The 71,581-nt window shown below is 47.2% G+C and overlaps 1 protein-coding gene across 1 annotated transcript; it reads left to right on the top strand.

Moving 5' to 3' along the window:
- The first annotated feature begins 27,949 nt into the window (after positions 1-27,949).
- STING1 (stimulator of interferon response cGAMP interactor 1) lies at positions 27,950-52,325 on the top strand. The gene is made up of 7 exons (XM_077825288.1): positions 27,950-28,390; positions 43,201-43,445; positions 45,475-45,661; positions 48,518-48,626; positions 48,777-49,015; positions 49,988-50,174; positions 51,387-52,325. Exons 2-7 carry the CDS (start codon positions 43,201-43,203, stop codon positions 51,569-51,571), a joined length of 1,152 nt encoding a protein of 383 aa, XP_077681414.1. The 5' UTR covers positions 27,950-28,390; the 3' UTR covers positions 51,572-52,325.
- The last annotated feature ends 19,256 nt before the right edge of the window (positions 52,326-71,581 follow it).

Here is a 71,581-nt window from a genome sequence, read left to right as displayed (position 1 = left end):
GTGGCCACCACTGGAGCAAGTGTCTGACCGGCAGCATCCCTGCAGCACAGCCAGGGCCTGAGCAGGAGGCCTGGGACATGTGCGGAACAGACTGTGAACTTCCTTTACATTCCAGAGACGCTGGTTGTGATGTCCCCCTGCCACAGAGTGGGGTGATGTGTTTTCCTTTAACCTTTCCCATTTTTTCCTGATTTTTAAACATTGGTTGCTGTTTAATAAATTGTATTTGCTTTGAACTGTGTCAAATGATCAGTGGGTCAGGAAAGTGTCCAGTGTGGAGAGAGCACTCTGTAGTGGGGACACCCTAGCCCCTGTCCTAAGTGACCCCAACAAGGTTGGGGGTCAAGCCCCCCAGGAATCTTGGGCCCAGCCTTGCTGGGATTACGAGGACTCAGCCAAACCCAGAATTTGTGTTAGCTGGGCCTTACCTGGTGCTCGAAGAGCCCAGAATCCATATCCTGACCTACTCCTGTACACTCTTCTCCTTCAGCTCACCTCTGCACAACAGATCTGGATTTTGTGTGATATTTGGGGGGAAATGGTAACGTGCTTATATGCATAGATATAAAAAGGATGAACTTCTCAACCTAGTGGGCAAAAGCCAATCTTTATGGGCCCATGCAACCTGCAGGGCCATTGTTAGAATGCTAAGAAAAGAGATGCAGCGATAAGACACAATTGGAAAAAGTTACCTCTGTTCTGTGCACACATGAGGTGATCAGCTTCAAAGACACTTGCAGAACAATAGGTATGAAATGGTGGTGAAAGTGGAGCTACGGTTTAGCAAGAAGAGAGCTCTCTCTCTCTGAGGCTCAGAGACAGACACCAAAGCAGTTTGCATTTCCTTCAGAAGCCAGGAATTGATAGGATTTTACTTGTTTCTGTAACTTCAAGTTTTATGTCTTTAGGGGTATGAGACAAATCAAATATAATGGCTCTCATATCAGCCACTCTTATTTTCTTTATCCTCATCTGTGTGTCATCTTTGTGTATTCCAAGTCATATTTGCTGACCAGATTAGCTTTGTGGAGCAGGGACAATCCTCACTATTTACTTGTACAGTTCCTAGAATGATAGGACCCTGGTCAGGATTCCCTCTAGGTACTACCCCAATATAAATGTAGAATAATAATAGGAAGATCTTACTACTTTTTAATCCTGTTACATTCTGGAGCGCCAACGCAGCCATGCAATAGTGAGCTGGAGTCTATTCTGGTTCATGCATCATCAATAGAATTGTTAACTACATAAAGTTCCATTGTAGAATCTTCATTATTTGGATTTCAGAGCCAGAAAAGAACCTGGTTTGACTCTCAGCTCCTGAAGTGAGTTTGCAGGGTCAGCAATTAGAAGTGCCGTCTTGTTTACTGAACAAATTCAATTTAGAGAGACAGACTTGGTGAGCATGGAACTCCATGACGCCATTGTTACAGTCACTTGTCAGGTTAGACTTTTAAGTCACAATAGCAAAGTCTTTCAAAACCATCCTGGACCAATAATAATTATTATCTATCTTATATAGAAATATGTCCTCTGAGACTTCTACTATATAAAATGCACAGCCAAGGCATACTATTTCTTCGCTCCCTGACACACCCAGAAAGCACGGTACTTACCTGTGCTTAGTGATCACAATGCTAGGTACCTAGAAAAGCCTAGCACAGATTGATGATAGAAGTATATAGATAGATACTTGCAAATAGTACTATATTTATTGATGGACCAGATAAGCCAAAGCCCAGGGCAATAGTAAACAAGGGCATTATCCAACAGACAAAAGCAAGAAGGATGTATGGATGATTTCTACATCATGGGTCCACTTTTGTTCTCATTCGATTGTATGTATGTGTTGTTGTGGTGCACTCTGAGCACTTGGACTGAGACAGTAGGGCTGTGGGGAGGCGCTCTTTTTTTAAGCCCCCCGTTAGGTGAAGTGATGTAGAGATAGCAGCACTTTTAGTCTCTGCCCATATCACTGGAAAAGATGTTTGCAGCTTGTAAGAACATGCTAGTGGTGTGCAGGGACGAGAACTACGAAGAAAACACAACCTGCTTTAGTAGCATTAGACTCATTTGATTTTTATAAAGTATGTGAAATTTCAAAACATTTATGAATAGAAATAATGAACCCTGCACGGCCAAATTACCTGGTCAAAAAAGGAGACAGAAATCAGGCAGGGCCAAGGAGCCACCACTGCCTGAGGCTGCCATGCTATGACAGGAAATTGATTGTATAGGAATCGGCCACATGAGCCTAACAGATGTTCCTTCCAAAGAGCTCCAGAGAGGTAACAAAATATCAGAGTCCCTGACAATGTGCCTTGGTGGATAATTCCTTCCAGACTTCAGACAGATCAGTTTAACCCCCTGAATGTTAGCAAAGCATTGTAGAACATTGGTTTCCCTGTATCCCACTAGACCATTGGTCCATCCAGCTTGGCCTCCTATCCCAACACCTGAAGCTGACCAATATCTGAAGCTTTAGACAAAGGTAAAAACCTCAACATAGTGCCCTGAGTGCAGGAGGGGAGAAAATGCGTCACAAGTGGCAGCTGGCATCCTGAGGTATGAGAAGAGATTATCCCTTGTTACGAATCTCACCTCATAAGCTACAGATGTCATGGAAGTGTGATGGAGCTGAGGTTCACACTTTCTGTCCATGGTGTCCAAGAGAAGGTTGAAAAAAGGAAGGTTTTGTTTTTTCACCGTGGCATGGAAGCAACACATTGGGGAAGAGTTTAGTTTCTATTCAGGACGCAGAAACAAGTCAGGCGCAATGAACGTAGAGATCGTATGCTCTTGCTGTAGTTCTCTCTCTCTCTCTGGATAAATGCTGCATGCGAAGATCCTTCTGAACCCATAGAAACAAGCTTCTCTGTTGCAGTAAAATTTGAATTGATCTATGTGTCGGCTGAGCCTCTAACTTCCCCCAGCCTGAGTCCTGGTGAATGGGCAGGAGCGAAAGTGATGATATCTCTCCACTGTGATATCCCCGTGATATCATCTCCAGACTGCCTTTGAAATGCTGCTGGCCAATGAAGTTGCTGAATTTTGATTCATCACTCCCAAAGACACTATGTAGGTCTATGCACCCAACCAGTTCCCATCAGGACTGAGCCCTTCTTCTCTGCTACACTTAGTGTCTTCTGTTAAAGCTGATAATAGGAGGGGGAACTCACTGCTTCTGGTGGCTGTCATCTCAGGTCTTGACATCATGTGGTGGCAGAATGTAGAAAAAAGGGAAGAGAATCATAGAAATGTATGGCTGGAAAGGACCTCAAGAGGTCTTCTAGTCTTGCCCTTGCACTGAGGTAGGACCATGTAAACTAGACCATCCCTGACAGGTGTTTATCCAACTTGCTCTTAAAAACCTCCAATGACGGGGATTCCACAACCTCCCTTGGAATCCTATTCCAGAGCTTAACTACCCTTATAAAGTTTTTCCTAATAGCTAACCTAAATCTCCTTTGCTGCACATTAAGCCCATTTCTTCTTGTCCTACCTTCAGTAGACATGGACAACAATAGATCACTGTCCTCTTTAGAACAGCCCTTAGCATATTTGAAGACTTTTATCAGGTCCCCCTCAGTCTTCTTTTCTCAAGACTAAACATGCTGAGTTTTTTTAACCTTTCCTCATAGGTCAGGTTTTCCAAAACTTTTATTGCTCTCCTCTGGACTCTCTAATCTATCCAAATCTTTCCTAAAGTGTCAGGCCCAGAACTGGACACCATACTCTAGCTGAGATCTCAGCAGTACCAAACAGAGCGGGACAGTTACCTCCCATGTCTTACAGGGAACACTTCTGTTAAGACACCTCAGAATGGATAGACACCCCCCTGCCCCACCCGTGCAGCAGTGTGATAAGAAAGTGTCATCCTGGAAAGAGAGGGGAATGTGAGCACAAAACCTATGGCTGACTCCCAGTGGAGTGCTAGAGACTGCTGTGCTCAGTATGGTCCTTATTTAAATGATCCCAGCTAGGCTTTGATGGCAATAAGGTAGCCAGACTATGGTTAAACTGGGAAGGCTCTTCATATGGTATCAGGAACCATTAGGAACTTTTAAATAAAAGCCCAGATTGGGCCGAGAACAGCAAGAGTCCTGGACAGGCCCTAAATCTGCAGGATCTTGTACCTTCTTCTACCCCAAGCCATGAGCCTCCTTAGAAATTAAGACGGATGAGGGTATTTGCTTGAATGCCCCACCATGTGCCAGCCAATATGCACATCCCTCCAATGTCCCCCAGTAAATCAAAGGACATCACTTCACCCTCCAGGCCTCTCTGTCTTTACTGCCAAGATGGGGTCCTATAAATCTTGGCTGTGAAGGCTCCAAGGAATCTCTCCTGGCTGCATAACCCAAGAGCGTGCCTTCAAATTCCCTATAACTGTCTGGGAGAGGAGGACTGAGACAGAGCAGGGGTTCTCAACCTTTTTCTTTCTGAGGCCCCCTCCCCATGCTATAAGAACTCCACGGCCCTCCTGTGCCACAGTAACTCATTTTCTGCATAGGAAAGCCAGGGCTGCCATTAGGGGGGTAGCAAGCAGGGCAATTGCCTGGGGCCCCATGACACAGGGCCTCCCACGAAGCTACATTGCTTAGGCTTCCGCTTCAGCCCTGGGTGGCGGGACTTCGGGCCTTGGGCTTCAGTCTCATGCAGTGGGTCTGTCAAATATAAAGGGAAGGGTAAACACCTTTAAAATCCCTCCTGGCCGGAGGAAAAACCCTTTCACCTGTAAGGGTTAAGAAGCTAGGATAACCTCGCTGGCACCTGACCAAAGTGACCAATGAGGAGACAAGATACTTTCAAAGCTGGAGGGGGAGAGAAACAAAGGGTCTGGGTCTGTTTGTCTGTGTGATGCTTTTGCCGGGGACAGAACAGGAATGGAGTCTTAGAACTTAGTAAGTAATCTAGCTAGATATGTGTTGATTATGATTTCTTTAAATGGCTGAGAAAATAAACTGTGCTGAAAGGAATGGCTATTCCTGTCTTTGTGTAACTTAAGGTTTTGCCTAGAGGGATTCTCTATGTTTTGAATCTAATTACCCTGTAAGATATTCACCATCCTGATTTTACAGAGGTGATTCTTTTTACTTCTATTAAAATTCTTCTTGTAAGAAACTGAATGCTTTTTTCATTGTTCTTAAGATCCAAGGGTTTGGGTCTGTGGTCACCTATGCAAATTGCTGAGGATTTTTAATCAAACCTTCCCCAGGAAGGGGGGTGCAAGATTTTGGTGAGGATTTTGGGGGGAAAGACATTTCCAAACAACTCTTTCCCAGTAATAAACCCAGTTAGACGTTTGGTGGTGGCAGCGAAAGTCCAAGGGCAAAAGGTAAAATAGTTTGGGGAAGTTTTAACGTAAGCTGGTAAAAGTAAGCTTAGGAGGTTTTCATGCAGGTCCCCACATCTGTACCCTAGAGTTCAGAGCGGGGAAGGAACCTTGACAGGGGCTTTGGCTTTCTGCCCTGGACCCCAGCAAGTCTAACACTGGCCCTACTTGGCGGACCCCCTGAAACCCGCTCGCGGCTCCCTAGGGGGCCCAGGACCCCTGTTTGAGACCCACTGATGGAGAGGATATTTACACATATGTAATACCCCTTTCGGCACTGGCTTAGTACCCGTATGATGTGCGAGCAGGAGAGGGGTTCCTCCTAGTCTTTGGATTGTTCCAAAGTTTCCATCATTGAGGCATGTTTCATGGTGTTGCTCGTTGGTGCCAGCCTGGCTCCTCCTCCTAGTGTGCTAAAGAATAAAGCTACTTGGTAGTGCCTCCTAGGAGACAAGGGGCTAACCACACTAAGCCTGTGGCTACTACACTCACAAATAATTCCAAGTCACACAAGCAAACAGTAACTATACACTTTAGGTCAGGATTTGATGAAAGAAATATACGAAGCAGTAAAAATAGTAAATGAGTAAAATTATCTGAGATATTAATAATGCATTTTACTTACTAAAGGCTATGCCAGCAAGTATGCTAGGTCACATGACCACACATGCCTAATGTTCCTATACAAAAATATCCCCTCCCCCCACCCCAGTTTCATCTGTCCCCATATCTAAGGTGGTGCGCACAGAGACCCACTGCAGGCCTGTAAGGAGATGCTGTGAGAAGCACTGTATTATGCTGGGAATTAGTAGTGCAAGTTGTGATGATCCAGGCAGATGAAAGTCCTTTTGCAGATCCAATGCGCTATAATCGTGCAAGATTAAACCCTAACTATAATACAGGGTACTCACTCCAGTTCCTTTTCTGGCTGAGCAGTCAGAAGAGTGGTGCTGGCCAGCAGGTCCTCCCTGGAATGGTGGTGACACAGTTTTTAAAGCTTGGAAATCATGGGTTCAGTTGTAAACAGGTTGGTTCTCTGGATCCAAAATCCCAGATCTGGTGCGGGCTGCATGCAGGGCCAGCAGGCTGCAGGTAGTGGCAGGAGGAGCAGGTTATCCTGTCCTGAGGCTTTTCTGCAGGCTGAGATCACAGCCAGGGTAGCTGATGGGCCTAGATTTCAATAGGTGTTAGGCACCTAAACAGCTTTGAGGATCTGGGCCTAACTCCCTTGGGCTCCTTTAAAACTTCCAGCCATAGAGTTGTCCAATGCATAGGGGAAAATAGAACTATTTTTCTTTAATGATAATTACCATAAGTGAGACTTGTAACAGTGGAGATAAAGCATTTCCAGGCAAATGTGTGATTTCTAAGTTGATGGTGCCCCAACTTCAATATGTACAAACCCCCAAAACTAAACATTGATCTCCTTCCCATTCCCTCTGGATATATGCCCACCCCAGGAATGCTGGCATTCCAGGGAAGCCGGGAGTAGCCGTAGCCCATTCAGTCCTGGGCCTGACTGCAATAGAATCATAGGATCGGAAAGGACCTCGAGGGGTCATCTAGTCCAATCCCCTGCACTCAAGGCAGGACTAAGTATTTCTAGACCATCCCTGACAGAGGTTTGTCGAACCTGCTCTTAAAGATCTCCATTGATGGAGATTCCACAACCTCCCTAGACCCTAGGCAAATTTATTCCAGTGCTTAACCACCCTGACAGTTAGGAATTTTTTCCTAATGTCCAACCTAAACTGCCCTTGCTACACAGAATATCAGGGTTAGAAGGGACCTCAGGAGGTCATCTAGTCCAACCCCCTGCTCAAAGCAGGACCAATCCCCAACTAAACCATCCCAGCCAGGGCTTTGTCAAGCCTGACTTTAAAAACCTCAAAGGAAGGAGATTCCACCACCTCCCTAGGTAACGCATTCCAGTGCTTCACCACCCTCCTAGTGAAAAAGTTTTCCTAATATCCAACCCAAACCTCCCCCACTGCAACTTGAGACCACTACTCCTCGTTCTGTCATCTGCAACCACTGAGAACAGTCTAGATCCATCCTCTTTGGAACCCCCTTTCAGGTAGTTGAAAGCACCTATCAAATCCCCCCCTCACTCTTCTCGTCCGCAGACTAAACAATCCCAGTTCCCTCAGCCTCTCCTCATAAGTCATGTGTTCCAGTCCCCTAATCATTTTTGTTGCCCTCTGCTGGACATTTTCCAATTTTTCCACATCCTTCTTGGAGTGTGGGGCCCAAAACTGGACACAGTACTCCAGATGAGGTCTCACCAATGTTGAGTAGAGGACATGATCATTCCCCCTTGATCTGCTGGCAATGCCCCTACTTATACATCCCAAAATGCCATTGGCCTTCTTGGCAACAAGGGCACACTGGATATGAGTCAACAGCTTCTTGTCCACTGTAAGCCCTAGGTCCTTTTCTGCAGAACTGCTGCCTAGCCATTCGGTCTCTAGTGGTGTGTGGGATTCTTCCGCCCTAAGTGCAGGACTCTGCACTTGTCCTTGCTGAACCTCAGATTTCTTTTGGCCCAATCCTCTAATTTCTCTAGGTCCCTCTGTATCCTATCCCTACCCTCCAACATATCTACCTCTCCTCCCAGTTTAGTGTCATCTGCAAACTTGCTGAGGGTGCAATCCAGGCCATCGTCAAGATCAATGAAGATATTGAACAAAAACGGCCCCAGGACCAACCCTGGGGGCACTCTGCTTGATACCAGCTGCCAACTAGACATGGAGCCATTGATCACTACCTGTTGAGCCCGACGATCTAGCCTGCTTTCTGTCCACCTTATAGTCCATTCATCCAGCCCATACTTTAACTTGCTGGCAAGAATACTGTGGGAGACCGTGTCAAAAGCTTTGCTAAAGTCAAGGAATAACACATCCACTGCTTTCCCCTCATCTACAGATCCAGTTATCTCGTCATAGAAGGCAATTAGATTAGTCAGGCATGACTTGCCCTTGGTGAATCCATGCTGAATGTTCCTGATCACTTTCCTCTCCTCTAAGTGCTTCAGAATTGATTCCTTGAGGACCTGCTCCATGATTTTTCCAGGGACTGAGGTGAGGATGACTGGCCTGTAGTTCCCCGGATTCTCCTTCTTTTCTTTTTTAAAGATGGGCACTACATTAGCCTTTTTCCAGTTGTCCAGGACCTCCCTCATTGGCCATTATCTTTGAAAACTCAGGTGAATGGTTCTGCAATCACATCCGCCAACTCCTTTAGCACTCTCGGATGCAGCGCATCCGGCCCCATGGACTTGTGCTCGTCCAGCTTTTCTAAATAGTCCCGAACCACTTCTTTCTCCACAGAGGCCTGGTCACCTCCTCCCCATGCTGTGCTGCCCAGTGTAGTAGTCTGGGAGCTGACCTTGTTTGTGAAGACAGAGGCAAAAAAAGCATTGAGTACATTAGCTTTTTCCACATCCTCTGTCACTAGGTTGCCTCCCTCATTCAGTAAGGGGCCCACACTTTCCTTGACTTTCTTCTTGTTGCTAACATACCTAAAGAAATCCTTCTTGTTACTCTTAACATGTAGTTTAAGCCCATTGCTTCTTGTCCTATCCTCAGAGGTTAAGGACAAGAATTTATCAGTCTCCTCTTTATAAGAACCTTTTAATTACTTAAACTGTTTTCATGTCCCCTCTCAATCTTTGTCTCCAGAAGAAACAAACCCATTTTTTTTCCAATCTCCTTTGAATCACAGGTCATTTTTGTAGACCTTTAATCGTCTTTGTCACTGTTCTCTAGACTTTTTCCAATTTGTCCAGATCTTTCCTGAAATGTGGCATCAAGAACTAGGCACAGTACTCCAGTTGAGGGCTAATCAACACAGAAGAATTCCGTCTCCTGTCTTGCTTATAACACTCCTGCTAATACATCCTAGAATGATGTTTGCTTTTTTTTTTTTTTTTTTTTTTTCCGCAGCAGCGTTACACTGTTGACTCATATTTAGCTTGTGATCTGTGACCCCAGATCCCTTTCCACAGTACTCCTTTCTAGGCAGTCATTTCCTGTTTTGTATGTGTGCAACTGATTGTTCCTTCCTAAATGGAGTACTTTGCATTTGTCTTTATTGAATTTCATCCTATTTACTTCAGACCATTTCTCCAGTTTGTCCAGATCATTTTGAATGTGGGGACATTTTGAAAGCTAAAGGTTGAACACACAATCACAATATACCTGAGAAATGGAAAAGCAGCAACCTTCATTTTCCAGCCCCAGCACTCCAGCTCCATGCATACAAACTCTGAATTCGAAGCAGAGGAATGTTTGGGGTGTATTCAGAATAGGTTGCATTTGATACACACAGTAGTGCAGAACTGGGATAGCTAGCATCAACTGTTTCTCCACATGAGTGTAACCAAACTTGGATGTTGCAATTTTTATGATAAGTAGCATTCTCCTTAATTTGAATAAGGACAGGGCTGTAGGAATGTTTGCTTTGGTTAGAGCTGAAGTGTGTTGGCACACTGTTACCATAGACTCAATCCTGCAAGGTACTGAGCATTCTGGCCCATCTTGCCAAGGTGCTGACCATTAAGTATGTGCTCTGCAGCCAATGGGCTTACACAGATGCTTTAAATTAAGCAGGACTGGGTCCAGAGTACTCAGCATCTTGCAGACCTTAATGTACAACTGCACATCTGTCCATCAAGGCTCAATGATCCAGAAACACAGAGAATAGCTGAAAGTCAGCATTTTAACTTGCTGTTGCTGAGTGGGCCAAGAGCTATGTACAGTGTGACACAAAGGATCTGCTTGGCCAACAGCAGCCCCAGGGGAAGCGTCACTTTCCAAAGTGGGTTTCCCTAGCAGGGAATGAAAACCTGAAGCGCTGCCCATTTTGGGCTGGGGTGGATCCAAAAACCTGCAGGGTTTGCTTTATTTTCACTTTTGTCTCTTCTCCCTGTTGCTAAAGAGCTCCTGTGAATAAGAAGCGTGCAGCAGTGGGAATTTCTGCACAAAGCAGCCTGCAGGAAAGGCAAGGACTTTTACCCCCACCATGACCACAGTGGGGGTCACCACATCCATCTACCAGGATGTCCAGCAAATTTGGTTTGACGTGCATTGTTTGCTGAGCCCAGAAATGTATTTACTGCACAAGCTACATTTCTTTTGGCCTTCTCGTGTCTTCTGTAAGATTTTGTCTGGCTCAGTGACGCACCTGTGACATAGATTGGTGATTTGGCGAATTTGTTGTCAATGCCACATAATTACATTGCAACACCTCATTTTGTTGTGTGCAGATTAGGTGAACCCTAAGAGTACACCTTCAGGAACCAGAAACTACTAGCAGAGTAATCATTTGCTTATCTACAGCACCTTCCAGCCAAGGTGCTACACAAATATTCAGGAATGCAGCCTCACAACACCTCCTTGCTGACCTCTCTAGTGTACTGATTTTGAAGGACCTTCTGCATTTTGGCTGAATCAAGCTGCCCATTCTACTGCACTGCAAAGGCAGGTGATATGTCACAGACATGAATGAGAGAGAGCAGCTTTCACAGTTGAGACACTAGCTTAGGAAATCATGCACTGACGTGGCAACCAGGACTCTCAATTCCAGTCATCCCTCTGTAGTTCACAGCCCTTGTTACTGAGCAATGCCTCATGCACCAAACTGTACCTCCAGTTGAGGAGGAATGGCTGCTGTAGTGCCTAGGAATTGGAATAACTATTTGAGGACAGCAGTAACTCAGCCAGGGGTTAGGGGTCTATCACAGGAGTGGGTGGGTGAGGTTCTGTGGCCGGCAATGTGCAGGAGGTCAGACTAGATGATCATGATGGTCCCTTAAAGTCTATGAGAGTACTAGTCCTTCGAGTAGTTCTTCTAGTGGTGCTTTGTGCCTTTTATGTTACAAGTCCGGAGGTGCCCGAGTAAGGATGCAGCATTTGGCCCTGTAATGGGGTGCACTCACCTCTCAAGAGCACCTCCTCGTGAAGTGTGTGCACACGTGCAGTTTTTCCTCATTTTCCTTTGCTCACGGTGCCCCTGTGCTTGTCCGGTGGGTCTTCGGTGACTCAGCCCTCCAGTCAAGTCACACTCTGTCCATGTGCAAAACAAACACAACCCCTTTCAGGGTACACAATTCAAAATATCCTACAGCCCTTCCTGGGCTCTGTCTGCTAAAACAACCAGTTCAACAGGGCCAATTGTGGTACCCTCGGTTGGGCGTGTCCTTCTCTGTAGTCCCCCCCTTGGCTCAGTCTTTATCCAGTCCAACAGGGTACCCTTGCTTGGTTCAGTTAGGTTGGAAGGCTCCTACTCCGGAATTGAGTAGCGTCCCAAGGGCTTTTTCCCTGGGGACTGCTTGCCTCTACTTGACCCCAGCCTTTCTGCTGAGCCACCCCTCTTGAGCTCTGTTTGCTATCTACAACTCCCTGCTTAGTCCCGTGCAGCTCCTACAGCCAGCCAGGAGCACCTCTTGCTCCCCTAGTCCCAGCAAGCAGACTGAACTCACACTGGCCCTGCAGCTCCTTTTATATGAGCCTGCTGGGCCCTGATTGGCTGCTCCCTGCAGCCCCTCTCATTGGCTGTGTCCCACACAGCCACTCTAGGCAACTTGGAGGACCTCTCTATTGCTCTTTTCTGGGGCAGGGTGCAGCAGAGCCATGAGGCCTCCAGCAGGCAGCCTCCAAACCTAGTCCAACCCTTCACAGTCCCACAGGAAAAAAACATAAAATCCCATTTGTTGAGTTCTCCCCCTTTCCCCTGATTTTCTTGGGTAGTAAGGAAGCAGCCTTGATCACAAGGTTTCTCCAGTTGACAAGTTCCATGAGGGCCTGGCAAGGTGGAGTGATGGGTGCAGTGCTTCCAGGCTAGGAAGCCAATGGCATCAAGTCTGTGGCAATCCCATTTCAATCTGCAACCAGTGCCTGGAGCTAGGGTTGTCAGTTTTGGTTGGATGTATTCCTTGAGGTTTCATCACATGACAAACTGTTTAATTAAAGGTTAATCTCTAATTCATGGAGACTCCAGGACAATCCTGAAGGTCTGACAACCCTACCTGGAGCCTGCCTTTCAATCAGAGGTTCAAGGTGTTCTGGTGGAGTAATAGGGTGATCTGAGCAAAGGGAAGTTGTGGATGAAAATCCAAAGGAAGTTTCTAATAGGGAGCTTTATTAGATTGCAAAGGAGTCTCCCAAAGGATCGGCCGAGGCATTTCGAACTAGACTGGCCAGGCATTGGTCACTATGCTGAGGCCACCCTGCCCTCCACAGTGAGACCAGAAGTGACCTACAGGGCTTCTCAGCTCTAGTGTCTATGACTCTGTGATTTAATTTCACAGGACCTAGCAAGTACCAGCTGATTGTTCAACTCTGTGTAAGCTTGGCTACTGATTTGTTGCCATAGATACTTAACTAAATTTTTGAATTACTCATCAGCGATAAAGGAGACCTTTCCTTCATAGCATCTCTCACCCCACCCCATGGGCGGGTAGCAAGAGCATCACTCACACTTCTGGCTGACGTGGCGTCACGACGTGGTCTTACCACAATGCTCCAGGAACAAGAGGGAAGCCAGAACTTGATACGTCTAATGTGAATAATCAGGAGGGGAAAGACATTTGGTATTATACACTGGGACCGGTGGGTCAGCAGGCTGAGGCACTGCCTAGTGCCTAGTCAACAAGGGGTTAACTTAATCTCCTCCATCTCCTTGCGTGCGTGATTAGGGCAACCAGAGAGAGGGGAAGAGAATGGGCCTGGTGCTGTGCTGCACCTCTCAGGCCCTTTCAGCCACCTTTGTGCCTCACAGATTTACATGTGACCCCTGTGGCAAGTTTGCGCGGCCCCAGCATCTGTTCTAGCTTACAGGAGCTGTGTATGGGCGGTTCTGCAGACCAGAATAGCTAAAGCTCTGGCCACCCCCTCCTGGCCCTGGCATGCCCCTACACTGGAGGCTGTAAGGAAGGGGGTGATGTAGGGCTAAGTATGCCATCCCTACACTGCTCCTGTGCTGGCCGAATCCCACAAGGGAGCTTTCTGCCCCCTTCACTTCATCTGGAGCAATGTTAAGGGGCCCCAGAATCTGGCCCCCAAACCCTTGGGAAGGGCAGGTTCTACAGCCAGGGGTGCTGGGTCTGAGGGCAGGGGAGTTCTTTTTATTTGTGTCTCTGCTAAGCTCTGTTATGTTCTTGTTCTACATCTGGCTCCCAAACACTGAGGCTGGACAGTGGGGCAGAGACCTCCCTTGCTGAAACTGGGTTTGCTTTGTCTCTGGCTCTGGGCCATTCCTCCAGCCATCTTTGTGAACCCTAAAGGAGCAGTGAAGGGTGTGGACAGGTATCAATTCGCTTTGTAGTTTCCCATCTGCCCACTGGATGTCACTGGTGCCAGCAAATGGCTACCCAGGACACACAGGGGCTGTCACTTTCTGCAGCGATGCTCCCATTGGGCTGAGTGGTGCTGAGTAGCCTCGCGTTGCCCTCTGCACTGATGGATGCTGCACTGTCGCTGGGGCCCATCTCCCCTTCACATCCAACAGCCTATTGCTTCCCCCTATGTACTCCCTCCTCTTTACACAAAGCCTATAGATTTAGTAACGCAGGGTCTGACCCAAAGTCCATTGATCTCAGTGGGACTCTTTCCATTCACATCCATGGGCAGTGGATCAAGCCCCTAAACTTTAAAGTAACTGCCTTGAACAATACCTGCAGCTTCATCCCCTGTCCCAGTCTGCTCTGGGATCATGCCTGAATTCTGACTTACCATAGAGTGTAGGCTCCTGGGGCTGGGACCGTGTTGTGCTTCTCACCTGCAAAGCACCAAGCACAGTCATGGTGCTAAGGAAAATCAGCAGATTATATAAGCTCCTTAACTCAGGTGAAGTAGAGATGGGTGCACGGGCCCTTTCTCCCCAGCCCACACAAGCACACTCATGCAAGAAGCAATCAGAATTCAGCTCCCAGCAAGGGAGGTGGGGGAAGTTGTGCCCCTTTGGGCAAAACTGTAGGGGATGGTTGGAGCTGGGGTGCACTTCTAAATCGTCTGCTGAAATTCGAGGGGTACAGAAGTTCATCTGCGGACCAGGCTATAAGATGCAGAGCTCTGTATTTACAGGGCAGAGTGATGGAAGGATGCAGCAGCTACTTACACAATGAACAGAAATCAGTTCATACATTTCACCTGTGGATGGGGTCTGTAATGTGCGACGTATGTTTAGCACAAAGAAACAGGCTGAGAGTGTGCTGGGAGAGGGCTGCCTAATTAAGCACAGAGACACCCTAGCAGACAGGAATACACATATGTGCAGGCAAACACACAGGGAATCCCACATACACAGGTGGTGTATGCAGGCTGCCATCCATACACGCTCATGTATGTGCTGGCAAATGTACACGTGGATTTACCCATATCTTTGGGCACGTGTGTGCAGAGAGGTACACATATCACATGTCAGTGCCACGTGTCAATGCACACAAGTGCACCAGTCACTCATGGTACTGTGATAAACATGATTAATAATGATGGGCAGGTACCAACCTCAACCAATCACAGCCAGGCACACGCGAGCATTATGTACATGCACACCGGCTGGCGGATGACACTTCCACAAGCAAGCACACACCCACACGTGCACAATGCCTTCAGATGGCCTATCATGCAGTTTGTATACAGGATCCAGTTTTGTGTCAGACTCATAGACTTTAAGGCCAGAAGGGACCATCATGATCATCTAGTCTGACCTCCTGCACATTACAGACCACAGAACCTCACCCACCCACTCCTCTAATAGACCCATAACCTCTGGCTGAGTTACTGACGTTCTCAAATCATGATCTAAAGACTTCAAGTTACAGAGAATCCACCATTTATACTAGTTTAAACCTGCAAGTGACGTAGGCCCCAGGCTGCAGAGGAAGGCAAAAAGAAACAAAAAAACAAAAAAACAAAAAAACGCAGGGTCTCTGCCAATCTGACACAGGGGAAAATTCCTTCCTGAACCCACACATGGTGATCAGTTAGACCCTGAGCATATAGGAAAGACCCACCAGTTGAACACTTGGGAAAGAATTATCTGTAATAACTCAGAGCCCTCCTGGTCTATTGTCCTGTCCCTGGCTGTTAGAGATATTTGCTGCTAGCAGTAGCAGATTGGCTACATGCCATTGTAGGCAGTCTCAGGATATCATCCCCTCCATACACTTAGCAGGGTCTGTCTTGAAGCCAGTTAGGTTTTTTCCTTCCACTGTTCCCCTTTGAAGGCTGTTCCAGAACTTCACTCCTCTGATGGCTAGAAAACTTCATCTAATTTCAAGCCTAAACTTGTTGATGGCCAGTTTATATCCATTTGTTCTTGTGTCAGCACTGGAACTTAACTTAAATAACTCCTCTCTCTCCCTGTTGTTTATCCCTCTGATGTATTTATAGAGAGCAATCATATTTCCTCTCACCTTTAATTTGGTTAGGATAAACAAGCCAAGCTCTTTGAGTCTCCTCTTGGAAAGTAGGTTTTCCATTCCTCTCATCTTCCCAGTAGCCCTTCTCTGCACCTGCTCCAGTTTGAATTCATCTTTCTTAAACATGGGAGACCAGAATTGCACACAGTATTCCAGATGAGGTCTCACCAGAGCCTGGTATAATGGTACTAACACTTCCCTATCTCTATTGGAAATACCTCACCTGATGCATCCTAGGATTACATTTGCCTTTTTCATGGCTACATCACATTTGCACCATATAGTCCTCCTGTGATCAATCAATAAACCCAGAGATTTCTCCTCCTTTGTCACTTCCAAATGATATGCCCCCAATTTATAGCAAAAAATTCTTGTTGTTAGTGCCTAAGTGTACAGTTAATTTCATCCCATTTCTATTACTCCAGTTTTCAGTCATCCAGATCTTCTTGTATAATATTCCGGTCCTCCTCCATACTGGCAATATCTCCTAACTTGTGTCATCCACAAATTTTATTAACGCACTCCCACTTTTTGTGCCATTAATAAAGGTCATCAATAAAAATGTTAAATAAGATTGGTCCCAAGACCAAGCCCTGAGGAACTCCACTAGTAACCTCCCTCCAGCCTGACAGTTCACCTTTTAATATGACCCTATGTAGCCTCCCCTTTAACCAGTTTCTTATCCACGTTTCAATTCGCATATTAATCCCCATCTTCTCCAATTTAACTAATAATTTCCCATGTGAAACTATATTAAATGCTTTAATGAAATCCAGGTCGAGTAGATCAATTGATTTTTTTAGACAAAGGAAATGCAGTAGTCTTCTCAAAGAAAGAGATCAGGTTGATCTGGCACGACCTACCTTTTGTAAAACCATGTTATATTTTATTCCAATTACCATTTACCTCTATGTCCTTAACTACTTTCTCTTTCAAAATTTGTCCCAAGACCTTGCATACAATTGAGGTCAAGCTAACAGGTAGTTTCCAAGATCTCTCCCCTGCCCCGCCCCCCGCCCCGCTTCTTAAAAACATACACTATAGTAGCAATTCTTCAGTCATAAGGTACGACTCCCCAGTTTATAGATTCATTAAAAATCCTTGCTATTGGGCTTGTGATTCCATATGCCAGTTCCTTTAATATTCTTGGATGGAGATTATCCATCCCCCTCAATTTGGCCCCATTAAGCTGTTTGAGTTTGATTTACACCTCAGATGTGCAAAAAGAAAAGGAGGACTTGTGGCACCTTAGAGACTAACAAATTTATTTGAGCATAAGCTTTCGTGAGCTATAGCTCACTTCATCGGATAAATTCAGTGGAAAATACAGTGGGGAGATTTATATACATAGAGAACATGAAACAATGGGTGTTACCATACACACTGTATTCAGAGTGATCACTTAAGGTAAGCTATTACCAGCAGGAGAGCGGGGGAGGGGGGTGGGGTGGGGTGGGGAATAAACAAGCGGAAATAGTTTACTTTGTGTAATGACCCATCCACTCCCAGTCTCTACTCAAGCCTAAGTTAATTGTATCCAATTTGCAAATTAATTCCAATTCAGCAGTCTCTCGTTGGAGTCTGTTTCTGAAGTTTTTTTGTTGAAGTATTGCCACTTTTAGGTCTGTAATCGAGTGACCAGAGAGATTGAACTGTTCTCCAACTGGTTTTTGAATATTATAATTCTTGACGTCTGATTTGTATCCATTTATTCTTTTACGTAGAGACTGTCCAGTTTGACCAATGTACATGGCAGAGGGGCATTGCTGGCACATGATGGCATATTTCACATTGGTAGATGTGCAGGTGAACGAGCCTCTGATAGTGTGGCTGATGTGATTAGGCCCTATGATGGTGTCCCCTGAATAGATATGTGGACACAGTTGGCAACGGACTTTGTTGCAAGGACAGGTTCCTGGGTTAGTGTTTTTGTTGTGTGGTGTGTGGTTGCTGGTGAGTATTTGCTTCAGGCTGGGGGGCTGTCTGTAAGCAAGGACTGGCCTGTCTGCCAAGATGTGTGAGAGTGATGGATCGTCCTTCAGGATAGGTTGTAGATCCTTGATGTTGCGTTGGAGAGGTTTTAGTCGGGGGCTGAAGGTGATGGCTAGTGGCATTCTGTTATTTTCTTTGTTGGGCCTGTCCTGTAGTAGGTGACTTCTGTGTACTCTTCTGGCTCTGTCAATCTGTTTCTTCACTTCAGCAGGTGGATATTATAGTTGTAAGAATGCTTGATAGAGATCTTGTAGGTGTTTGTCTCTGTCTGAGGGGTTGGAGAAAATGCAGTTGTATCGTAGAGCTTGGCTGTAGACAATGGATCGTGTGGTGTGGTCTGGATGAAAGCTGGAGGCATGTAGGTAGGAATAGCGGTCAGTAGGTTTCTGGTATAGGGTGGTGTTTATGTGACCATCGCTTATTAGCACCATAGTGTCCAGGAAGTGGATCTCTTGTGTGGACTGGTCCAGGCTGAGGTTGATGGTGGAATGGAAATTGTTGAAATCATGGTGGCATTCCTCAAGGGCTTCTTTACCATGGGTCCAGATGATGAAGATGTCATCAATGTAGCGCAAGTAGAGTAGGGGCATTAGGGGACGAGAGCTGAGGAAGCATTGTTCTAAGTCAGCCATAAAAATGTTGGCATACTGTGGGGCCAAGCGGGTACCCATAACAGTGCTGCTGATTTGAAGGTATACATTGTCCCCAAATGAGAAATAGTTATGGGTGAGGACAAAGTCACAAAGTTCAGCCACCAGGTTTGCTGTGACATTATCGGGGATACTGTTCCTGACGGCTTGTAGTCCATCTTTGTGTTGAATGTTGGTACAGAGGGCTTCTACATCCATAGTGGCCAGGATGGTGTTTTCAGGAAGATCACAAAGATCAACAAAAAAACTTCAAAAACAGACTCCAACGAGAGACTGCTGAATTGGAATTAATTTGCAAACTGGATACAATTAACTTAGGCTTGAGTAGAGACTGGGAGTGGATGGGTCATTACACAAAGTAAAACTATTTCCCCATGTTTATTCTCCCCCCCCCCCCGCCTCCACTCTCCTGCTTGTAATAGCTCACCTTAAGTGATCACTCTGGTTACAGTGTGTATGGTAAAACCCATTGTTTCACGTTCTCTATGTATATAAATCTCCCCAGTGTATTTTCCACTGAATGCATCCGATGAAGTGATCTGTAGCTCACGAAAGCTTATGCTCAAATAAATTTGTTAGTCTCTAAAATGCCACAAGTACTCCTTTTCTTTTTGCGAATACAGACTAACATGGCTGCTACTCTGAAACCTCAGATGTGGTAATTTCTGCTTCCATATCCTCATTTCCATTAGCCACTCTGCCACTACCTCATAGCTCCTCATTATTCTTATTAAAAACGGAGGCAAAACATTTGTTGAGGTGTTGAGCTATGCTAGATTATTTTTAATCTCAAACAGTGGCATGGGTTTGTGAGATGTGTTCACCAGCAGAGGGAGCCAGAGAGTCATCTTCAGAGACACATCATTGTTGTCAGTACCATACTTACTGAAAGGGGAAGTCAGGGGATAGCTAGAACTTGCAGAGAACTGGGGGAATGTGCTTCTGTGCATATCCACAGGAGAGATGAAAGTCATCAGTGCCACTGGGACAAGTCACAATGACACCCAGATCCTGTTGGTTAAAGGTGTTTGCCTGTCACTTAGAGGCTGGGATCCTATCCCCATTCTTGTGATGGCTTGTGATCCATTTTCCTTTCCTCTTTTCATGTGTCATGAACACAAATTATACCAAGGACTACCCTGAAAGCTGAGTCAGGTCATTGCATGCCTGGGCATCTGATCTCTGCTGGAATGCAACCTTGCCAAGACTCACTCATTTGGAGAGATCATCTCCTTTGGGACTCATTGTAAGGCAGATTTTTAAGCATCTCTTTCTTGGCCTGTGTGTTTTAGGGAGACATTATCTTGGTCATTTAAAATGAAGACCTCCCTGGCGACAGGATCTCCACATCTTAAGCTTTGTTGGAGGCTCAGAGAGGCTTACACTGATCTTTTCTCTCATGAGTTTTTCACACCTGTGGGTCAGACTCCCACTAGTGGAAGCCAGTGCCACTTCACAAAGTCCATTTAGTTGTAGTTCATTCCTTTGCAATGTGTAGCAGACACCGCAGCTAGCTAGCTCCAGAGCAGCTGTAAATCACAAGGCAGCACCGGATTTTTCTTTACAGTCAGTGGCTGGCAGAGGTTAGTGTGTCTTCTTGCTCTCTCTTCCAGCTCAGGTAATTGACAAGTAAAGAGACACTGAGCGTTCCCATCCTAGTCTGCTAATTCCTTCTCCTCACCTCTTCTCACTAGAGATGGGCCTAAGCTAGAAAACTCAGATCTAGATCCAGATCCAAAGTTTCCCCAATTTTGTTGGTACTGAGATCCAGGGATTTGGGCTGGCCCATTATAGAGATTGGAGCCAACTGCAAAGTTCAGATCCCGATCCATTCTTTCCCCAAGTCCTGGGTGTCTGGATCCAGGCTTTTACTTCTGGATGATGTCTAGCTCTCAGCTGTCTGGTTTTGCTCCCAGATGGTTTGTAGGGATAGTTCAAAGCTGGAACCATTTCTCCACCACCTTCCCTAGGAGCTTTGGGACCACACCCAGCCCTGATTTTGTTGCTCTTTATTTGTGGCCGGTGCAGTTGCTAATTTATGGTGCAGTTGCTGGTATTTTTTCTCTGGAGCTGTTGGTCACGTCATTGCTCTAAAGCTCATTGCCATGGTCATGGTGATGCTAAAACCTGGTGTTTCCTGTTGCTGATTTTATGGTATATTTCTAGATAGCTGCTGCTGCATTGCTGACCCCAAATATTCAAAAATCATGAGTCACACTCCAAAAAAATCACAAGATTGGCTTAAAGATCATGAGTTTTTTTTAAAAAATAAAACATTTTGGGTTCTCTTTATTTGCCTTCTGGCTTTTAAGCCTTTAAGATGCACTGGGGTCATGTTTTCAACCATCTCTCCACAACAATGAAGACTAGAAACTTACGTGTTAAAAAAAATGAATGCTGAGATTCTCATGTCATCACAGGATTCCAGGAGCCTGGGACTTTAAGAAAAACACCACTTATCATGAGTTGGCAGTGCTGTTGCTGTGATATTGGTATCACTGATATGAGCCAGTGAGACAGAAGGGAAAAGGCAGCATTGTCTAGTGGCTAGAACAGGGCACTAGGAATCATGAGACTCGAGTCCTTTTTCTAGCTGTACCCCTCGTTCACTGCGGGGAAAGTCACGTTGCAGCTCTGTGCCTCAGTTTCCCCATCTGAGAGTAGGTGTAGGCTCCCGACATGGTAGTGCTGTGTGGAAATTTGCTGCGGGTGGGGAAATCACAAACATTTTCAAGACTTGTTATTTTTTCATCTACATTTTATTTTCATTCAAATTTTCTGGTGCTGTAGTGGGAGCCATGAGCTGGCCCAGGGAGCTCACTGAAGTCCCTTCTATTTACACTTAAGACTCCACTTTCCAGGGCTCTCAGGCAATTGCCTTTTGCCAGCATGACACTCACCTTAAAGAGAAATTCAAATTCCTCCTACTGACCTATTGCCTTACTTTTAAGTCAGAAATTCTAATGACAAATAAAATATCAAGGCACAGACTGAAAGTGATACATACCATGATGGAAACAAACAGTACATACATTTGACTGGAAACCTATGGTACCCTGCAGCAATATGGACACAGCCTCATATGAAAACCTACCGCGGCTCTATGAGAATAAACTGTGTGCAGGAGTGAAATAGGCTACACAGCTGTGACCCTAACTGCATCCCACTGCTAGAGGGCAAGGGGCTCATTAGTACGTGGAAGTGAGTTTCAGATGGCCTGACCAGTTGAGCGTACCCCAAATAACTAATGTCAGCCATGTATCTAAAAGGTTCCCTCTAAGATATCAATAGGCAGCTAATAACATACTGATCCTTAGTCTTATTGTGTGGTGAACATACAGAGGACATATTCAAAATGACAGGTGGGTCTGCCAGGCTGGACTAAAGTTACCCCATCCTAGACAAAGGACTGTGGTTCAGCCACCTGGAAGACCTCTCCATGGTCCATTGAGAGACAATAGGAATGCAAATTAAACAGGGCCATCAAGACAGTAGGGGGAGGAGATTAAATGGACTTTACATTGGGGGGGGGGACCTTCTGAAGGATCCATTTCAGAGGTTCATTGCACTATAAAGAGAGGGGCAAAGAACCCCAAGACATCTCTCACCAAAGAAGACAAAGAAACCAATCTTGTTGGACTTTGTGGGCGATCCTGACAGAGAGGAGACCAATCACCTGGCTGGGAGGTAGAGTGGTAAGGAAACTACCTTGAACACAGGCTGTAGCTTGTTTTGTTAAGTCTTAGCCTCTAGGATATGCTTTCCACTTTTATTTGCTTGAAACCATTCCTAACTCTGTCTTTTGTACCTGAACTCACTTAGAATCCTACCTCCCTTTGTTAATAAACTGGTTTTACTTTGTAATCTAAACCAGCCCAGTGCTCGTTGGAGGTAAAGTGAATGTTAACTCCAGTTAATGAGGCAAGCTGCTGAGTACTGTGTCTTTAAAGGCACAAATGAACCTTAATATCTCTCTGAGTGGTCCAGGAGAGGGATGGATATTGCAGAGCACACAGCTTTGAGAAAATTCAGGGCTGGGAGTGGTGGGGGGGGATCACCCCTGCACAAGGTAACTGAATGAGAGAGACTAGAGCGGGGCTGCTGTGTTGTGGGCAGGCTGGTGGGGTCAGAGTGCTGAACTGGGGCTGCACAATACACAGTGACTCAGGAGATTGGAAGCGTCCAAATAAGAGAACCACAACAGCAGCAGAACATTTTGAGGAACCCAGGGTTACAGGACAGGCAGTGACACAACCTCTCAATTGTCTGGATTGCACCCCAGAACGTGACAACAGGTCATGAGAAATGTTTAGGCACCAAGGAGCCATGGGGCATAGGGAAGATTATGGAATGCAGACAAGCCGTCTTTCAGGCACTGCCTTTTCCAGGAGAGACACTATGCAAGCTGAGGCTTGCAACTACTCCACTTCTGCAGACTACTCCGCTGACTCCCACAGAGATTTGCCTGCACAGAATAGTTTGCGGAACTGGAGCCTAAAGTTGCTTTTCCTAGCGTTTGTTAGTTGGATTGTAATCAACAAATGGAATTTCCTTCTGCATTACAAAGACAGCTGCTCTGGATCCTGTATTCCATCTCCATGTCTCTGCTGATTGCACTTTTCTTCTGCCATTTGCAGTAGTTAAAATGTTTCTTTCATGCAGATCATTAGTAATAATTATTGCACACTGAGCTGATGTTTGACTAGTGTTGTCTGAGGCTTTTGGGAGCCAGACCGTCCAAAAACAGAAGTGAAGTAGATGTAAAAAGCTCATATATTATGCTGTGTTCTGACGATAGAACTGAACCAAATTATTGCAAGGAATCCAACTGCAAGAGGTCTGACGTTAGTGTAGCGACTCACAAACCATGTGAAAAGCTGGATAGGTGTTACAAATGGATCCATGGGATTCTTCTGAGCTGGAGGCTACTGCAAGCAATAGAAGGCACAAAATCCCATTTTCTGAATAGGCTTATTTCTGCTCCATCCAATCATTTTGTAGCCAGTGGTAAATTAGTTCAGCGGGATATATTTAAAATGAGATTGTATCATAGTATAAGTGATACTCTCAGTTGAGAGAAAGGAGATCCTTCTATGGACACTCACTCCTGGAAAAGATGGATATGAAGGACGCTGCAGTATCAGAATGCATTGTGAAAAATAAAGGAGTGAGATTTCTCAACAAATAAATGACCAAGCTTATTAGTCGAAATCAGCTATGTATCTCACTTTTAATTATTAGACGGACATTGAGCCTCTGTTGAACATGGGATTTTGCAGATGATCAAGGGCACCTGAAAACTTGATTCAGCAGCTTCCCAGGAGAGCAGTTTTGTTCTGTTCTAGAGGATTCTGTTTTGTGCACACTACCTGAAATATACAAGTCCTTGACTTCTCAACCAGGGAGGCTTATTCTTTTGGGCATTGGTAAAGTGACCCTATGTCCCCAGTTTCCCAGGACAGTCCTGGTTTTCCATTTGATGGCCCAGGCTTCCTGGAACTTCTTTAGATGACCTAGCCCTCATGGTCACAATGGGAAATGCGGGGTGCTGAACTCTTTTGAAAACTTGGCCCTTGGCCTTTTTCTTCTAAGTGATCAGTTCATTGGCCCCAGTTGCTGCTGCTGTTGACTATTGTTTGTCATTTGGGAACATTTGTTATTTGCTAGCCTTAGCTGCCTCAGCATTGCTATTGTATGAGAACCACTCCACAGAGGTAAAACATCCCTTCCCCCATTCTTTCTGCCCTTACCCCTGGTGTTGGTCAGTTAACGCTCCCCTTGACAAGGACCATCAGACTAGTGTTTTCATGTAATCCAGCATTTCCTAGACTTTAGCAAGTTGAAACCCCTCCCCTCAACAAAATGAAACCAATTATGACCTCCCCTCCCCTGCAGCCCCATCATGTGTTGCTAAAGGCCTTTCTGAAATGAGCTGTCAATCAGAGTAGATAGTGTAGATCTTCATAATATACTACTTCTCTTTTCCCTTCTGCTTCGATTGGCAGTGAAATAGTTAATGTTGGCACTTAAAATACTATCAATGGCATCTGAGCTAGCACCTATTGAAATGAATGGAGCAGTTCACACTATGAAGCTATTGTTTCAGATTCTCTGAAAACTCAGGCAGCTGGTATTGCATTCATTACACTCAGCTCATTAACTATTAGCAACTTCAAGCCCACATCTTCAACACTGTCAAGACCCCTAACTGCCATTGATTTCAATGGGAGTTAGGCACCTTTGAGGATCTGGGCCTTACTTTCTTTAAGTGAAAGTTTAGATTTAGAACTATTCAGAGGTCTGCGCAGGCTGCATCAACCAGGCAGTTGTCCTCTCCCTCTCCTCCTGGGATATGGGGATACCACACACTTTGGAATATGCTGATTTATTCTATTCAAAGATTGTGGTGCTATTTGAACTTTTAAAACCCCATGGCCTCTGTTGACTTCTTCTCTGGGACTTGCTTTAGTTCTAGCGATTGTTTGTCTGTGATATGTGATTGACGTCAGTCGATACTCACGGGCATACAGTGCTTTATTTCCTGTTCACGACCTGGGGCTTTTGTATAAAGCAGGTTTTATAAAGCTCCTCAAGGTAATAGGAAGGCACTTCTCTATTGAATATTAGTCAGAGCCAAGATTTTCTAAAATAGGAGCCAGATTTCAGAGTAACAGCCGTGTTAGTCTGTATTCGCAAAAAGAAAAGGAGTACTTGTGGCACCTTAGAGACTAACCAATTTATTTGAGCATGAGCTTTCGTGAGCTACAGCTCACTTCATCAGATGCATACCATGGAAACTGCCACGGTATGCATCTGATGAAGTGAGCTGTAGCTCACGAAAGCTCATGCTCAAATAAATTGGTTAGTCTCTAAGGTGCCACAAGTACTCCTTTTCTTTTTGTAAAATAGGAGCCTAACTCAGTGTTACCATCTCTTGTGATATTATCGCAAGTCTCAGGATACTTACTTGATAGTTGGCTTTCAAAGTCCTACCTCCTGGAGTCATGTGAATATGTGAGAATCTCACTTTCGTTAAAAACAGGACGTTTCTAGTCCTCCCGGTGTGGAGAAAACCTTCAAAACATGACCTGTATGTATTGCAAAGGCTCAAAACCCCGAGTAAAAAGAACCCAAGATGTATTGTTTTTAAAATCTTCCTGATGTTTAAGCCAATGTCCTGATCATAGGGGGCCTGACTCATGGTTTTTGAGTGCCTGGGGTTGGCAATACTGCTAATTTTAGGCATACAGGTCCATATTTTAGCCTTGATCCCACAAACACTTACTCACAGGCTTAGTTTAACCTGAGTGACCACTCCCACAATCAAGCTAAGTAGGAATGAATCTGCAGGATCGGGGCTGCAGATTCAGGAGCCTCACATTTACCACCAGTTATTGAAAATCTTGGCCTCAATCTCAGTGGTTCTCAACCTTTCCAGATGACTGTACCCCTTTCAGGAGTCTGATTTGTCTTGCGTACCCAAAGTTTCACCTCACTTAAAAACTACTTGCTTACAAAATCAGACATAAAAATACAAAAGTGTCACAGCACACTATTACTGAAAAATTGCTGGCTTTCTCATTTTTACCATATAATTATAAAACAAATGAATTGAAATATAAATATTGTGCTTACATGTCAGTGTATAGCAGGGGTGGGCAAACTTTTTGGCCTGAGGGCCACATCGGGTTTCCAAAATTGTATGGAGGGCCAGTTAGGGGAGGCTGTGTTTCCCCAAACAGCCAGGCGTGGCCTGGCCCCCGCCTCCTATCCGACCTCCCACACACGCTTCTCGCCTCCTGACGGCTCCCCCGGGACTCCTACCCCATCCACCACCTCCTGCTCCCTGTCCCCGACCGCCCCCGGACCTCACACCACTGACTTCCCCCGCCACCCCATCCAACCCCCCCTCATTCCTGACTTGCCCCCCGGGACCCCTGCCCCATCCAACCCCCAGAGCACCGGGTCAGGCTGCGGCTCTGCAACTGCGCTGCCCGGCCGCCCAGAGCGTTGCACCGGCGGGGCAGCGCGCTGAGGCTGCGAGGGAGGGGGAATAGCGGGGGAGGGGCCGGGGTGAGTCTTCTGGGCCAAGAGCTCAGGGGCCGGGGAGGAGGGTCCCGCAGGCCGGATGTGACCCACAGGCTGTAGTTTGCCCACCTCTGGTGTATAGTATATAAAGCAGTATAAACAAGTCATTGTCTGTACGAAATTTTAGTTTGTACTGACTTCGCTAGTGCTTTTTATGTAGCAAGCTGTAAAACTAGGCAAATATCTAGACGAGTTGATGTACCCTTGGAAGACCTCGGCATGCCCCCAGGGGTACGTGTACCCTTGATTGAGAACCACTGCCTATCTTTTATTTTTGAACTATGAATTCTATTTGCTGCCTGCGGGCCTGACCCAAGCCCAGTGAAGACACCCAGGGACTTCATTGGACTTTGACTTTTGATTATTTCCCTCGTATATGATTCATTAGTGACTTTAATGATTAACATTGGGACTTTCAAAGCTGTATAAGGTAATTAAGCCGCACTGAAATATTCAAGTACTAGTTATTCCAGTATGTTTGGGGAGGCTATTTTGTGTGCCTTGGAATTCCCCAACCTTTACAGCTTCTAATTTGCTGAGCTGTAGCCACAGCAACATGTGGCTGGGGGGGGCGGGGGGGCGCCGGTGGCTGGGCACCTATCCATGTGACACCATTTTCCTATAAATGCTCCTCATTGTCAGTGCATTATCTGCCAGATGTTAAACTCCTCCCAAGCAAACTGCTGACCTCCACAAGTTCCAGCCCTGTTTGACTTCCTTTTTTTTTTTTTTTAAACCAGGGTACAGCCCCATGGCTGATGAAAGGGCTGAGATGCAGGCTCTTCTAGGAATGGCCAGTATCAGTTTATATCAGAGACACCTGCAGCTTCCCACTCAGCTTTGCAAAGAACCCAGTCCCTGTGCTGCAGATTGCCTGTGTGACCACAGAACACGAGAGCACTCAGCCTGGGCGGAGGATTGTAAGCAGGGCCGGGTCCAGGATTTTTGCTGCCGTAAGCAAAAAAATTTTGGGCCACCCCCGCTTTTTTTTCATGCCCCTGGCTCTGCCCCAACCCCGCCCCTTCCCAACCCCTTCCCGAAATCCCCAGCCCTGCCTCCCTCCCAGGGCGTGCCGCTTTCGCCCCCCCATTACTTCCTGTGGCTCCCCCCCTGCAACCCGCCACCCTAGCTCACCTCCCCTCCACCTGCTCCCCTGAACATGCTGGCCCTCGGCTTCTCCCCCTCCCTCTCAGGCAAGGGAGAGGCAGTGCGTTCAGGGGAGCAGGCGGAGCTGAGGTGAGCGAGGGTTGCGGGGGAGCGTAGGAAGTAACGGGGTGGGGGTAGAGGAATTGCTCCCTGCTCCAGCTCACCCCCGCTGCACCACCGCCGCTCGGCTTCTCCTCCCTCCCTCCCTCCCAGGCTTGCCACGCCAATCAGCTGTTTCGTGCGCGACAAGCCTGGGAGGAAGGTGGGAGGAGCGGAGCGGCGCGGCGGCAGTGCGCTCAGGGGAGCAGGCGGAGGCGAGCTGGGGCGGCGGGGGCACATTTCTAGGGGCGGCATGGCCGGTGCCGGAATGCCACCCTAGAAATGTGCCGCCCAAAGCACCTGCTTGTTTTGCTGGTGCCTAGAGCCGGCCCTGCCTGTGTGACCACAGAACACGAGAGCTCTCAGCCTGGGCGGGAGGAATATAAGGAATTAATTGCATGCAGGCTGCTGGTTTCATTTTCATTCTCTGGGCTGCTCTTCTCAATGAATCTTCCGGCTCTGAATGAATTTCCACAAACCCCCACTCTGGGTATCTTCACGCAGAGATTTCAGTTGTTGTGTGGCAGAGCAACGGGTTCCAGTTTCTGCTCTTGACCTGCCTCGGAAAGCAAAGTGTGTTGGCCGGGGCGTGGAGCCAACCACCAGAGAAGGAGACATCACAGCAGCTTCAAGAATCACGGGCTGTTAATTGCACAGGTGAGCACAGCATTCCCCAGAAGGTGCAGAGCAGCTCCCGCCCTCCAGTGCCAGGGTAGCTGGTCCAGACCTAACGCCAACAGACAGCTTGAACCCTGCCTCTGCCTTGTTCTTATTCATTGGTGCTTTGGAGGCTGGAGGCAGCCAGGCCTTAGGAGGCCCATGGCTCTTTGATCCCATTGGCAGTGGTTCTCAGCCTATGGTCAGTCCATGCTGACCTGGGAAGAGGAGGAGACAGGGAATAGGGTTGGGAGGTGTCTGGTGGAGGGAGGATCTCTCTCTTAAACCGCTCCCCAGAATGTTGTCCTGTGAGCCCACCGGAGCAGCAGTCGCCCTCCTGACAGAACTACATCCCACTCGGCCCACTTGGCACTGGGAGACCTGAGGAGTTTACAAAAACAACAGGATACAGATTAACACGGCTACCCCCTGATACCTGAGGAGACTCAGGGACTCAGCGGAATCTGACCATCTCCAACTAGCCCTGCAGGACCTGCTAGGTGACACAGCTTTCCTCCCACAGCCTGTTGGCCCATACTCCCCATCTCTTCCCCCCAAGCACAGCTCTCTATATGGCCACTAGGGCCCTGGCCATTGTCAGGCTAACATGAGGGACAGTCTGACAGGCACTAGTACCAAACCCAGACAGACAGGACCCAGTTTGGGACATCAGGTCATGGCCAGTGCCGCAAGTACAGTTGCCACTCTCTGTAAGGGGGCAAGGCTCAGTAGGTAGCTAGGAATTGAGATCTGCACTAGCCTAGCGCTTGGAAGACCTGGGTTTATGTCCTTGCTTCCCAATTTCCAATGTGATCCTGGGCCAGGGGTGCCAAAATGGGGTTCCTGGGGGGAAGGGGTGGCATGGGAGCAGGGCCTCAGGGGAAGGGATAGTGCAAGGGCAGGGCCTCAGGGGGAAGGGGTGGCATGGGGGCAGGGCCATGGTTCGGGCGCCAGTGTCAGGGGTGCCATTTAAAGGGGGCAGGGCTTCTGCCCCCCTCTCCTCAGTTTAGGCATATCTCCTAGCCCCAGGCAGAGCTCTTAACTGAGGGCATGTCTACACTGGCAAAGTCTCAGCGCTGGCAGTTACAGTGCTGCTCAGAGAGCACCGAAGGAAAACCGCTGTTGTGTGTTCACACTGACAGCTGCCTGCACAATGGCGCGTTCACACGTGCGGCATTTGCGGCGCTATTTGGAGCGGTGCACTCTGGTCAGCTATCCCAGAGAGCATCTCTGGCCTTGGCTACACGTGCACGTTATACCGCAATAAAGCCTCCCAGAGCGCTCTAACTCACTCCCCGTCCACACTGGCAAGGCACGTAGAGCGCTCTGACTCCCTGGCTAGAGCGCTGCTGGTACTCCACCTCCCCCAGAGGGATAGGGTTTGCTGCGTATTGGGTGAGACGCTACAGCGTCAGTGTGAACGAGGAGTTACAGTTACAGCGCTCTGATTGCCCTCCGGAAACGTCCCATTAACTGAAGTGACCTCTCTTGTCTTTGTTGTGAACTCCGGCAGGAATGCGGAAGTGGCCCTTTCAAAGCTCCGTTATCAGCTCCGAGAAAAAACAGACAGACAGCTAATGTTTGCTTTGAGTGAATGAGAGAGAGGCGGGGGAGGGAGCGTGCAAGTGTAGCCGAGCCCTCTTTCTCTTTTGCGGCTAAGACTTGTGCATCCTGAGTTCTGCAGGGAGGTGCGGCTCCCAGGTTGTGCCCCTAGGGCAGGGAGTCAGGATTTCGTTTACAAACAGGCAGAGTGATTCAGATAACAAAGGGCTGGTAATTAAATTAAGGATCTGGAAGTCCTCAGCTGAGCCTGTAAAACAGAAATGCCTCTGCCGGGGGTGAGGTTTAAGACAGAACACAGGGGATTCGGAAGAAGTACAGCCAAGATTACATTAAGAAAAGAGGGAAATGTGAGGGGGATAGGTGAAAAGAAGGGGCCAAAACCAAGGGACAAGGGCCGTCCTTACCCATACGCAAACTATGCAAATTTTCTGGTGCCCTGGGCAGCTGCTCCAGCTCCCCGCCCCACCTCTTCCCCAGGCCCCCCACCCCTCCCCTGCCTCTTCCCACCGCTGTTCCCCCCAGCCCCGCCCCCACTCTACCCCTTCTCCAAAGCCCCCGCCCTGCTCTGTCCCTGCCCCACCTCTTCCCACCCCAGCTCCAGCTCTTCCCGCCCCTGAAGACTGTAGCAGAGTCGGGCCTGCACTCACCTGCAGTGGGAAGTGCAGGGACCTGGCCCCAGCCCCGCCATAGCTGAGTGCTGGGGGGTGGTTCCCCCCTACCCCCAAGCCAGCCCCACCCTTCCATGGAGACCTGGGGCCAGCCCCCACCACCCCCGCGGAGGCCTGCCCCCCCCACACCCTGCAGGGGGGCCGTGTAGGGCCCCAGAATAGCTAGGGACGGGCCTGCCAAGGGAAGGGATAGCATGTGACACCATCACCATAGTATCTGAGCACCTCACAATGTCTAAGGGCTTGGCTACACTGGCACGTTATACTGCAATAAAGCCTCCTAGAGCCCTCTACCTTACTCCCCGTCCACACTGGCAAGGCACGTAGAGCGGTGTAACTCCCTGGCTGGAGCGCTCCTGGTACTCCACCTCCCCGAGAGGATTAACGGCTGTTGTGTATTGGGTGAGACGCTGCAGCTCCAGTGTAAACGAGGAGTTACAGTTACAGTGCTCTGATTGCCCTCCGGAAACGTCCCATAATCCCGTTAACTGAAGTGGCCTCTCTTGTCTTTGTTGTGAACTCGGGAGGAATGCGGAAGTGGCCCTTTCAAACTGCTTTTCTGGTCCAAGGGAAAAAACAAACAGCTAACGTTTGCTTTGAGTGAGTGAGTGAGAGAGAGGCTGGGAAGGAGCAGGGGTCTGATCTCACAAGACAGTGCTGACACACTCTCAGCACCCCAAAAACCCACTCTCTCTCCTGCACATACACACAACACACTCCATCCCAGCCCCTCCCCATTTGAAAAGCACGTTGCAGCCACTGGAACGCTGGGGTAGCTGCCCATAATGCACCGCTCCCAGTGCCACTGCAAGTGTTGCTAATGTGCTCACGCCAGTGCGCTTTCAGCTCTCAGTGTGGACAGACTGGAGCGCTTTCCCTAGTGCGCTCTCCGAAGGCTGGTTTAACCCAAGGCGCTCTACAGCTGCAAGTGTAGACATGCCCTAACCTATTTCTCCTCACAGTCCCCCAGTGAGGTAGAGCAGTGCTATTATCCCCATTGTACAGGTGGAGCACTGAGGCACAGAGAGACTAAGGGCCAGATTTTCAAAGGTGTTTTGGAACCTAGCGGGATTTTCAAAGGCACCTGGAAGCTTAGATGCCTAGCTTCATCTTTGGGTGCCTAAAAACCTTTGAAACTCTGACCCTAAGGCACTGGCTTGAGGCCATACAGGAAGTCCATGGGGGAAGTAGAACCCAGGTCTCTAAGGACTAGCTCTCTATCCACTGGACCAGCCTCTCTCTCCGCTGCATGCTGCAAAAAAGCAGATTCTGATAGATGGGAGCAAAACCAAGGAGGATAGTTCTCTGAGACTTGAGCAAATGGTCCCAGGTGATTGTGAGAAAGAGATCATGTTTCAACTTGCAGATTGCACTAAGGGACATATGAATGTTTAACACATCTGACATGTAAATACCTTGCAACACCGGCTACAACAGTGCCATGCAAACACCTGTTCTCACTTTCAGGTGACATTGTAAATAAGTAGTGGGCAGCATTATCTCACGTAAATGTAAACAAACTTGTTTGTCTGAGCAATTCTCTGAACAAGAAGTAAGACTGAGTGGACATGTAGGCTCTAAAGTTTTACATTGTTTTGTTTTTGACTGCAGTTTTGTAAAAAAATAATAATTCTACATTTGTAAGTTGCACTTTCATGATAAAGAGATCACACTATAGTACCTGAATGAGGTGAACTGAAAAATATTATTTCTTTTATTTTTTTTTACAATGCAAATATTTGTAATAAAAATAATATAAAGTGAGCACTATACACTGTATTCTGTGTTGTAACAGAAATCAATATATTTGAAAATGTAGAAAAAATCCAAAATATTTATAATAAATTTAAATTAGTATTCTATTATTGTTCAAAAGTGCGATTAAAACTGTGATTAATCATGATTAATTTTGTAATCAAATTAATTTGTTTTGAGTTAATCGGTTGAGTTAACTGTGATTAATTGACAGCCCTGCTTCAAATTTTGACTGCCTTTAGGTGTTACAAATAGCTCACAAATACAAAAATAATTCCCAAAATCATCATTTTGCTGCTGTCTTTTTAAAAGCAGCATACTTGGGTAAAAATACCATCAGCACTAATGGTTTTTCTCCAGATAAGCAAACTGAACCACTAGTGCATGAGGTTTTCACAATTTGTATAAATGTGTAGCTTTAAATGTATCAGCAGCAAAAAAGAAAAATGTTTTTCCATCTTTACACATTCTAAGTGCACAGACAAAAGTAACAAAAACTGATTTGTTATTAAACATCTTACAAATATAACAGCAGCTAGCGCTTTGTTTTAGCAACAAATAAAATAAGCTGTAAGTGTAAGCAGGGTGTGAATGAGCTCTCCCTGACATCTAGTGATGAGCTGGGGGAAGACACTTCAGGAACAGACCTAGTTTGCATATTCATGCCTAATCTGCCTAGGCATGCGGCATGATGATGGAGCTGCTTTACCAAAATGATCCCTTTTGGCTGGTGCTGGGTTACAGATCGCTTCAGTATTGAGAGCCGGGGAATGAAATGTTTTACTTATTGTATGAGTAAAGCAGTGGCAGCAGAGGCAACAGCAAACAGCCAGTTATAGAGGTGCAAAGTGACAGCACACATTGCTTGGTGCCCCTCCCCCATTTCTGGGGTGAGAGGTGAACCCTTGTGAACCCACCTCTGAACTCTGGGTCTTTGCTAACCAAGGACAGCCAACTGTGAGTAGGGTGCAGCGGAGGGAGATGGGGGGTGATGTGTTAAAGGCACATTTCTTTGTAGGACTTTCCCACCATAACGTGGGAAACTGATGCAGAAGACACTGCCTCATCCACTGTGAGGGTGGGTTCGCTTAGGGTTGTGTGCTGGTGAATGCGGAGGTTGTGTTTTCCCAAACTAATGCTTGGTTCCCTTTTCCTTTTAATGAAAGTTCTCTTTACACACTCAGTGCCTGTGAAAGGGGAAGTATTGGCTCTTAGAGGCACTCTGGGGTGGTGGTAAATTTTCCCAGATTACTAGGTGGGGGCTTGAGCCAGTTCTGTGTTGTGTTAAGAGGAGCCCCTAGATATTGAACCCAGCCCTCCTTAGTGCCAACTCCACCCAGCAGAGGGGTAAAATAAGATTTTAGCTTTATTAACAGCTAAAAAGTTTAACTGTATTTTTATAACATCTAATCAAATACAATTTGTAAATCCCAATTTTAAAATAAAAAATTTGCAAACCTTAAAATACAACCAAATAGTTCTTCTATGGGCTTAAACTAAAATAAGGTTTTTGTTTATAACTGTGGTTTTATGAACCAAAACAAAGGTCCGATCCTATGGGGAACTGATTAATTTAATAATTATATAATAATTTTATAATAATAAATATAATATAATAATATAATATAATTTTATAATAATTGGGCCTAGAAATTTAACTTAATTGTCAGCTCAACTGTAAAAACTATATGTAAATTCATAAAATGTCACAATACCCTGTAATGATAAGTGTAAATGGGAGAAGTTGCACAAGAAACACACAAAAACTAAATCAGTCCAAACGAAAAGGCTACTAATATAACTCAAGCACTAATATAATTTAAAATTGTGTTTGGTAAAGAAGAAAAGTGTAAAACCAGCAAGCAGTGAACCAAAATCAGAAATTGGGGCTACTGTAATTGGTAGACAAAATAATGAGGGGAGGGCAAGGGTGCCAGAATGGGGGAGCCAGGAGGCCATGCCCTCCCATGTTTTACTAGCCATAAGGGCAAGCGATGGTGGCGAGGGGATGGAGAAGAGCAAGCGGGGGCAGGGTTTTGGGGGAATGGGCAGCATGGGGGCAGGGGCTTGGGTGGAAGGGATAGGGTGGGGGTGGCCCCCCCCCCACACTGTTAGGGACCTTCTGCCACTCCTGCGGGAGGGGCTATTCCACCCATCACTCGCATTTTGGGTTCTTAAAGAAAAAGACTTAAAGAAAAAGAAAAATTGACTGCTGGAGTGAGTGTAACCCACACACCTCCAGCATGTGGTGGTCTGTCCCATCTAGTGGCAGAGAGAGAGAGAGAGAGAGAGAGAGAGACAGTGTTTTCCCCAAAAAGAAAAGGAGTACTTGTGGCACCTTAGAGACTAACCAATTTATTTGAGCATAAGCTTTCGTGAGCTACAGCTCACTTCATCGGATGTATGCTGTGGAAAGTGTAGATCTTATTATATACACACAAAAAGCATGAAAAAATACCTCCTCCCACCCCACTCTCCTGCTGGTAATAGCTTATCTAAAGTGATCACTCTCCTTACAATGTGTATGATAATCAAGTTGGGCCATTTCCAGCACAAATCCAGATTTTCTCACCCCCTCCCCCCCCCCCACAAACTCACTCTCCTGCTGGTAATAGCTTACCTAAAGTGACCACTCTCCTTAAAATGTGTATGATAATCAAGGTGGGCCATTTCCAGCACAAATCCAGGGTTTAACAAGAACGTGGGGGGGGGGGTAGGAAAAAACAAGGGGAAATAGGCTACCTTGCATAATGACTAAGCCACTCCCAGTCTCTATTCAAGCCTAAGTTAATTGTATCCAATTTGCAAATGAATTCCAATTCAGCAGTTTCTCGCTGGAGTCTGGATTTGAAGTTTTTTTGTTGTAAAATAGCGACTTTCATGTCTGTAATCGCGTGACCAGAGAGATTGAAGTGTTCTCCGATTGGTTTATGAATGTTATAATTCTTGACATCTGATTTGTGTCCATTTACTCTTTTATGTAGAGACTGTCCAGTTTGACCAATGTACATGGCCAGCAATGCCCCTCTGCCATGTACATTGGTCAAACTGGATAGTCTCTACGTAAACCTGTCAGTGTTTTCCCCAGGAATTGAAAGGGGGCGGGGGTGTTCAAATTTACAGGGGGGGGAGAAGGGGGTCAGGGCCGATGAAGGGTGAGACCGTGAGCATGAAGGTGTGCTGTACAGCACCATAGTAAAAACTGAAAAATGTTTCATGACCATTTTATTAGATTTAACTCATGTTCTAAAATCATCACACAAATTAAAGTTGGCTACTCAAGCCTTCTGTGAAGCACTACATCTACATCCTTCTTGGTTTCTTGTTATAATTTTGCACAACTCTGTTAATGAACTTCCTGAATGCAGTGCATTCATCTTTGGTGGCTTCTCATGTGTCTGGTACTTCCATTCCTTCAGCTGATATGCTCATTAGTTCATTCACATGCTCAGGCAGAAGGCGACTTCTTTCAGAACACAAAATTCTATTCAGTGATGAAAAAGAACGCTCAGCTGTAGCTGTTGTGACTGGGAGTAGCAAGAGATGAATTCCTACTTCTTTCATCCCAGGAAACAGAGCACAAAGATCGGGTCGAGCCACTAGTGATGATAAAAAAGAAGTTGAAGTCAAATCTTCATTCATTCATTGTATGATATTCTACTCTGTGTTCAAATTCTCTATTCTGTCCTGAGCACATGGCAGCCCCATTGCTGGTAGTGCCTCACTCCACTCAACTTTTGGAGTTTTATAGGACAGGGATCCGTAAAAGCTACATAGAGGTTGAGTAGAATCTGGAAGTCGCTGTTGTAGATTTTTAAGAATCAAGTCTATGTACTTTTTCAGTTGTCTTAACAAACACTTCTTGTCCTCTTCACTTAAGGATTCAATATAAATGCCTTCATTAGTCAACTTCTGGATTGAAGTCTTTGCTTCTTCCAGTACTTTTTCAATTGATAGCTCTCTGATTGATCCAAATATAGCGTCTATTGCTGGACAAAGATCTGCTACTGTTGTAGTAGATGCCTGGATGGCATTGTTTAATGACCGAAGTGGTTTCAACAGTAGACTTACAAGGGAGAGAATGGCAATAGTCTTCTCTGAACGTAGTAGCAAAAGTAATCCACCAGCTTCACTACTTAGATCCATCCCGTCTTGGTAGATACTTCCCAAAGCCAGTAATAACGGCTGGAGTAATTTTAAGACAACAGCCAAGGATCACTCATGAGAAAGCCAGAGGGTTTTCCCAGGCTGGACTAATTTGAACTTCAGTCCCAGTCTATCTTCTATATTTTCCAAGATATTCAGTCTTTTTGGACTCTTGCTGAAAAAAGAATATAATGAAGACATTAAATTTATAGCTTTTTTAATGTCTTTTGAAGAGTCTGCAGCTCATACTTAGCGCTAGTTGGAGTAGATGGCCTCTGCAGCGTGTATAGGAGAGATTAGGGTTACACTTTTCTCTGAGCAAAACTTGTACTCCACCTCGTCTTCCAGAGAAGTTTGCAACTACTTCAGATGCACAAGCAGCCATCTGTTTGGGGTCCAATTGACGAGCATTTAACTCTTCTAAGATGTGGGTTGTCACAGATGCAGCCGATGTGTCTTCAAGAACTTGAACATCTGGAAATGCATCTACTGGCCTACCATTGACATCAAGATAACTACACAATGACTTAATACTTGATGCCCATTTGCATTGGTGCGTTCTTCAGCCATGTATGCAAATTTTTTGAACGTGGTGAGAGAGTTCTTCACATTTTCAACTGTTGAGTCTTTCACTGTTGCACCGCATGCTTCTAGCCAGTCAGTTGAGTTTCTTGCAGAAAAATAATGAGCATTTGCTGGTCTTGTTCAGAACCAGTGTTCAACTTCAGGATGAACAAGTGACAATGCACTTAACATTGGCCTCCAATTTCTGGTGTGGTATCTCTTGCTTAAATAGAAAGTGTGATGCCACAGCCATGTGTGTTCGCATGAACTGTGTTGTGTCTCTAGTATTCTTAACAGCCTCATTAGCACTCACCGGCGTTGTCCTTGATCAGTGGAGACTCAGAGTTCAGAGGTGCTTTCACATGAGTTCACCTCCCAGGTGGGGGGCAAGAAGGTACCTTGTTCGTTCCTCCAACTGCTCACTGTTCACTCTGGCCACTGTTGTTCATTGTGCCACCGTTCACTCCATCCATCTGTTGCCAATGGCTCTGCGCCATCACCTTCTGCTGCCACCTGCCACTGTGATCTCTGTGAGTTGGTCTCTTGAGATTCCACCCAGCTCTCAGTGATTTCAGCTGAGCTCTCAGTGGGGGAACCTCGCTGCTAGTGCAGACTGGGCCATCCCTTCCACAGAAACACTGTCCCTCAGCAGGTCTAAGCACTTAGACCTGGTTATCAGTGATTTCAACTGTAGTGGTCACTTAACAAAACAAGACTATCTATGGAGCCTAATCAGCTCTGTTTTTAAATAGTGGAGAGGGGCAGGTCAAATAGTACTCGTGACTCAGGCAGACCATCAAGCAAAATACCTGTCCCCACCCTCTCTCTTGATAACCTCAATCAGCACAGGCTAAGTACAGTTCTACTGCCCTTTACTCATACAGTAAGAATAACAATATTTCATTTCACCACCACCACCACCACATTCAAGTGATTTGTAACCCAACCCCAGCCAAAATCTATCACTTGGACAACTCAGCTCTGTTTGCTGGACACCTAGGTAGATTAGGTGTGAATGTAAATACAATCCGGTTCTGAAGCCTTTCTCCCCAGCCCCCAGCTCATCACTAGCTGTCAGGGAGAGCTCATTTAGACTTTGCTTACAAATCATCATTTGAAATTATTAGGTTGGCCAACATCACCGAAATGAATGCACTGACATTGTCATAAAAAACCAACAGCTGTATAAGGAAGTTAGTCTATGTTCATATTTTTCAAATCTATTATACTTTTTCAGATACACGTATTTTATCATACACACTTTAAAACCATATAAAGTGTATTAATGTTTCCATTTCAATTCAGTTTTCCAAACAATCACTAAATTGGCAACACTGAATGTAACTAGTTCACAAAACTGGGGGGGGATGTTGGGGAAATTCAGGGGAGGTGTACATCCTCCCCCCCCCCCACCGGGGGGGTGTAGGGAAATCCCTGGAACTGCTGAAGACAGCGGTCTGTCGGTGTTACATGATCTTCACCTTCATGGCTGTCACCCCTGCCATGTCCTGAGAACCCGGGTCTTTGTCATCCTAAGTCTAAAAAATGTCCTGACCAGGCCGAAGAAACCAAGCCAAATGACACTGTGAGGCTTTTCTCCTGCCCCTCCCCTCCAGTGTGTCCTTTTCCTTCCCCACCTTTCCTCCTGTCTAGTGAGAGTCTGGCTTAGACAGCCAAAAGTGTACATTTTGCAACATGGCTGTACCCTGTGATCAAACCAAGGCAGCTAAATGCAATGCCCTAAATAGCCCAACGCTGGTACAAGTTTGCTGAGTCCCAAAGTAGCTAATAAAACTGTTCTGTGTTTCTCCAGCAGTAAAGTTGCAAGTAAAAATCAACCCCAGAGACAGAAGCGGCATTTTTGATCTTTGATGCCCTGTTCTGTCCCCTTCATGTATCTTTGTCTTGTCTTCTAGGAAATGGGATTGGACTTTAACAGCTATTGCAATGACAGCTCCAGCCCATTTCAACTAACTTCTTTTCTCACCACCCCACTCCCAAAAACCCAGTTATTATCATATTTAACACCACCTAAAAGACTGTCAAACAAGGGTTTTTTTCATTCTAAAAACCTCTCTCCAGCTAAAATGCGCAAAAAAAAAAAAAAGTAGTTAAAATAAGGCTGTCTTAAACCATTTGAAATGTAAAGTGTTAACTGTTTTTCCTTCTTTCCTATATTTTTAATAGAAGGTTAAAATGATTTTTAATGGTCTGTTTGCCATGGCACTAAGCAAGCTAAAGTCTCTGTAGACCCAACCCAAAACCTTGTTTAATGTTCAACAGTGACAGTGTTACATTCCTTTGGTCCATACAGTCTGTCTAAATTAATGCAACAGTTTTGGCACCCAAGATGGGGTCTAAAGGGTTAATATATACACACTAGTGACTAGCTAATATCTTCGCAAATAAGCAATTGGTTTTTAAAGCTGATTTAAAACAAAACAGTTTGTTTTAAAATTTTACATGTGTTATCTGGTTTGCAAAGCAAACCATTAATGCTTTTGTTTTTAAAAAGGGGGTTGTTTTAAAGTCATACATTCTTTTAAAATTTTTTAACAAAGGCTTTGTTTTGTTTTCTCCCCCCCCCTTTATTTTAGGGTTTGTAGTTTTTATAAACAGTAAAAACTTTAAAGGTTTAATGTAAAAGTATTTTTTAAAAGGAAAAGCAGAAAGCATACAGGGAGTGGAAGAAGGGAGGGATCAGCAAGGAAGCTACCTTATTGAGGTCAGAACATGTAGGGTTAAAGTGAGACAGGCTAAAAGTCAAGTAGAGTTGGACCTTGCAAAGGGAATTAAAACCAATAGTAAAAGGTTCTATAGCCATATAAATAAGAAGAAAATAAAGAAAGAAGAAGTGGGACCGCTAAACACTGAGGATGGAGTGGAGGTCAAGGATAATTTAGGCATGGCCCAATATCTAAACAAATACTTTGCCTCAGTCTTTAATAAGACTAAGGAGGATCTGGATGACCTTGTAAACTCGAGTAATAGTAATAGGATGAAATTTAATAGTGAGAAGTGTAAGGTTATGCATTTAGGGATTAATAACAAGAATTTTAGTTATAAGCTGGGGACGCATCGATTAGAAGTAACAGAGGAGGAGAAGGACCTTGGAGTATTGGTTAATCATAGGATGACTATGAGCTGCCAATGTGATATGGCCGTGAAAAAAGCTAATGCGGTCTTGGGATGCATCAGGAGAGGTATTTCCAATAGGAATAAGGAGGTTTTAGTACCGTTATACAAGGCACTGGTGAGACCTCACCTGGAATACTGTGTGCAGTTCTGGTCTCCCATGTTTAAGAAGGATGAATTCAAACTGGAACAGGTACAGAGAAGGGCTACTAGGATGATCCGAGGAATGGAAAACTTGTCTTTTGAAAGGAGACTCAAGGAGCTTGGCTTGTTTAGCCTAACTAAAAGAAGGTTGAGGGGAGATATGATTGCTCTCTATAAGTATATCAGAGGGAAAAATACCAGAGAGGGAGAGGAATCATTTAAGCTCAGTACCAATGTGGACACAAGAACAAATGGTTATAAACTGGCCACCAGGAAATTTAGACTAGAAATTAGAGGAAGGTTTCTAACCATCAGAGGAGTGAAGTTTTGGAACAGCCTTCCAAGGGAAGCAGTGGGGCAAAAGATCTATCTGGCTTTAAGATTAAACTCGATCAATTTATGGAGGAGATGGTATGATGGAATAACATGGTTTTGGTAATTAAATATTCATGGTAAATAGGCCCAATGGCCTGTGATGGGATATTATATGGGGTGGGATCTTAGTTACCCAGGAAAGAATTTTCTGTAGCATCTGGCTGGTGAATCTTGCCCATATGCTCAGGGTTTAGCTGATCGCCATATTTGGGGTCGGGAAGGAATTTTCCTCCAGGGCAGATTGGAAGAGGGCCTAGAGGTTTTTCGCCTTCCTCTGTAGCATGGGGCACAGGTCACCTGCTGGAGGATTCTCTGCTCCTTGAAGTCTTTAAACCACGATTTGAGGACTTCAATAGCTCAGACATAGGTGAGAGGTTTTTTGCAGGAGTGGTGGGTGAAATTCTGTGGCCTGCGTTGTGCAGGAGGTCAGACTGCATGATCATAATGGTCCTTCTGACCTAGTTATCTATAAGTAGGAAAATAATGTTTTAAATTGTTGGATTGCTAAAGCAATCTTTTACTAAAATGACAACTTAAATGTCCACCCTCTTGTTAACAAAATGCCAACTCAATAAAAAGCTGCTACCCCATTAACTACACATTAAATCTCAAACCACCAAAAGCTATTGCAACAGCAAACTTTTTTTTGTAATTTTTATAAAAAAATATCAACCCCAAAGAGCCAGAAGCTGCATTTTCGACCTTTGCTGTTCTTTTTTGTCCCCTTCGTGTGTCTGTCGTTTTTTGTCTTCTAGGAAACAGGACTCGACTTTAACAGGAAAAGCAACAATGACGGCTCCAACCGATCTCAAATAACGTTTTTTCTTCCTTCTAAAATCTCTCTCCAGATAAGAAAAAAAGAAACAGTTGCTGAAATAAGTTTTACTTACTATTCTATATTTAAAATGCTTTAACTGTTTTTCCTTCTTCTCTATATTTTTAATAAAAGATTAACAAGACCTTGAATGGTGTTTGCCATGATACTAAGCAAAGTAATGTTTCTGTATACCAAACCTTGCTTAACACTGTTTAAGGTTAAACAGTGACGGGGTGATATTAACACCTTTGACCCAAATAGTCCATCTAAATGAATACAACAGACCTCACCAAGTCCTTTGGCATTTGGTCTTTTCAGATACCCCTAGCTCAGAGGGGATCAAACGAGGCTGCTACTTCCCCCATGGGATCCTGAGTGGGTTCATGCAGATCGGAAAGGAATCCAAGGTTCAAGATGCTGGTCTGTTCCCCTCAGTGCTGCTTGCCTGGGAATAGTGCTGAGTCGAATGCTGCAAAATTCTGTGGCAGCTGCTTGCTGCCTGCTGATGTTTGAGGCTGATGATGGAGGTTCTCATTAATTTGTTCCTCCGTAAATCTCTCCTTGGGCTGGCACAGAGCCAACTTAGCATCTTCAGTCCACCTCACCACCCAGCCTTGGGTGCACATCTGGGGCAATGGATGTCCTTCTGTCCTCGGACTCCCCAGCTGCAAGAATGATCCCTTGGGGCCATCGGCAGCCAGTACAACTTAGAGAAGCCCTGAGGCTGCTCTAAGTTGTGCCTTGGGACTAGACCAGTCTCGGCAGCCGCAGGATCAAGGAGCTGCAAAGGTGGCTTAGAGGCATCTTTGTGCCACCTCCCCCCAAATGACCTCAAGCATCCAAAGGCTAGTCCTGAGGATCTGTCCCAGAGTCTCATGAAATGCCCAGCTGGTCATGAATTCTCTAAAGCCATAACAAGCTCCCTACAGTCTGATCCTCTCTCAACATGGTAACAGAGGGTCACTTGACCTTAAAGAGCTCCTGAAGCAGGAAAGAGAGGACCCTAAGAAAGCTTCAAGGTTAGATTTTCAAACATCGCTACTTTCATTTTAAGGGCCAATTTTGAGACCTTGTGAGGAAGATGACTGACTAACCACCCCACCAAATCAGTGCACGTAGGCCAAATTCCAGCCCTTTGTGGGAAGTCTGCATGAGATAGATTTGCAAAGAGGATCGACAAGTAGTCTGGGTAGGACACAGCTGGGATGAAGGGCACCTGCTCATCCAGGCTAGGCTGGGTTAGCAGTGACCTCTTGCTGCACCTTCTCCCCACCTCCCACACCACCAGGATTTGGGGCCATTGGATCTGCTCTGTGTTGAGCCTGATTGCCCATGCCCCTGTTGCTTCACCAGCCTGCTTACATACCCCCGTGCCACGGTCCCTTGGAAAGAGCCATTTTAGAGCAGTGCCCTGCAACATGCAGGGCTAAACCACCCCAGAGGTGGCTGCATGTCAGTGGTCAATGAATAAATTGTGTAGGTTTATGAAGTGCTTTGGGATTCTGCACGATGCTCTAGAAATCCAAGATCTTATTGTCTTATTTGCCTTATTCCTAGCTGCTTTTTAACAATGTCTGGGACTGTCCTCTGGGCTGTTGTTTTTATCAGTGTTTAAGATGTCTGGGTGTGTCTGTTTGCTGCAGATGTCTCATGAAATGGAAAGACCCAGCATCCAAACTCCCCTGATCATCCCCAAACCTCGGGGGGAACGGGCTCACTATGCAACCTGGGGCTTCATTGCTCTTTGCGTCTTTGCCCTGTATCACATGGAGCAGTCCTGGCACCATGTCGCAGAGAACCTCACCTTCTCCTTAATGACCCTGCAGATCGGAGTGCTGCTCAAAGGGGTTTGCAACTTCGTGGAAGAGATTTGGCATGTGCAATCCAGGTAACTGAGTTTACAGCCCTTTGCTCTTGAGAGGCACACTCAGGGTGGTACTTGTAAATGGTCCAGAAAAGAAAGTAAGAGAACTAATCCCTGTGAGGGAGGTGGGCGAACGCAGGTGCATGGTTCCTACTCGCTATACAGGAGCTGTAAAGGAATCCAAAGAGGCATAGGCTTTGCAATCTGGTCTCTGTGGTGGTTTCCCATCTGCCCCACTCTCCTGTCTGTTGATGTCCCTTGGGTTTTTCTACTCAATCCTTCCCTCTTCTCTCTCTCTCTAGTCTTTTGTGCCTTTACTATTGGGAACAACTCTGCAGATTGCCCATTACCCATAATGCCCAGGCAGGAAGATGCATGACTATTAAGTCACAACTTAGGGCTGTCTCATGCCCATGTCCCACACACCTATTAAAGCCCATGGGAACTATGTGAGAGGATGTTCTCTGAGGGGGTTCTCTCATGTTGTCCTGTGTGGGGTCAGGGTTTGCTTCGTCTCTGGCGCAGGTTCACATCCAAACCCACCAGATCTCTCTGGGTGCCATATCACCCCAGTGGAGCCAGGCTGCCTGGGCCTGCCTGGGCTGAGGTAAATCCCAGGCCTCCAGTGCAGAAGGCTCCCTAACAACGGCACTCCACACTGGGGCTTGATTGCCTTCCCCAGTAAACTCTACAGTGCTGGCTGGGGAGGCGGCAGGCACTGCCGTAGCTGTTACTTCCCCAGCATGGGCCCACCTGCTCCCTGCTGGCTGAGTCCCCACCCATCTTTTATAGGGATCCCCTGGGCTGGGGAGGGAGAGAATGTAGAAAGGTAAATACTGGTGTCCTCCAGGGGTCTGTACTGGGCCCAGTTCTATTCAACATATTCATAAATGATCTGGAACAAGGGGTAAACCGTGAGGTGGCAAAATTTGCAGATGATACAAAACTACTCAAGATAGTTAAGTCCCAGGCAGACTGTGAAGAGCTACAAAAGGATCTCACAAAACTAGGTGACTGGACAACAAAATGGCAGATGAAATTCAATGTTGATAGACGCAGAGTCATGCACGTTAGAAAACATATTCCCAACTATACATACAATATGATGGAATCTAAATTAGCTGTTACCACTCAAGAAAGAGATCTTGGCGTCACTGTGGATTGTTCTCTGCAAACATCCACTCAATGTGCAGCGGCACTCAAAAAAGCGAACAGAATGATAGGAATCATTAAGAAAGAGATAGATAATATGACAGAAAATAACATATGGTCTCTATATAAATCCATGATATGCCCACATCTTGTATACTGCGTGCAGATGTGGTCGTCCTCCCTCAAAAAAGATATATTGGAATTGGAAAAGGTTCAGAAAAGGGCAACAAAAATGATTAGGGCTATGGAACAGCTTCCGTATGAGGAGTGATTAATAAGATTGGGACTTTTCAGCTTGTAAAAGAGACGACTAAGGGGAATATGTTAGAGGTCTATAAAATCATGACTGATGTGGAGAAATTAAATAAGGAAGTGTTATTTACTCCTTCGCAGAACACAAGAACTAGGGGTCACCAAATAAAATTAATAGGCAGCAGATTTAAAACAAACAAAAGGAAGTATTTCTTCATACAATGCACAGTCAACTTGTGGAACTCCTTGCTGGAGGATGTTGTGAAGGCTAGGACTATAACAAGGTTCAAAAAAGAATGAGATAAATTCATGGAGGTTAGGTCCATCAATGGCTATTAGCCAGGATTGGCAGGGATGGTGTCCCTCGCCTCTGTTTGCCGGAAGCTGGGAATGGGCAACAGGGGATGGATCCCTTGATGGTTACCTGTTCTGTTCATTCCCTCTGTGGCACCTGGCATTGGCCGTTGTCAGAAGACAGGATACTGGGCTAGATGGACCTTTGGTCTGACCCAGTATGGCCATTCTTATGTTCTTATCAATACAGTGGGGGTCTCTCCTTCTCAGGGCCAGGGGTGTGCTGGGCCTGGAGGCTGCTCAGCACGCCGATCTGCAGGGTGCAGACTGATAGCCCTGTCTCCTTGTCCCTCAGACACCACAGCAGCTGGTGGAGGGTGGTGAAGGCCTGCCTGAGCCCGAGTCTGCGCTGCTACACGCTCCTGCTGCTGGTCAATGTCTGCACCTACATGGCCCTACTCAGGGACACCGGGATGCAGCTCTTCCTCAACCTCAACCTCGGCTGCCTCTGCCAGCTCCTCAGCTTCGCCTTTGGGCTTCAGGTAAGGGCAGGACAACCCAATCCCCCACAGCCTGGCAGTGCACCCCTCTGCTCCCCAGAGAATCCCCAGAAATCCTGGCGGGCATAGGCCAGGCCTGCGTAACCCAGGCTATGTGGTGCTCTGCCCTCCACTAGTGGACAGGCCACGTATAACACTTTGAGTCTTCTAGCTACACCCTTTGGGCTCAGGAGCCTGGGTTCTCTAGTTCACATCATGGACTCATGCTTTAAGGTCCCAAATTCCCCACAAATGGTGACCCATCCCGAGGTGTCTCATTGCAGCTGCACATGGGAATTGCACCAACTGAACCCAATCAGTTTCTCAATCAATTCTGTGAACTCATTGGGACCTCCTGTGGTGGCTGCTCTGAAGTGGGTTGGAGCACCGTTCATCTCAGTCTGGTGTCATTTGTCGTCTTACAGGTAGAACAAGGAGCAGTGGGATGAAACTGAGCAAAGGAAAACTGAGAATGAAGATAGCTCACATGGCAAGGGGCTCTGCACTGGTGCTCTGTATCCTGTCCAGGCTGTAAAAATCACCAGCGCTAGTAATCATTCCCACTAGTAATAGTTAATAACAGGAGATGCTTCTTCAGGATGAGATATCTGTGGAAGACATTCCTTGGTCCTTTACATCTGGACTGGGGCAAGCACTGAGGATTACGCTGTAGGGAACGATCCTGCATCACAAAGAGGGTGGAGAGCTGAGCTGCTAGGTCAGGCCCATCTCTGATCCCTAGGGAGGTTTAATCTGTACCAAGGGAGATATAGGTTAGCTATTAGGAAAAGTTTTCTGACTCTAAGTGTAGTTAAATCCTAGAACAGGCTTCCAAGTGAGGCTGTGGAATGCCCATCACTGGAGGTTGTTGAGAAAAAGTTGGACAAACACCTGTCAGGGATGGTCTAGGTTTATTTGGTACTGCCTCAGCGCAGGGGGATGGACTTGATGCCCTCTCAAGGTCCCTTCCAGCCCTACATTTCCATGATTCTAAGATGGAACCTCACCATGTTTGCTGCGGCTGATGCACCCTGCCTTGTCTGCACATTCTGCTCTTCTTCCAACTGAACTGTTTTAGAAGCCACGATGCAGTAAACTTCCTTTCATTAGTGCAACCCCTTAATATTTGATATCATCGTCCTGATGCCGCCATCCGTCTCAGCAGGGAAGCTAGCGAACTACTCAATCCAACTAGCTTTTAATGAGCACTACCACCTCAGGGTTCCAGTACCATCCCCAGCACCCGCAGAACTCCCACTGGCATTAGAACGTTGGCATTTTTAAACCTGGCACTCAAGCAAATGCTTGGGAGGAGGGGTATATTTAGCTGCTGTCTCCAAAGGGTTAATTAATGGGAGTGCTGCAGGCTTACAAAGCTACCCTCTGCTCTCGATAATGCCAGTGTAAATCCAGGGTATTTCTAATGACTTCATTATTGACACTCCAGATTCAAGGATTAGAAAACATGCCTTACAGTGATAGACTTCAGAAAGCTCAATCTAGTTATTTTAGCAAAGAGAGGATTGAGTGGTGAGTTGTTTACATGGGGAACAAATATTTAATAATGGGTTCTTCTTATAGCTTTCTCTGCTAGATTGAAGATTAAAAAGCTGGAGGTTGAAGCTAGACAAATTCAGACTGGAAATAACGCGTACATTTATAACGGTGAGAGTAATTAACCACTGGAACAATTTACCAAAGGTCATGGTGGATTCTCCATCACTGGCAATTTGTAAACCAAGATTGGGTGTCTTTCTAAAAGATCTGCTCTAGGAATTATTTTGGGGAAGTTCTCTGGCCTGTGCGATACAGGACGTCAGATTAGTGATCACAATGGTCCCTTCTGGCCTTGGAATCTACGACACCACTAAAACTGAGAACAAAGTTTGGCCTATGGTGAGAAATAGAGACCCTTACAGAAATTTTGAACTGAGAGGATTTTGGTGTAAAAGGAGGATCTAGGATGCTCAAGGGATTTGAACACCTACTCTATATAATACGATTCTGGGATTATCACCAGTCTGTGTGTTACGCTGAAGCTTGGACTCTCTGTTGAGTCAGGCTGAAGTGATGGACACAGCTACAAGCATGGTTGAGAGCTCTTTTGTTTGGAATGTCACCATGTTCAATCGCCACTAGGATTCACCGTCTGTTACCATCCAAGTTTTAAATTCTAGGCCATTTTGACTTCTCAGATTTCACCCCTGCAACAGCAAGGCATGTATCTATGCCATGCCAAGAGTCCTAGGCCATGATGATATCAGAAGTAACTCAGCCAATCATCACTCTTATTCTATAGCTAATTTGCATGCAGTAGTTTCATGGATTGTAGAGGCAAGCTATGCAGATGATAGATCATGTGTCTCAGCTCCCACATCTGTGTGACAGCATGGGCTTCCAGCCACTGGTCCACAATAAAATTTTTGGACCCTTAGATTCTTTGAGCATCTCAAGCAGGGCACTTGCAGGCTGGATTTCTGGGCCCAACTGTGCCACTGAAACCTTCGGCCTCATAGTGGTGTATAGCAGACCTGGAAGTTATACATGTGTGTGTGATCAGAATTGGGCCTGCTCTTTGATCTGGGATAAGACACTTAACACTGGTGGGCCTGTTAAGGGAAGATGATGATTGACCAGCCTTGTAGGGCTGCTGCGGGAGTTGACTAGGGTTGAGTTTGTAAAGCTCTTTGAGGAACTCTAGACCTGCAGCGTACAGCTCATGCAGGGGAAAGCATGGCTGCTTGGCTTTCAGGTGTATTCAGAGAGACACCGGGAGACACAGTCACCAGTGTGCATGGAAAGAAATCCCGCTTAGTTATAGGATGGTTTATTTATGGCATTTCTTCCTTCAATCCATAGAGTCCCTCCGCAGCGGAAATGTCTGAAATCTGTGAAAAGAACAACCGCAACGTAGCACATGGACTAGCCTGGTCTTACTATGTGGGGTATTTAAAGTTAGTTCTGCCACGTAAGTAATTGTTTCCCTGTTTGTATAGGAATACAAAATCCTTTATAATAAAACTCCTCCTTTGCACACGTTAAGGGGGAGCCAAATAGCCAGGCAGAAAGCTGCTGCCCTGAATTCATTTGTCTCTGCTCCATGTTCTCTTCCTCTAAGGCCTTAAAGACTTGATCAGTGAGTTTAACAGAGCCAATAACAATTTGCTGAAGTGCAAGGAGACTTGGAAATTGCATATCCTTCTCCCAGTGAGCTGTGAGATATACGATGATCTGCAGAAGGCTGACAGCCACATCCAGTACTGGAAGGATCTCCCGGCGCTGCAGCTCGACCGGGCTGGCACTAAATGGAGAAGCTACAAACAAAGCATCTATAAAATTTTGGGTGAAGACAAAAAGGTACATTTAACATCACACTTCTCTAGCTGAAGGGCCACGGGAAAGACGGATGTGAGCAGAGACAGGCCTGGAACACAAAGTTTAGCTGTGGATACAAATGAGAAATTCAGGTGCAGGATTTTGGCTTGGGCCCATCTCTAGCCAGGAAACGTGAGTAGTGTAAAGGTGGCCTCGCTCCAAGATAGGGCTGTAGAGCCTCCAAAGAGCCAGCTCAGAACAGCATCCAGCAGTTGGGATGAAGAGAAGCACATGCCTTTGCACAGCCCTGGGATTCACACAAGTCCTCTCCTTGCAGCCATAAACCTCTGCAGGAAAATCCCAGTTTATTTACCTCTACGCAGCAAAGCTCCTGTCTGCACTAAATCCAGCTACACCCAAGAGCAGCACTGACCCTGTTGTACTGGGAGCAACAACAGCCTTTGGCATATTACCCCATGCAGCAGGATAAGGCCTCCCTGTTCCAGCCTCCCTCCATCCCCCCATACACACACTGCCAGTTTGATCACCGTCCCTGATTGCTTCTCTCTGTTCCCATCTGTCACTGGCACTATCAGGCCGTGGCAGACACTAAAGTGCCTTGTCCCCCTGCCCGCTTGGACAGCAGAGTGCTGACTGCACCAGTCCGGCTACCCAGCATAGAGGCAGACTCACCCCCATGCTCATGAGCAGGCAGAGAAAGCAGCTGTGGGGAGTCTCTTGGCTGCCCAGAGGCAGCAGGGCCAGGGTTCAGTGGGGAGGGAGCTGTGGTGGTCCTTGCATGGATGAATTTGCACAAAGCCCCCGAAAGCCTAGGTCTGACCATGCTTGGCAGAGCTCTGGCAGCTGCTGTGTTGTGCGTAAGAGGGAGCCCCAAAGGGTTCTGCCAGCAGCGCTGGGATTCCCTGGGGCCAGCTGCCTGGGGAGGGATGCCTTAGCCGTGGTCTCAGGACTGCTGGGGTAATGCCCACGTTTCTCCCTCTCCCATCCCTCTAGCTGAATTACTGCATTGTGGAGTACGCCCCCCCGCTGCAGGCCCTCTATGCTATGTCCCAGGATGAAAGCGCCACCTTCAGCCGGGAGGATCGCCTGGAGCAAGCCCAGCTCTTCTGCAGGACTTTGGGGGAGATCTTACAGCGCTCCAAGGAGTGCGCAGGCTGCTACCGGCTCATTGTATATGAGGGTGAGGAGTGGGGGACTGCAGAAGGGGAGGAGAAGTGCTGGGTTCCTCTCCACACCCTGATCCTCAGGCACAGGAGCTCACTGCGGTCTCTGGTGCACACTCAGCACTGCAGTTAGTATCAGGATTATACCATCGTCTCACGGGTGCTCTCTGGTATTCACTGTGCTGGGTAAGAGGGGCTCAGGGTCCCCATCGTATGGTGCACGGGCCATTTAATGCACATGGGCTCCTGTGGCATGGGTGGCTGAGCCCTCTCACACCACAGCTCCTTGGGCCACAGGGAGGTTTCTGCAGTGCATTGGGGACCTTTTATGTGCAAGGCCTCATGATTAATGGGGTCCCCAATGCCTTTCCCCAGGCTCTAAGACAGAGGGGATCCCAGAACACAGCCACTATCCCTCAGAGATGACTCTGATGTTGTGGGTAGGAAAGCCCTTACCATCTGCCTGTTTCTCCTGAGTTTGCTGGAGTTGGACGACAAAACCCCAGCAGGACTTCCTAAAAAAAAACACTGGGAGAGGAACATTTCTCATTTTGCTCAAATTCTGAGTGAAATTTTTCCGTTTTTTTAGTTTTCATTTGGTGGGGAAAAAACACACCCACTCACTCTCACTCTTTCACTTTTCTCCACTGGAGAAAGGGCGGGAAAAGTTTAAGAAGTGTGAGAGTGGGTTTTTTCCCCCTACATTCTCTTTCTTTTTTGTGTGTATTCCCCCGTTTTCCATTGGCGGAAAAATGTTAAACTGGGGGGGGGGCTCAGGGTCACTGATAAATTAAATGTTTCCAACTTTTGTGGGGGCGGGGGAAGAGAAAATTTTCATTTTGGTCAAAAGGCATTTTCTTTCCCCTCCCCCAAAAATGTTTGGATAGAAGAGCATCCAGCAGCTTTACATTTCACCCCATCTTCCAACACTCAGCAAGTCCAATACCAGACACTGTGTTAGCAGCTGCAAGGCTTGAACCTCTGACCTTTAGGTCTGTACAAACCCACCTCTGTTAGCCCATAGTGTAAAAGTCTCCGCAGTCTCTAGCTGTGGCCTGGCCACCACTAAAGGCACCAGAGTGCCCCACCGTGTAGGTGTGAGATGCATGGGCAGCAATGGTGCCTTTTCTTGCTGAAGGATTTGGAGACTCTGCTTGCTGGAGACTCAGCTTGCCTTGGATTCCAGCCCACTGGAGCCAGCGGGGTTTGTTTTCTGTTTTATTTTCCAGAGTCAGGAGACAGCGACAGCCATTTCCTGTCAAAGGAGATCCTAAGGCACATCAGACAGCAGCACCTGGAGGAATACACCATGTGCGAGGGGAATCACGAGCCCACCACCTTCCTCTCAACAGAGCCCAGCATCCTGATCAGTGACTCGGAGCTACCTGGGCCTCTGCGGAGCGATGGCTTCTGAAACATGTGGATAGGACTGTCAGGTTACTCCCTCTTCAAGCATACAAAGAGAGAGGACCAAGACAGTCAGGGCCCTCCTTAGGCATAGGCAGCAGCTGTGTAGGGCACCCAAAAATTTGGTGCACCCCTGGGTCTTAATGTCCACCCTTCCACCACTTCCTATCCCTGTTCTGACCCTTCCTGCAGGCTCCCACCACAGCTGGCTGCTGTAAGTCTTCCTTCTGAGGGAATCTAGTACTTAAACATGAAAAAAGAAAAGGAGTACTTGTGGCATCTTAGAGACTAACCAATTTATTTGAGCATAAGCTTTCGTGAGCTACAGCTCACTTCATCAGATGCATACTGTGGAAAATACAGAAGATGTTTTTATACACACAGATCATGAAAAAATGGGTGTTTATCACTACAAAAGGTTTTCTCTCCCCCCAGACCCACTCTCCTGTTGGTAATAGCTTATCTAAAGTGATCACTCTCCTTACAATATGACAGGTTTCAGAGTAACAGCCGTGTTAGTCTGTATTCACAAAAAGAAAAGGAGTACTTATGGCACCTTAGAGACTAACCAATTTATTTGAGGATAAGCTTTCTTGAGCTACAGTTCACTTCATCGGATGCATACTGTGGAAAATGTAGAAGATCTTTTTATACACACAAAGCATGAAAAAATACCTCCCCCACCCCACTTTCCTGCTGGTAATAGCTTATCTAAAGTGATCACTCTCCTTACAATGTGTATGATAATCAAGTTGCGCCATTTCCAGCACAAATCCAGGTTTCCCCCCCCCCCCACAAACCCACTCTCCTCCTGCTTTTCATACACATTGTAAGGAGAGTGGTCACTTTGGATAAGCTATTACCAGCAGGAGACTGAGTTTGTGGGGGGGTGGGGTGAGAAAATCTGGATTTGTGCTGGAAATGGCCCACCTCTCCCCCTGCTGTCAGGCCATCCTGACAGAATGATGGATATGAGCCCTTGAAAATTTTTGTCTTGTTTCATTCTCAGATTCTTTCTAGACCAGAGGTCCCCAATCTGTGGGGCAAGCCCCCTAGCGGGTCACCAAGGAATGTTTGGGGGGCACAGCTGGGGCCAGGCCCAGCCCCGACAGGAGGGAGGAAGTGCCACCCAGCTCTGCCCCTGGCCCTGTCTGCCGTCCCCGCGCCCAGGGCTCCACTCCTGGCCCCCCACGTGGGGTCCTGGCTCCTGGCCCCGCACCCAGAGCTCCACTCCCGGACCCGTGTCTGGGGCTCTTCTCCCAGCCCCGTGCTCAGGGTCTCGGCTGCCAGTCCCACGCCCAGGGCTCCGCTCCCGGCCCCATGCCCTGGGTCCTGGCTGCTGGCCCCGCGCCTGGGGCTCTGCGCCCACCCTCAGCTGTGGCCCCAGCCTTGGCCCCCTTTCCTCTGTCTGTGGCCTCCTCTCCAGGAGCTGTGGCCCCCCTCCCAGCCCCAGCTCCGGGAGGGGGTGGCACGAACAGAGGTAAGTGGGGGCACGAGGTAAAAAGTTTGGGGACCAATGTTCTAGACTCTGCCTTGAAACTGGCACTTAACTGGCTTGGTTGATCTTTACTATCATGGTGAGAGTCTCACATTCTTGTTCAGTTGCAATATTTTCCTTCGGCAAGGCTGCTGTGGGTAAGAAGTTAGCTGTGTTCATCCCAGTCCCTGTCTTGTATCGTACATCTAAGTTGTAACCTTGCCGTTTGAAAGCATGTGCTAGAGATGTTTGAGACCACTAGCAGTGGCTTTTTAAAAATGCTGTTAGTGGTTTATAGTCACTTTGTACGCAGATGGTTTCCCATCCTTGACCATAGTGGTTGAACTCTTCAAACACAAACTCTAGGGTAAGGCATTCCTTTTCTGTTTGGGTGTATCTTTGGTCCATTGGCGATAGTGACCTTGATGCAAATACTATTGGCTATTCCTGGCACAGGAGTGATACCCCAAGCCCATCTCACTGGCATCACATTGCCTCTTTGTTCACTTTATAGAATGTCAGGTTAGGATAGCTGGACACCAGCTGCTGGATCATGCATAACCATCTTCACACTGCAACTTTGTCCAGTAGTTGCCTCAGAAGGTTGCATACATCTGAGAGGCTTGGAAAAAAAATTGTTAGCCAGGTGAGAAATCCTAATAGTCTCTGGACTGATTTAATATCTTTAGGTGAGGGCATCTGCTGAATTGCTTTTACCTTTTCAGGGTCAGGTTGTAGCCCTGGCGAGATCAGCAAGTATCCCATGCATGGCACTGCAGTCACCTGTAGTCTCCTCTTGTTTTTATTGAATTTAAGATTTACTTCCCTGGCTCTTTCTTGCAGACAGATGAGGTGGTGGTCAGGATCTGCCACAGTGAGGGCCAGATTTAGGGACAGGTGACCTTGGGGTGCCGGGCTTGGTAGGTTCCAGACTTGGGGTGCTGTTTTTGTTGTTAGTGACAAAAGGGAAAATAGAATGTTTGAAGTAAAATGTTTCAGGTATTCCATAGGAGTTGAGCCTGTCTTCAAGGAAACTCATATTCATCAGAAGAAGAGACAGTTTGGTTACGAGGGCAGAGATGAGGTGATGGAAAGTTGGGAAGAAAAATTCAAGAGGGAGTTTTTTTGCTCACTCGTTGATACTGCTCGAAGAAAGATTTAGATAAATGAAGCATCATGAAAAGACCGGGGTGGGGGGAAAGGAGGGGCATTTCTATGACCTTAGTAAGCAGCCAGCAGACAGGAAAACACTCTTGAACAATTGTACGGACCTTCACTGGATGCTGACACATGGGGAATGTTCATACCTCAGTGACACAGATCTCTATGTCGAATTGGACAACATCCATCACATTTTGCCATACGAGAAGCACTCTCCACTCCAGGATCTCCAATTCATTCATGATGCAGAGCTGAAGGACACTTTTCCTCATGTGTGGATAGCTTTGAGGATTCTTCTCAGACTGCCCGTCACAGTCATGACTCGTGAGCGCAGCTTTTCAAAGCTCAGGCTCGTTAAAACATACCTTGGATTGGTGATGGCCGATGAGAGACTGCCATTGCTTGCTATTTTATCCTTGAAAATGCCATTGGCCAGTCTCTGGATCTCTCTGATGCTGTGTTTCAATTCGCCGGGACAAAGGCAAGAAAAGTGACCTTATGAACTAAAGGACTAAGGTTAACATTCTAAGGCTATCACCTGCTGTAACACTGTTTAATACTGGTCCACCCAATGGCGGTGCACAGTTCAATTTCTTGATGTTAGTACATTTCAGTTATTCTTAAAATTAAAAAGTTTCCTTAAGCATAGAGGAAACAAATTGTTTTTTATTTGCTTATATATGGCATGAATAAATACAGATTTGCAGATCCTAGTGTGCAAATTTATCGTCTTATATGACAGGGATAAATCATGCATGCAAATCGTGCATCAAAGTCGTGAAATGGAAAAAAAAGGACAGGAAACAGGAAGGACGGGGGTGGGGGAAGTTGAGGAGGCGGAGTGAGAGCTACTGAGGGTGCAGCAGCAGCTTGGTAAAGATATTTCCACTCATGCATGGTGCATTTGAGGTCACACCAGCGGGGGCAGGGGTGGTGCACTCTTCAGCATAGCATCCCCCATGCAGCATGACCTTGCACGCACCATGCGTGTAAGATCACGCCAACCAAGGCAGGATCATGCCAGCAAGGGTAGGCCAATGCTGTTCCCAGAAGTACCAGAATGTCCGGTATTCTAGGAATGCATCAGTGGCCACAGAACTTCCCCAAAATAATTTCTGTTTAAATTAATGCTTGCTTGCAATTTTGCTTTCCTCTCATACACAATGCTGAGGAAGTCTTTGTAGCACATTCATTGATCCCCCACAGTCTATTTTGCATTTAATTTCCTGCTTGTTTGTGTGATGCTGTTGGTGTTAGTCTGAGCTTTATGAATGATTCAATGTTGTTGTTTTGTATTATATTAATGTCTCATATGGGCAAAATCTTGGTCATGTGAGGGCATAAACACAAGGAACCATGCTTTGAGCAGCTACAGAACTCCTTCTCCAGGAAGCTCCTATGTTTATTAAGCTCCCTGCTATAACACAACCTAGTCCAGTCTGGTGACTGTGGAGGACCAGGAACTCTATAATTTCCTCTGATTCTCTAGGTGAATTATTTGTGTCTGCTCCACTTATGTTTCGCATTTGGATGTGAGTTTGTTCACTAGCATTGCACATCTCTAGCTCACAATAGAGTTGGTGGGGCTCTGAGCCTTCTCATTCAAGGTGCTGCATGTTTCATCCCTATGTGACATTACCCAGGGCACAATCTGGACTGTTGAACAGCTGTGTCCCTTCAATTCTCCAGCCTGGGGTGCCTTTTACACTGCTTCACTGTGAGAGCAACCACTCCTGGTCTGCTCATACCCAGCCTCCAGTATGTAAATCACCCCCAGCTATACTGTACAAGTGCTATAGCTAGCCAGCCAGCCACCCATGAATTACATTACAGAGTAACACCAACCACTTCCCAGTCCCAGACTCATCCCCAGAAATGTGCCCAGCACCCTCCCAGGCAATACAAGCTCCTAGAAAGTCATTAATAGAAAATGATATGCACAAATCTTGTTATTCCCAATGAAGCTCCCGAAAGCTTCAATCCAAACACATGGGTTTAGATAAAACAATGAAACAAGTTTATTAACCACAGAAAGATAGATGGTAAGTGATGACAAGTAATGAGGCATGAAAGTCAGAATTAGTTTGTGTTTTACCTTTTATTTCTTTGTAACCAATGCCTAGCTTAACAAGCTAAGTGAAGTCAAAGCAAAAGTCTCTCTCACCACGTGTTCTAACAGTCTTACTGGCTGACTCTTCCAGCCAGGATCTCCCCCAGTCCAAAGATGTTTTCTTTGTCTTTCAAGTGTTGTCAATGCCATGCATAGAGATGAAGGGAGAGATTATTTGTGTCCTCTGTTCTCACTTCTTTGAAAATCATCTCCAGCTGAGGTTCAGGAGGCAGAAAGTCTGGACGGGAACCTCTAGCTGTTCCACTGCTAAGATGTAAATTTCTCACTCACACCCTTCTTCCTGCCAAAGAATGATCACTTAACCAGGTGATAGACCAATTGATTATATTGACACCTTGCTGAGGTGTTGGCTAGCCTTTTGTCTCCAGCAGGCTGGTTTGAAGCTGTTTCTCCAGACTTGGAACATGTCTTATACAGTAGAATTTAACAACTTTACTTACAATGTTGCCACACATATTTTACCAGGACAATCATGATCAGCAAATTATGGGTTTTCAAATGATGCCTCACAAGGCATGCTTTGTACAAAATGTATCATAGTCTTGTAAAAAGGGTGAATATAAGGGTATAGACTGTCACAATTTATTACTAATCTATCACAAATTAGTTACTCTCTTAAGATTTGACTCTCATGTGAGTCAGCTGTTTTGCACAGTTTGGCAATATACTGATCTATTGTTTTGACAGATTCTTGACAGCACTTATTAACAAGATATAGAAGGTACCTGACACGTTTTGTGGGTTGAAAATGCTTTTGCAGCACTTATATCATCTTACTTGGATCCTCCCATTCTGCTGCCAGAGCCTTTGCTGGAGTTAGGGGTGATCTCTGGTAAACTTATTAACATGCATGTACATTCTTATTGTTTTTAATAGGTTTTCTCTGTAATGCTTTTACCTTAAGAATAAATGTGCTTGCTTAGAAAGAGCTGAGTGGTACCTTAACTGGAGCAAATACACTGTTTCCAGTCTCTGATGAGAAGAAAAGCAGTCCTGCTGAGGCACCTGCCTCTTGGGGGATTCACAGTGTAGGCAGGGAAATGTGCAGCCCAGAAATATCCCAGTGAGGAGGGAAAGAGACGTGGGTCTCTGCCCAAGAGTGGTGACAGCTGGCAAACTGGAGAGCTAAGAGTGGTGCCCTTGCTGGAACATAGATGAGGAATATGGGTGCAGCTGACTTGAACTGTGACAGGTATCAACTGGAGAGTGAATCCAGCTAAGCTGCCACTCTTTCCTGTTCAGGGCTGAGCATGTGGCCTCCACAGACCCCTACACCCTGCAGGTTCAAGGAGCAGAGGTTGGACCCAGGGCACAGGCCTGGCACTATGGAGAGGCGGTAAGTGGCTCCATCTTCCTGCTCACATCTCTTGGCTCCCTGCTCCAAATTGGACACTGGCTATTCCAGAGCCTGTTGGGCTGATGAGTCCCCACATCTGTACCTGCCCCTGCTGGCTGCCTTTTCTCTCTGTTCTCAGGGCGCTCAGACATAGACGGCTCCCTCCAAGCTGCATGTAGGTCAGGAGGGCTCCTCCTGCAGGCATATGGGGGACTCAGCCACAGAGGCAGCAAGCTGGTTCTCCATGGTGTAGCAGTAAAAGAGAAGTGGCTAACCTAACCTAATGGGCCCCAATGGAGAAGTGAGTGAAATCTGTTTACCCTTGACTACGCTCTGGCTCACACTTGGAAAGTTGATTATAAATCGGCCTCTAGACCTTCAGGGGGAAAAGAAGAAAACCCCCAAAAGAGGACCCGAGTGGAACTGCTGCAGTGTGGGACTGCTGCAGTCTGCCTGAGTTTGAAGGAAGCCTGGCAGGATGGCTCGGCGACAGGGAACAGCCCCACATTCATCTCAACTCTGTAGCCTAATGAGGCCGATGACCGTGTCATCATTGTTAACCATTTCACTGCCGATCCCAATGTGTCAGAAAGGAGCGGGATGGGGCTGTACCAGAGATTGGCACCCTCTTCTGGGAGCAGCAGCTCGCTCTGGTGCTACAGCTGGACCGTGTGGGGGAGATGTCGCTGCTTAGTTCCTTTCCCCTTCAGACCCAGGGAGCCAACCAGCCCGAAGGGAGCAGCCCACACCAGGGGGCACCTCAGCCCCAAGAAGGGGCTGCCAGTCCTGCAACACCCAGCCATGCACTGAGGTCGAGCAGAACCCAGCAAGCATCAGAGCCCAGTGAAGGGGACCCAGCCAGCATGAAGCCCCCAGGCAGGAGGAGGGGGCAGCAGCCAGCTGCCTCCGGGCAGCAGCCAGCAGTGAGGGGAGGAGAAGAGGCCAGGGAGGCCTGGAGCTCTCCCCTTAATGCCTTCCTCCCCATTCTCTTCCCCCCTTGAGCCCCAGTTCCCTGGGTTGATTTGCAGATCCCTTCTGGCTCCAGTTTGGGTTGATCTTTCCCCATCTGGGCAACTGCTGGGCCCTGAGATCAGTGCCTCCAGCTCACTGCCATGTGTCACAGCAAAGGCTGTTATCTCGGCATGTGCATCAGTAGCCTGGCATTTGGTTAGCAGTGCATCTCTGTGAATATCCTCTCCAGTGCAGGGAAGGGGAGGGCTGCGTTCATCTGCTTTGATGGAAGTGGGGCCTGATGGTAAAAGATTTGAGAAACGCTGGCTGATTGGATCCCGCAGCACTGAACTCAGACGTGTCAGACTACAATCAATGTCCAGCCCTAGCTGCTCTCAGGCATTATCTTTCAGGAGGAAAAGGGATTGCTTCTGGTTACTTCCTGAGCTCATTCTCCTGCTTGTTTATTGTGTTTGCTGGGTTACCTGCTGGCTCACCCCTTCCCTGCCCGGATGAGAAGTGTGACTGGCTGGTATCTGCACCGCCCAGGACTGTGAACGTCACAATGTCTCATCTTACAAACAGAGTTAATCAGACTTTGTCTGTTTCTCCTCTGCCTTTCACCCCCATTTCTTCTCCCTGTGTCTCCTTATGAGCTTTCCAGGGAGACTTGCACTTAGGAATAATGTACAGCGAAGGCCGATCACTTGGGTTGAGCAGAGCTGATGACTGTCAGAGAGCTGTCTGCAATGCTTCCTGTGCTATTCCCCTGGTGTTGGTTCCGGACGTCCTTACTCAGGTTTTACTCATTCCACACCCAGGCAAAGAGCCCCTCGAAATCAATGAGAAGGGCAGGTGATGAGCACTTCTTGGCTTCACCCAGTCACGTCAGCATCAGGGGGTTCTGTCTGAGTAAAGAAAGAGTAAAACCTGAGTAAGATCCGCAGGACTTGGCAGATTGTACATTGGCCAGTATCACCTCTTTTGCTGTATTTATTTATAATAATAAGAATACTGAGGTAATGACAAGTTTCCATAGGGAATGGGGCAGCTCAGGGAAGTGTTGATAGCAGAGCTGGGCAGAAAAGTTCCCAAAAAACAGTTTTGCTTTGGAATTTGTTGATTGATGAAAATGGAAAATGTTTGTGGCAATGGTTGGATTTAGGACGGAACGCAGGCAGGTTTCCTGCCAACTGCCTGACTCCTCGGCACTCACCTGGTGTGTTGTTGGAGAGCCCCGGGCTTACCACGTCTGTGGTGCTGTGCAGATTCTTTCTGAGTTGGGGACCCCACAGCTTCCAGACGCCTGGGGCAGCTGGTTCCCTGGGCTGCTGACTGGGACTCAGCTGGCCTGGGAGCCACGGGAGTCCCGGTGCCTCAGCAGCCCCCCCCCGCTGGGCTGAAGAGGAGGCAGGAGGCTGGAATTCCTGGTCTCAGTACCATGGCTGAGCCAGGACCCACGGAGCTTGGGAGCCAGCGCGTCCTGGCTCCTCTACAACCGTCCAGGCAAGCTACTGAGGACGCAGGGCTTCCCCGACAACCCCGTGAGGTGGCTGTGCAGCCAGTGACTCAGTTGCTCTCCTCATGTTTGTTCAGTGCCTGTTGTGAACTGACCTGGTGGTTCAATTTGGTTTCTAGTGGCCACATCTCAACAGAGTAACATCACCAGCCCTGGAGATCAGCCAAGGCCTAAACAGGCCCCGGAGCCTGCCCTCCATTGCTGCTGGCCATGTTATGTAGGTGGGTTGGCCTCTCCAGGATGTCAGTCCAGCCCCTTTCAGATGCTCTGGGCGTGGTGCACACCTGAGTGTGAGAGACTGACAGCAAAGGTACTTCTGTGTTTGCTGGGTTAGGAGCCCAGAGCCAGAGTGCTGAGGGGACGGTGGCAGGGTCATGGGTGCAGAGGAGGAAGCAGTTTGTGATCTGGGGCCTTTGACCTGATGGTGGGTGAGTTCCCGCAGGAGTCCTGCACCTAGTGAGTGTAACCATGGCTGGGCTGGGGCCATCCAACCCCCCATGTATGAAATGGATGAGGACTGTGTCTCCTGGAGCAGCTTTCCCTGCTGTCTCCCCTGTGAGGAACCAACCTGCTACAGAAATCCAGCCTCAGCATCTGTGTCCCAGGCAGAGATGGAGAAGCCTGGTCATTGCGTTGTCGACCCCCACCCCCAGCTTTGCCTTCAGAAGGCTCCCAGAGAGGTCACCATGTTGTGCAACAGCGGCAAAGGAATACAGAGAGTCACCTTCTAACACTGACCAAGGAGCTTTATTGGGAAAAAGCCAACAGTGTTATGCATAGAGCTACCCTCTGTGCCTGCTTCACCACTGAGCTTCTGCCTCAAACCATTCCCAGTCAATGGTTTCCTGCTATACACATCCTTCCACCCACTTCTCCCTCATAACCCCCACTAAGAGGTACTTCCTGTCAAAATGCTCATGGTGAGCCAGGAGTGGCTAGGGGCTGCAGGAGGTCTGTGGGCTCTGGCAAGATGCAGCCCCCATGTGGCAGCGTGATGCCTGCCTTGAACCACTGCCGCAGCATCTGCGGCATACAAAGGTCGGTGTGTGTCAGCAATGGGGGACAGTTCTGGGGGGGTCTGTGGCCGGGGGTGGTGGCTGTGCCCTCTCGACGCACTGGGGTCAGTGGCACTGACTGGGGACCGCCTTCAGTGAAGCAAAGGGGCACTAGTTTAACAATACTGCGAAGGGCCCCATAAATCCTCAGGACGGCCCTGGAGCTAGGCTAGGAGGAGCAGAGAGTCTTACACATGTTTTCTTGGAGCTCTCTTGGTGTTTCTGCTGAGTTTTGCCCTGACTATGTAGCAGATCCACCCGGGTTTTGCCCCCCTGGTGGCAGTTCCAAAGCAGTTCCCAGGCTTTCCGCTCAGACCCTTCCATTGGGCCCAGCTTCGGTCCCAGCTGGCTTCATTACAAATGAGTTGCTCGGCTGGGCTTAGTGCCATTGTGCTGGTCAGTTCTAGTTTGTTGCTGCCCACGTGAGAGCTGGCCAGGCAAAACAAGGCCTTACGCTCTACTTGCCGGCATTTCTCTGTTAGCCCATCTGTCATGTGGCAGTTTCTGAAAACCACAGCCGATCTGTTGCAGACTTTCAGAGGCCATTCTAGGCATCAGTGGGCAGAGCTCTATGGATTTGGGTGACAACTGGAAAACCCAGAAAAGCCTGATTTCCACAAAAATCCCTGTTTGCTCACTCTGGATAGAGGGGTGAGGCAGTGAGCTCCCAGTGAGGGATTAGAGTTGGAGCAGGACTTTCTCTGCCTTCAGCACCAAAGGGCACTCTGTGTCATTAATTCCTGAGTTGTCCTAGTCCTCCCACTGCTGCTGATGGCCTAGGAAAGGGACAGCAGTTACCTATCCGACAGGGCTGCTGTAAAGTGCTTCATGAGCGCTGAGCATCGTTAAGGTGTATCATGCAGGCAGAAGCAGGGATCATCTACCTTCTTGTCTCTGCCCTTCTCAAGTCCCCATCAGCTCTTGGGAACAGGCACTGTCTGGTCCCTCCAGGGTGCACATCTGAAAGAACCGAAGTGTGTTTCAAACGCACATTGTGACAGCCACCCAAATCTATTTATTTGAAGCTGCTTTTCACCCGGGACACACAACTGAGTATTGGGTGCGTCTGAGCCGCTGGGGATCATGAGGCAATAAAACCAGTGTTGGAATACTGGTGAGTCTTTGGCAATCCTCAACTCCCAACATTGCTATTCTCCAACAGAGCCATTGTCCCCCTGGCGACTGTCTGACCAGAGCTGGCCTCCGGCCCCGCCACGAGACATTTCACAGGTAGGTGATCTCTATGACATTAGGCTCTGCGTTTAAGCAGGGCAGTTGGTGCTTACAGGAGCACTGGACACTCAGCGCAGCAGTGTCATTGCTGCCCGATTCTCCCTGGTAGTTCTGAGCAGGCTGCATCATGCTGCTTTTCCTTTTGGAGCCCAGTTTCTTCCAATCTGTTAGGTGCACCCCCTTCTCCAGATCCTGCGGCATGGGCTCATGGTACAGGGTGACCTGCAATGTGCACAGCTGCGGGCCGTAGCGCACCAGCACAATGATGACAACAGCCAAGAGGACGAACATGATCACAATGACCGTGATCATGGGAAGGGCATCAGCCTTCTTGGTCACACCCGGGACAACAGAGCCCGCAGTGAATCCAGCCAAGTCCGGAGGCTCGTGTTGCCTTGGCTGGCTGCTCAGGCTGGAGATATTCATTGCTGAAGGATGGACCCTCACCTGTGGAGAAGTAAAGCAGATTGGACATATGTAGCATGTCATTTGAACCATTCTAGTCTGTTACTGCCCAGATGTCACTTGGCTAAGTGAAGTGAGAACCCACCTGCAACTCAATGGCATTTCTCTGTTTGGAGGTAACCCGGTAACTTTTGAACGCTGCAGCTGATCAATTGCAAAATTCCCGGGGATGTTCTAGGCATCAGCAAGCAGAACCCTATTGGTTTAGGTGAACATTGGAAAAGTCTGAATTCCACTAAAATCACCATTTGATCACTCTGGATACAGGGGAGAGGCAGGGGAGGGTCAGGGTTAGAGTTCACTTCACTTGACTGTGTCATTCAATACAATTTCAGTGCGATGGGTCCTCCGTTCCTGTCCTGAACTGTGGTGTGGAACCCAGCCCTTGCCCTCCTGTTCCCCTGGCACTTGTGGATCCCGGCCCCATAATGACCCTTCCATGGTATCCTCCAGAGCAGGGAGATCGTGCCGGAGGGCCGAGGATGAGGGAGATCCATTCATGGAGGGTCTCCTATACACATGGATCTAAGGGGGATGATTGGGCCTACTGTAAGGAGTTTAGGATATGCGTGTTTTGACTGAGCCGATAATCCCAGATTACCTGCAGCTATCTGCACTGTGAAGTACCTGGGCAACACCGAAATGCTGCTCTGAAATATGGTGCATTCTGGATCCTCTGTGATAGGGGTGGGATTCATCCTGGGTTATCAAGAAGGAAGAACCCTGTAGCCCTCACTGTGGGGGAAGGGCTAAGACCTGCGCAGTTTGCTTTCTCCGACCTTGCAGAAGCTATCTTGGATAAACAACATTGACAGTAAAACTAGAGCAGCACAGCAGATGTGCCATTATTATCCACGGGCAACTTGACACCAATTGCCAGCAGATTATCTGAGGAAAGGGATTATTTAAATGCCTGGTACAATGGCTGCCAGCTCACCATCCTGTGGGTGGGAGCGGCTGTTTGTTGAGTGAGGTGTTTAAACACACAAGGATGCTCAAGCTAGCAGATCATTTTTTCATTCCATTTGCCCAAATTCTGTTCATGGGGTAGTGCTGGATCTCTGGTACCCTGCAGCGTTCTGTCTGCACAGGGCAGAGGCAGGTAGCTTCCCTCAGGGTCTACAAAGGCAGTATAGCCACACCTTTCCCTACCACTTCTTTATCAAGGATCTGCAGAGGTAGATTAAGGTTTCGTGGGGCTCTGGGCCAGAGCAAGTGGAGGGGGCCACTCCACCCCTTCTGCCTGTTGTCCCATCCCTGTTCCACCCCTTCCGCCTGCAGCCCTGCCCACAGCCACACCCCATTTTGCCCCTTCCCCCCGCAGCCCAGCCCTTGTCCACCCACGGTCCCATCTCATTCTGCTCCCCACCCCCTGCAACCCGTTTACTCCTTTGCTCCCCCTCCGCCCCCGTTGGCCCAGTGGCTAATCCGCTACTGGCAGCAAGCACTGCCCTCAGGGCCTGTTGCACAACTGGGACTGGAGCCATGGCCAGGTCCCAGCCCATCCAGTGTGCTGGCCAGCCCAAAGTCTAGCACTGTAGGCAGTGCTGGGTCTAGAGCCCAGGGGCGAGTGATTAGTGGCTCATCGGGGTAGGGTGACCATACATGCCATTTTGGCTGGGACAGTCCCTTTTTTGGCCCTCTCTTGGCAGCCCCGACTTTTCTGACGAAACTGGGCATTTGTCCCATTTGCTCTTACCAACTGATCAGGGCAAGAGCAAACTGGACAAAGGCACAGTTTTGCCAAAAAAGTGGGGTGGAACCCCTAGCGCGGCGCAAAGGAATGTGGAGGGGGAGCAGCAATGCCAGCCCCGTGCCAGCGGGAGGCCTAGGGAGAGTGGCTCGGGCAGGTGGCAGGGGGCTGGCCCCATGTGCAGGGGGCTTCAGGTTGGGCTTAGGCCAGGGGAAGAGTGGGGCCTCAGGCAGCCCCTGTGCAAGGGTGGCGGGGGGCTCAGGCAGGCCCAGGGCGCTGAGGGGGAAGGAAGACCTCAGGGCAGCCCTGTGCAAGCAGGAGGCAGGGAGGGTTTGGGCTGGCCCTGCGGTGGAGGGAGACCTCAGGGTGCCCCACATGGGAGAGGGAGAGGGAAGTCTTGGGCTGGCCTGTTGGGTGTCCTGTTCTCCCTTTGGGAAAATATGGTCACCCTACTCAGGGGAAACCAGAAGCTAGCCCAGTATTGTGTCACTAATTTCATAGATTCCAAGAGAAGAAGGAACTCTGGGGGTCATCTGATCTGACCTCCTGTGTAACACAGGCCAGAGAAGTTTTGGAGTAGCAGCCGTGTTAGTCTGTATTCGCAAAAAGAAAAGGAGTACTAGTTTCCACGGTATGCATCCGATGAAGTGAGCTGTAGCTCACGAAAGCTCATGCTCAAATAAATTGGTTAGTCTCTAAGGTGCCACAAGTACTCCTTTTCTTTTTGCGAATACAGACTAACACGGCTGTTACTCTGAAAAGTGGCACCTTAGAGACTAACCAATTTATCTGAGCATAAGCTTTCGTGAGCTACAGCTCACTTCATCGGATGCATTCATAAGCCTTATAGTCTATAAGGTGCCACTAGTACTCCTTTTCTTTTTACAGGCCAGAGAACTTGTCCAAAATATTTCCTAGAGCAGATCAGTTAGAAAAACATCTTGATTTAAAACATTGTCAACTTTAGAATCTACCAAGACCCTTGCTAAGTTTTTCCAATGGCTAATTACCTCCCTGTTAACAATGTTTTCCTTCTTTCCAGTCTGAATGTGTCTAGCTTCAACTCTCCATGTAAATCGAGTAAACACAACACCCAGCAGCCACCCCTAGAGGGAGTTTGGGGAAGGAGTCAGGAGGGGGAAAGGGAAACGGAAGGATGGGCTCTGACTCAGCAACGCACACGTTTAATGTCAAGCATGTGTAGTCCAGCTGAAGTTAGCGTGAAGTGAGTGGGGCTGCTCATGTGCTTAACGTTACGTGTGTGCTTACATGTGTTACTGAACCCAGACCGTGCAGAGCTTGTGTGAGTTGCTCTAAAGAATCCACTGGAGGACCCCTCTCCCCACAGTCCTCCAGCCACTTGTGTATCTCACTCAAAGTGCAAATCGCTGAAGCACTGTCAGGGAATCAACTGCTCCACAGCAAAGTCAGCCTGAACTGGGAGGCCTGCCTGTCTTTATCAAGCAGGGAATGAGGACTGTAGCTCTTCTGAGCTGCCTGGGTCAGTCTCCCAATGCTACCATATCCCATCTCCTGCCAGGGCACGCTGCGTTAATTTCAGGTGATGTAAATTACATTTGAGCAAAGAACTTATTCTGCAACCAGAGTAGAAACTGAAAAATTCTCAGCTCCCTTCCTCTCAACCTTTCCAGACTATTGTACCCCTGTCAGGAGTCTGATTTGTCTTGCGTACCCCAAGTTTCACCTTGCTTACAACTTGCTTACAAAGCTACTTGCTTACAAAATCAGACATAAAAATACAAAAGTGTCACAGCACACTATTACTGAAATGTTACTGACTTTCTCGTTTTTCCATATCATTGTAAAATAAACCAATTAGAATCTAAATATTGTGTTCACATTTCAATGTACGGTATATACAGCAGTATAAACAAATCATTGTATGAAATTTTAGTTTGTACTAACTTCACTCGTACTTTTTATGTAGCCTGTTGTAAAACTAGGCAAATATCTAGATGAGTTGATGTACCCCTGGAAGACCTCTGCATACCTCTAGGAGTGCACGTATCCCTGGTTGAGAACTACTGCTCTATACCCTGCCCCTGCTCTGTCAAATTCCCCAGTCAGGGCAGTCCAGTCTCTTCACAATGCACCAGGATTTGTGTGCAGCTTGTGACCAGGACACAGAGTATCACTGAGAAAATGTGTCATAAATGAATGTGAGAAGGGAGGTTGTGAGCTGAGGGGGGAGGAAGTGACTCAGTGACAGGGAAGGGGAGGGGGGTTGAAGAGAAAAGGAAGCAAAGTGAAAGAGTACCCTGCAGCTTAGGTAATACCTTAGCTTTCCAGTCCCGGTGGGAGTCCAATTCATCTCTGGGGAGAAGCTCTGAGCCTCAGGGTAGAACTCCATAGAAATGGCTCCCGGCAGGTCAGATGGGGACTGAAAGTGCTTTACTGGAACCGGACTCACCCAAGAAACTGCCACATCATTACACACACACACACCTACTCATCCGGGAAAGAGGAAATGTCTTTTCACATGCGCTTATGCTGGACTTGTGCCATGCCACATCACACTTATGTACACACATGAGGTGGAGAGAGGCACTGCATCACACAGGGAAATGCCACATTATTACTCTTTTCAGAGTAGCAGCCGTGTTAGTCTGTATTCGCAAAAAGAAAAGGAGTATTTGTGGCACCTTAGAGACTAACCAATTTATTTGAGCATAAGCTTTCGTGAGCTACAGCTCACTTCATCAGATGCACAAAGTGGAAAACATTGAGGATGTTTTTATACACACAGACCATGAAAAAATGGGTGTTTATCACACAAAGCATTCCTCTTCACTCACATGCCAGAGTTATATCCCTTTACCCAGGAAAATACCCCCTCACTGCAGCTACATGTGTGCATTCACAGCACATACACAGATTCAAAAGTTTGTCTCCTGCACCCAATCTTCCTTCATTTCCTGGGAAAAAAATCCTTCCCCCCTCCCCATTTTTATACTTTTCCTTAAACGTTATTGGGTTTTTAAATAAACAAAGTACAAAACTAGCCCAGTCTCTCTCTCTCTGTGCACCATGATCCTGGCCAGTTTGTCCAAGCAAACTCATCAGAGTCAGCTGAGACATTGCAAAAAGTGCCCCAGCAGGTGAGCTTTTGGTGAGCACAAGAGGTGCACTGCTGATCTCATGCCCTGAGTGGGTCCCTTTTCTTGGGTGAGTGTTCCCTCTGGTCAGTTTCCTTGTGTGTTCCCTCTGGTCAATTTCTCAGTACTTTGCTGTGGAAAGCCATTTAGGAGAGAGTGGAGTGTCACTGCCTGTTTCCAGCAGTGCCCACAAGGCGCCTGGCTCTGGACAAACACAAAAGGAGGCTCAATCCCTGCCATGCAGCATTTACGCTCCCGATACAGGCTATTCCCTTGCAGTTTTATCAATGAAAAACACCTGTCTGTATATAAAGAGATCAACAGTAGCCTTGATATTCTAGCAGGACTAGGTCCTGTTATAACACAATGGGGAAGTGGATTTAGTCCATTCAGGGCTTATTTTGAACTCACATGTGATTTCTATAGGGGAGAAAGACTCAGTGCTGTGGGAACTTCTGATATACCTCTGTCTGAAATGCCACCCTCTCGTACAAGAGCTCAGAATAGTTCTATGCTGGAGACAACTAGTCTCGCCAGGTGAAACCCACTAAGAATGCACATGATCAGCACTGCACAATCCACCCGCCCCTTTCTCTTAACATGCTTCTGCATGTGCTCATGGATCTAATCCCCACTCTCTGAATGGTCACTGGATCCAGTTTCACTCCCATTGAAACTGAGGAAAGGATGGCAGGACACAGCCAGCACGACGGCAGAAGTAACTACGGCAGGCATCGTGCCGTAAAGACTGAACAATTTATTAGCACACTGCAGGCCTCTAACTGGCTCTATAACACAGCCCTGTCCTGAACTGTTTGTACTAATATCTCACCTGTGTTATTCCACCCAGTATGATGGCTGCCCCTCTCTCAGGTACTTATCTGAGTGTCTCAACTCCTCTGTGGGGCAGGACAGGGCTGTTATACCCATCACTGTTGGGAAACTGAGGCACAGAGCAGCTACGCGACTGGCCCAGGGTCATATAGGAAGTCTGGCAGAGCAGGGACTTGAACCTAGGTCTTCCAAGTCCCATATTAGTACCCCAACCACTGGCCCCGTCTTCTCTTTTCACACCGACCAGCAACTGTGATTCTAATGACACCTGCCTTTTCCAGAGGGAGTCATAAGGGCCACACGACATACAACTGGTACGTAACAACCAGTCAATAACAGCCACTCCAGGGAACATGGGCCCTCTGACTCCAGTTCCACAGATCCGGATACACCTTCCACATCCTGACATCCCAACACAGAGTGATGGGAAAACTGGGGTTTCCCCTTCACTGGAAAGCAATCTGCTAACTAGTCCACGAATTGTCCACTCCCCCCTCTTACACAAATGATTAGAGTTCAACTGCTCTTACCTTGATGGTGGCTTTCAAAGGAGTGAGCTCAGGCAAACATCGACTCGGGACTTCATATTTATGGAGAGGAAGGGGCTGGATATGTCTCTGTCCCTTCCCAGCCCAAGAGGCTTAATGCAGAGATTTAGCTGGGTTGCGGGCTGCTGTGACCTGGAATTTGTACTCATTTCAGAATGAAGTAAAACCTTAATCTAGAGCTTAATCTCTGAGTGCCACATCTGTGCAGAAAGGGCTGTAATGGATAATTTGTAAGGCTACGTTTTAGTCACGGGTATTTTTAGTGAAAGTCATGAACAGAGGACGGGCAATAAACAAAAAGTCACGGCCCCGTGACCTGTCCATGACTTTTATTAAAAATACCTGTGACTAAATCTTACCTGCTGGGATGAGGGCTCTCCTGAAGACTGTTGCTTGGGGGGGGGGGCATCATGGGGCCCCTCTGCCGCAGGGGGCGGCCCAGGGCCCCGTGCCGCTGGGCGGGGGGGAACAGCCCAAGGCCCCCTGCCGCTGCTGGGGGGTATGGCCCGGGGCCCCGCTGCTTCTGGGTGGGAGGGGCGGCCCGAGGCCCCGCCGCCACTGCCGCTGGTCCCAGACCGCTGCTCTGGGGCAGCATTTGGGACCAGCTGCCTGGGGCTGCCAGAGCACCAGCCAGTGCAGCTGGCCCCAAGGCTTCCCCCGCTGCTGGGTGGTCTTGAGGTCAGCCGCACCAGCACTGCAAAATTCACAGAAGTCATGGTGTGACGTTATTGATGTGAACTGTGACTGTATAGATCATTGTTGCAACCAACGTCCTACAGTTTCACCAAATCTTGTACAAAGGAGGTCAAGTAAGGTGTCTATGGAAAGGTTGTAATTTGCTAGTTATAATTATGCTGTCTGTATGTGTGTATCATTTTTGTATTTGAAGTTATGAATATTGGCTATGTACTTGTATCTCAATGTGTTTGATTCTAAGTAGCCTGAGTGAAGCATTTGGTCAGCTTCTTGAGAAAGGACTATTCTGAGTAAGTGCCCAATCAAGAAACACTTACCTGACAATGGACTTTGGGACATGCCAACCCACATCTGAGCTTTCCTGGGAACATTCGAACAAACATGTAAACAATGGCATAGGTCTGCAAAAAGCTGAATCATTCATGGACAGGGGACTTGCCCAGGTGGCTACAAACTCCATCTTGTTGCTGTGATTTTGCACAGAAGAAGAAAGGGGTTTCTGCCCAAATGAGAGAGAGAATATAAAAGGCCCTGGAAGCCTCTCCATTTTGTCTTCAGCTGGCTCAAGAGATGGCCTCTCCACCACAAAGAGCTGACTGAAAGAAACTGGAACAAAGGACTGTATCTACGGGAGTGTGAGTGATTGCTGGACCCAGGCTATAAATCACAACGCTGGTCTAAAAAGGATCGGCCCAGACCAGGAAAGAGTCTAGTCTGTGAAAGAAGCTTATTGGGACATCTCTGAAGGTGAGATTTGCCTGTATTCAGTTTCCTATTGTATTATGCTTAGACTTGCCTTGTTTGTTTTATTTTGTTTGGTAACTTACTTTGTTGTCTGTTCTTACTTGGAATCACTTAAATCCTACTTTTTGTACTTAATAAAATCACTTTTGCTTATTAATTAACCCTAAGTAAGTAATACCTGGAGGAGCAAACAGCTGGGCATATCTCTATCAGTGTTGTAGAGGGTGGACAATTTATGAGTTTAACCTGTTTAAACTTTATACAGAGTAAAACAGATTCATTTGGGGTTTAGGCTCCCAGAAAGACTGAGTCCTGGGAAAGTCCCCATTAACTGAGAAGCCCCTGGGCTAAGTGAATCTTAGTTTCTGTGAACTGCAAGGGGGCATGGCCCAATCTCTTGGTCTGTGCTGTAGCTCACTGGTGTGTCTAGCTCAGCAAGACTGGAGTGGAGGGAAGCCTCCTCTGACAGGGGGGGTTTGTTCTCAGTGGTATCGCAGCCGATCTAGGGACACTCTAGAGGGATCAGAGTAGCAGCCGTGTTAGTCTGTATTTGCAAAAAGAAAAGGAGTACTTGTGGCACCTTAGAGACTAACAATTTATTTGAGCATAAGCTTTTGTGAGCTACAAGGAGTTTGTGTGGCCAAACCTGTCACACACGGAAAGTGTGACTTCCATGACCTCTGTGAATGATTTGCAGCCTTAATCATTTGCAAAGGCAGTTCTGGGGAACTAGCTAGCTCCTCTGTGTGTGTGTGTGTGTGCTTGTTTGTTTGTTTGTTTGGATAGCTTTAAAGTGGGCCATTGAAATGTAATGAACTGGAAAGCACATGCCAGCCACGCCAAAAGCACCATGCAGCCCCTGTGTGACGTGCTCTTGCTGCAGCCTTGCCAATGGCACAGAGACCAGACGCCTTGCACATGCCAACAGATGGAGCAGTTCTTAAAGTGATGATGGAGAACAACACACTGGGACTTGGGGGTGCCCCAGGCATGGAGTCTCCCAGGCACTTTAGTGAACTCAGCTGGAAATGAGGCAATGGGCCAAACTGGACCGTGGA

This window comes from Eretmochelys imbricata, chromosome 8 (genome assembly GCF_965152235.1).
Source record: "Eretmochelys imbricata isolate rEreImb1 chromosome 8, rEreImb1.hap1, whole genome shotgun sequence".
Lineage (NCBI taxonomy): Eukaryota > Metazoa > Chordata > Testudines > Cheloniidae > Eretmochelys > Eretmochelys imbricata.
Note: the sequence above shows the minus strand (reverse complement) of the source record. Positions and strands in the feature narration are given on the sequence as shown.

What these genes read in the sequence shown, in the direction of transcription:
- STING1 (XM_077825288.1), top strand. Translation starts at nt 43,201, where the DNA reads ATGTCTCATGAAATGGAAAGACCCAGCATCCAAACTCCCCTGATCATC. An exon ending in GCTTCGCCTTTGGGCTTCAG is followed by an intron (nt 45,662 to 48,517) that starts GTAAGGGCAGGA and finishes TTCAATCCATAG; the next exon opens with AGTCCCTCCGCAGCGGAAAT. An exon ending in TTTTGGGTGAAGACAAAAAG is followed by an intron (nt 49,016 to 49,987) that starts GTACATTTAACA and finishes CCATCCCTCTAG; the next exon opens with CTGAATTACTGCATTGTGGA.